Consider the following 72,089-nt stretch of genomic DNA (forward strand, 5'->3'; position numbering starts at 1 on the left):
TTTGAGAAAATAAATGTTTCAGCATGTAGTTTTCTCTATGGTGGAAACACACAGAGAAAGGAAAAAAACAATATACACTGTCACTGAAAGGAGGAGTTTTGCCAGGCAAAGTCTTGCATAGCTGTTTTGTAATGTGCATAGTTTTCTAGCAGTCTGCAGAGTTTCAGCCTCTTAGCTTTACCAGTCTTTGAGCAAATGAACATTTTGGCATGCAGTTTTCTCTGTGACGTTAATGCTGGAAATGGATAGAGAAAGGTAAAAACAGTATACACTGATATCGGAAGAAGGAATAATGCTAGCACAGTCTTGCATGGCTGTTTTGTGATATACATAGTACCCCCAGCACTGTGCAGAATTTTAGCTTCCTAGCTATACTGCTGTTTGATTAAATGAATGTTTCTCCGTGTATTTTTTCTCTATGCAGTAAAAGCAGTATACAATGATACTGAAAGAATGAGTTAAGCTAGGCACAGTCCTGCATAGCCATATTGTTGTGTGCATAGTACCCTAACAGCCTGCAGTTTCTCAGTTGCCTAGCTTTACCACTCTTTGAGAAAATGAGCGTTTCAGAATCTAGTTTTCTCTGTGCTGCAAATGCATAGAGAATGCTGAAAGCAGTATACATTGATAGTGAAAGAAGGAATTATGCCAGGCATAGTCTTGCATAGCTGCTTTGTAATGTGCAGCCTGCAAAGTTTTAGCCTAACAGACTTACTGATCTTTGAGAAAATGAATATTTTGGCACTTTTTTTTTCTGTAGGCTAGAAATGCACATAGAGAATGGTAAAACCATGTGCTCTAATCCAGGAATAATGAGTTTTACCAGGCATAGTCTTGCATGGCTATTTTTAGTGTGCATAGTACCATAGTACCCTACAGAGTTTCAGCATCCTAGCTTTACTGTTCTTTGAGGAAACAGAGAAAACTGCATGCCAAACCATGTAAGGTTAATGCTGGAAATGGATTGAGAAAGGTAAAAATCATATACACTGATACTGAAAGAAGCAGTTGTTCCAGGCACAGTCTTGGATAGTCAGCACCCTAGCTGTCTGCAGAGTTTCAGCCTCCTAGATTTACCACTGTTTGAGAAACTGAATGTTTGGCGTGTATGCTTCTTCTATGCTGCAAATGCATAGAGGAAGACTGCAGCATAGAGGAAGGTAAAAAATGCATACACTGATACTGACAGAAGGTGTTATGCCAGACACAGTCTTGCATAGGCATTTTGTAGTGTGCCCAGTAACAGCAGTCTGCACAGTTTCATCCTCCTAGTTTTACCAGACTTAGAAACGCTGCTTTTGTCAATGCTGGAAATGCATAGAGAAAGCCAAGATGGTGTAAACTGATACTGAATTAAGGTGTTTTGCCTGACATATTCTTGCATAGCCATTTTGTAATGTGAATAGTACCCCAGCAGGCAGCAGAGTTTCAGCTGCCTAGCTTAAACACCTTTTATGAAAATGAATGTTTTTGCATGCACTTTTCTCTCTCTAGGCTGGTAGGGTACTATTCACACTACAAAACAGCATTACAAGACTTTGCAATGATACTGAAAGAGGAAATTATCCCAGGCATACTGTTTTCCCCTTTCTCTATGCATTTCCAGTATTAACTACATGGCGAGACACTCTTTCTCAAAGAAAGTTAAAGCCAGGAGGCTGAAAGTCTGTAGTTTTCTCCATGCTGAAAATATATAGAGAAATCTAAAAACACTATACACTGTGCCTGGCATAATTCCTTTTTCAGTATCAGTCTTGCATAGCCATTTTGCAATGTGCAGCCTGCAGAGTTTCAGCCTAATTCATTTTCTGAAAGATCAGTAAATCTATGTTTCGGCATGTTGTTTTCTCTAAGCTGGACATGCATAGAGAACAATAAAAATTGTGTACACTGATCCAGGAGCAATGAATTTCCCAGGCGCAGTCTTACATGGCTGTTTTTTTACTGTGCATAGTACCATAGCACCCTGCAGAGTTTCAGCCTATCAGTTTTACTGCTCTCTGAGGAAACAAATATTTCAGCTTGCAGTTTTCTGTATGAGGTTAATGCTGGAAATGCATAGAGAAAGGTAAAAACAGTATACACTGATAATGAAAGGAGGAGTTATTCCATTCACAGTCTTGGATAGTTATTTTGTAGGGTACATAGTACCCTAGCAACCTGCAGAATTTCAGCCTCCTAGCTTTACCACTCTTTAAGAAACTGAATATACATATCCAGCACAGAAAAAAACTACATGCTGAAACAGAGAAAGGTAAAAATGTATACACTGATACTGAAACAAAGAGTTTTGCCAGGCACAGTCTTGCATAAACAATTTGTAGTGTGCATAGTACCCTGGCCTCCTACCTTTACTGCTCTTCGAAGAAATGAGTGTTTGTGCATTTCAGCACAGAGAAAACTACATTCGCAGAGAAACCTAAAAGCAGTATTCACTGATACTGAAAGAAGGATTTATGCCTGGCACAGTCCTGCATAATTTTGCAGTGTGCATAGTACCTTAGCAGTAAGACTGTGCCTGGCATAATTCCTTCTTTCAGTATCAGTTTATACATTTAGCTTTCTCTGTGCATTTCCACCATTAATTACATAGCTAATTCAGAAATTCTCACTTACCCCCTGTGAAGGGTTAAGCCTAAAAAACGATGAGGCCCACCTCTGGGTGGTTGTATGTTGAAGGTCTTCTGAACAGGGTCCTGTGACAGCTCCAGTATATCGGGCTTTCGCTGGCCTCTCCGCTTTGATGTACCTATGGGAGCAAGGTTTGTTAATTTAGTCTAGTTTTTATTTTGCTTTAATTTATAGAAAGATTGAGAGCAGGTAGCTCCCTTGAAGTATGTGACCAGCTATGCTAATTGTTTGTTCAGTGGTCTTCGTTAGTGGAAAGGTCTATTGCTGAAGCCTCATTCAGAGCAACTTCTTGTTTTAACTGGAGTTTCTCATCTGTGAAAAAAATCATAAGAACATTTCTACGGTGGAGTCTGGGCAGTCAAAAAAAATATGCTGATGTAGAGCTTTAAGATCCTTTATTGGTTTTCAAGAAGAAATTCAAGCACTGCTTCATATGTTTTATCTTTCAGAGAGTGAGCTTATATATAGTAAAAGATGGGGACCTCTCTAGGGTTATAGCCAAAAAGGATGCATGGGAGTGTGTTGTTGGTGTTTGCCTTTATTGAAAAAATTTGTGACATCACTCTTGGCTGTTAACCCTGGGAGCTTCCCATTTAGTTATTGAAAAGGTTAAGCCAAGCATTATAGACAATTTTCTAAAAGACAGATTTTATGAAAAAAATGCCTTCAGTAAGTAGTAGAAAGACTAAGTTATAAACAGTATGTGGGTCAGATTGTAATAGGCAATCCTCTATTCTATAGAAGTCTCTTGTAGACTGAACGGACTCTGTCATGCTTTTGTATCCTTCTTCAGGAATGCTTTCTTCTCAGTTTTTCATTGTGGTTAAGTAGAGTAAAAACTGAAATACAAATAAAATCAAATTCAACTAAAATTAAAGTTAAACACATTAACCACATAGAGAAAACTGCTTGACGAAAAGGCTGAAACTCTGCAGGGTGCTAGGGTAGTATGCACACTACAAAACAACTATGCAAGACTGTGCTTGGCAGAACTCCATTCAGTATCAATATAAACTGTTTTTAACTTTCTTTCTTTATGCTTTTCCCCCATTAACTACATAGAGAAAACTGTATACTTTCAGTATCCGTGTCTACAATTTTTTACCTTTCTCTGTGCTTTTCCAGCATTTGCCACATAAAGAAAACTGCATGCCAAAAAAATGTTTTCTCAAAGACAGATGAAGCTAGCTGGCTGAAACTATGCAGGGTGCTAGGGTAGTATGCACACTGTAAAATGGCTATGTAATACAGTGCCTTTCAGAACTACTTCTTTCAGTATCAATGTAAACTGTTTTTCCCTTTTTTCTTTATCCTTTTCCAGCATTAACTGCATACATTAAACTACATGGCAAAATATTCTTTTCCTCAAAAGGCAGTAAAGCTAGGAGGATGAAACTCTGTAGGCTGCTAGGGTACTATGCACACTAAAAACTGCTATGAAAGACTGTGCCAGTCATAATCCATTCTTTCAGTATCAGTGTATACTGTTTTTACTTTTCCAGCATAGAGAAGCCTACATAATTTTCTCATGGAGTGGTAAGACCAGAAGGCTTAAACTCCACAGGCTGCTATATACACAGCAAAATAGCTATGCAAGTGTGTGTCTGGTATAACTCCTTTTTTAGTATCTGTAGATGTTTTTTATCTTTCTCTATTCATTTCCAGAATCACAAAAAGAACATGCTGAAACATTCATTTTTTCAAAGAGCGGTAAAGGTAAGAGGCTGGAACTCTCTGTAGGCTGCTAGAGTGCTATGTAGTCTAGAAAACAGATATGCAAGACTGTGCCTGGCAAAACTCCTTCCAGTATCAGTGTGCCTGGCAAAACTCCTCCTTCCAGTATCAGTGTATACTGTTTTTACCTTTCTCTAGGCATTTCCAGCATAGACAGCTGACACACTCATTTTCGCAAAGTGTGGTAAAGCTATGGATGGTGAAAGTCTGCAGGCTGCTAGGGTACTATGGGCACTATCAAATGGTTTTGCAAGACTGTGCCTGGCATAATTCCTTCTTTCACTAACGGTATATATTGTTTTTACCTTTCTCTACGCATTTCCAGAATTAACCACATAAAGAAAACTGCATACCGAAACATTCATTTTGTCAATGTGGTTAATTCTGGAAATGCATGGAGAAAGCTAAAAACAGTATACACTGTTACTGAAAGGAATTTGGTACTATGCACACTAAAAAAATCTCTGTGCAATACTGCACCTGGCATAATTCCTTTCAGTAACAGTGTATACTGTTTTTACCTTTCTCCATGGATTTCCAGAATTAACTACATTGAAAAAAATGAGTGTTTCAGCATGCAGTTTTCTCTAAGAGAGGTAAAGCTAGGAGACTGAACCTTTGCAGGCTGCTACAGTGCTATGCATACTAAAAAACTGCTATGCAAGACTGTGCCTGGCATAACTCATTCTTTCTATATCGGTGTGTACTGTGTTTACCTTTCTATATGTATTTCCAGCAAAAAGAAAACTACATGCTGAAACATTCACTTTCTCAAAAAGTGATAAAGCCAGGAGGCTTAAGCTCTGCAGTCTGCTAAGGTACAATGCACACAAGAAAACAGCTATGCACAACTGTGCCTGGCATAACATCTTTTTTGGTATCCGTGAATACATTTTGTACCTTTCTTTGCATTTCCAAAATCGAGGAAGCAACTTGCCTACACACTCATTTTCACAAAGTGTGTTAAAGCTATGGATGGTGAAAGTCTGCAGACACTAGGACTATGGACACTATCAAATGGTTTTTCAAGACTGATACTGAAAGAAGAAATTATGCCAGGCACAGTCTAGACTGTTTTATCTTTCTCTATGCATTTCCAGCATTACCTACATAGAGAAAACGACTTGCCTAGACATTCATGTTCTCAGAGTGGTAAAGCTAGGAGGCTGAAACCCTGCAGGCTACTAGGTTATTGTGCTCACTGCAAAAGGGTTATGCTAGGCTATGACTTGTATAACTCCTCCTTTCAATGTCAGAGTATATTGTTTCTACTTTAAAAAGCACATGCTGAAACATTCATTTTCTCAAAGAATAGTAAAACTACGAGGCTGAAACTCTGAAAGCTCATAGGGTACTATGCACACAACAAAATGGCTATGCAAGATTGTGGCTGGCATAGCTCCCTCTGTTTCTGCATGGAATTTTCTCTGTAAGGTTGATGCTGGAAATCCACAGAGAGAGGTAATAAAATTTATGCACTGATAATTAGTTTGTTTCCTCAAAGACCAGTAAAGCTGGGAGGCTATTACTGTGCATAGTACCATAGCACCCTGCAGAGTTTCAAACAGCCATGTAATTATGCACAGTAATAAACAGCCATGTAAGACTGTGACTGGTAAAACTTATTTTTCCTGGATTGGTGTATATGTTTTATACCATTCTCTCTGTATTTCCAGCTTTGGGAAAAACTAATGTTTTTTCATGTTGTTTTCTATAAGATCAGTAAATTAGGCTGCTAGTATACTGTGCACACTACAAAATGGCTATGTAAGATTTTCCTGGCATGATTCCTTCTTTCACTATCGGTGTATACTGCTTTTAGCTTTCTCTATGCATTTCCAGCACAGAGAAAACTACATTCCAAAATACTTATTTTCTGAAAGAGCTGTAAAGTTAGGAGGCTGAAACTGTGTAGTATGCACAATCCCCTAGCAGCCTGTAAATGTTCTATGCAAGGCTGTGCCTGGCATAACTCCGTCTTTCAGTGTGATGGTTTACTGTTTTTAGCTTTTCCTACTCATTTCCAGCCTTTTGTACAGGGAAAATACCCATTGAAAACTCAATTTTCTCTGAGAGGGGTAAAGCCAAGAGACTGAAACTCTGCAGGTATATAGGCCACTATGTACCCTATAAAATGCAACTTATTTCAATATGAGTTTTGTATGTTTTTAGCTTTCCCTATGCTTATATAGATTAAGAAAAATAAACCTTGGACTCTTAATTTTCTCCAAGAGGGGTAATGCTTGGAGGCTGAAACTCTACAGGTGTACAGTGTACTATGCATTCTACAGGAGGGCACTGAAATCCTGGCTCTGGCATAACATATTCTTTCAGTAGTTTACTATTTTTAGCTTTCCCTATGCATTTCCAGGCTTTTCTACATAGAAGAAAATACCCCTTGAAAACCTGATTTTCTCCAAGAGAGGTAAAGCTAGGAGGATGAAGCTCTTCAGGTACATTGGGTAGTATGCACCCTACGAAAGGGCACTGCAATCCTGGTTCTGGCATAACTTCTTATTTCAGTATGACAGTTTACTGCTTTTAGCTTTCTATTTCCAGCCTTTTCTATGTAGAGAAAAATACCCCTTGTAAACTTGATTTTAGCTTTCCATCTGTATTTCCAGCCTTTTCTATATAGAGAAGAATACCCCTTGTAAACTTGATTTTCACCAAGAGAGGTAAAGCTAAAAGGCTGAAGTTTAACAGGCATACAGGGTCCTATGCACCCTACAAAAAGGCATTGAAATCCTGGCTGTGTCATATGACCATTTACTGTTTTTAGCTTTCACGATGTATATATATAAAGAGAAAAATACCCCTTGAAAACTTTATTTTCTCCAAGACTGTGTACCTGTAGAGTTTCAGCCTCTTAGCTTTACCAGAGTACTATCGACTGTACAAAAGGGTACCACAATCCTGGATCTGGCATAACTTGCTCTTTCAGTATAACCATTTATTGTTTTTAGCTTTCTCTATGCATTTCAAGCCTATTTTTACATGGAGAAAATCCAGTTTTCAGGTGTATTTTTCTCTAAGAGGGGAAAAGTTAGGAGGCCAAAACTCTACAGGTACACAGAGTACTATCCACCCTAAAAAGGATACTGCAATCCTGGCTCTAGTGTAATTTGCTCTTTCAGTATGTCCGTTTATTGTTTTTAGCTTTCTCTATGCATTTCCAGCCTATTTTTTACATGGAGAAAATCCAGTTTTCAGGCTTATTTTTCTCTATTGTTTTTAGCATTCTGTATGCAATTCCAGCCTATTTTTTTACATAGAGAAAAATATACCTGAAAACTGGATTTTCTCCAAGAGGGGAAAAGCCAAGAGACTAAAACTCTACAGGTACACAGAGTACTATCCAGCCTACAAAATGGTACTGCAATCCTGGTTCTGGCAGAACTTGCTCTTTCAGTATGACCATTTATTGTTTTTAGATAGATTTCTCTATGCATTTCCAGCCTATTGTTACATAGAGAAAAATATGCCTGAAAACTGCATTTTCTCCAAGAGGGGAAAAGCTAGGAGACCGAAACTCTACAGGTACAGAGTACTATCTACCCTAAAAAAGAGTACTTCAATCCTGGCTCTGGCATGACTTGCTCTTTCAGTATGCCCATTTATTGTTTTTAGCTTTCTCTGTGCATTTCCAGCCTATTTTTTACATAGAGAAAAATAAGCCTGAAAACTGGATTTTCTCCATCTAAAAAATAGGCTGTAAATGCATAGAGAAAGCTAAAAACAAACGGTCATACTGAAAGACCAAGTCATGCCAGATGCAGGATTGCAGTACTCTTTTCTAGGGTAGATAGTACTCTATGTACCTGTAAAGTTTCAGCCTCCTAGGTTTTCCTCTCTTAGAGGAAAATACGCCTGAAACCTGGATTTTCTCCAAGAGGGGAAAAGCTAGGAGGCTGAAACTCTACAGGTAAAGAGTCGTATCCTACCTACAAAATGGTACTGCAATCATGGCTCTGGCATGACTTACTCTTTCAGTATGACATATTGCTTTTAGCTTTCTCTATGCATTTGCAGCCTATTTTTACATGGAGAAAACCAACTTTTGAGGCGTGTTTCTCTAAGAGGGGAAAGCTAGGAGCCTGAAACTCTGCAGTACCCTTTTGTAGGGTCATTAGTACTCTCTGTACCTGTAATCTTGCCTCTGGCATAACTTGCTCTTTCAGGATGACCGTTTATTTTATTTAGATTTCTCTATGTATTTCCAGCCTATTCTTACATCGAGAAAAATACACCTGAAAACTGGGTTTTCTCCATATAAAAATAGGCTGCAAATGCATAGAGGAAAGCTAAAAACAATAAACGGCCATACTGAAAGAGCAAGTTATGCCAGAGTCAAAGTAGGAGTACCATTTTTGTAGGTTGGATAGTACTCTGTTTACCTGTAGAGTTGCAGCCTCCTAGCTTTTCCCCTCTTGGAGAAAATCCAGTTTTCAGGCGCATTTTTCTCTTATGTTTGTAGTTTTCTCTATGCAATTCCAGCCTGTTTTTACATGGAAACAATCCAGTTTTCAGGCTTATACTTTTCTATGTAAAAAATAGGCTGGAATTGCATAGAGAAAGCTAAAAACAATAAACGGGCAGACTGAAAGACCAAGTTATGCCAGAGCTAGCCTTGGGAAGGTTAGGAAGCTGAATCTCTACAGGTACACAGAGTACTATCCACCCTACAAAAGGCTGTCTCTGGCATAACTTGCTCTTTAAGGATGACTGTTCATTGTTTTTAGCTTTCTCTATGCATTTCCAGCCTATTTTTACATGATGGAAGAACACACTTACTGTAATGGTCTTTTCTCCTGGTGGTTCAAGTCTAAGTCCTGAACAGGACTTAGTCTTTCTCAAGACTACAAATGAACAAGAAGTTATGTACTCACCATAACGTTTGATGTATGTAGTCCATCTCGCCTCACATTCTTACCCTTTGGGTTCGGAGCTGAACCTTGGCTCCGACTCGGCCATACTCTAGCTCGAAGTCTTCAGTTGGCTCGTGGCTAAGAGGTATCCCATACTGCATCCCAGAACTTGTTTGCCGTAAGCTCACATACACACACACACACAAACACGCTGAAAGGAAGAACCAACCCAACAAAAAAGGATACTGAAAACAGAGACTAAACCTCTAGGTCCTCCAGGAGGGGGTAGTAAGAATGTGAGGTGAGATGGACTGCATACATCGAATGTTATAATGAGTGCATAACTTCTTGATGTTATGCAATCTAATCTCGCCTACATTCTTACCCTTGGGACAGCATCCCTAGCACCTAAACCTTGGGTGGCTCATTGAAAAATACTCCTGAGCACTGTGGAACCAAAGGAAGATCTGCCTCTAGATATCAAATCCAATTTGTAGTGAATAATAAAGGTGTGAGGCGATGCCCATGTGGCTGCAGCACAAATATCATCCATAGACATCCTAGCCTGAAAAGCAGTAGAGGTAGACACTGATCATGTAGAATGAGCCTTCACTTTAAAGGGTAATTCCTTGCCATTTGAAGTATAAATGAAAGAAATGCAACTAGAAATCCATCTGGACAGAGTTACTTTAGAAACTGGAGCCCCAAGTCTATTGTCGGAGAACGAGACAAAGAGTTGATCTGATTTCCTAAAATCTTTAGTTCTATGTAAATAGAAACACAATTGTCTGTGAACATCTAGCTGATGAAACTTAAATTCTGCCCTGTTAGAGAATTCAGGGAAAATACAGGCAGCTCAATGGACTGGCTGAGGTTGACAACTGAAGCAACCTTTGGCATAAAGGAAGGATTATGTCTTAGAGAAACCCTATCCTTGTGAAATACCAAGTAAGGGGGCCGTACTGATAAAGCTTGGAGTTCAGAGACCTGCCTAGCCAAAGTGATGGCTATCAAAAAGATTGTCTTCCAAGACAAAAATTTAATGTCACAAGTTGCTGCAGGCTCAAAGGGAGGTGAGGTAAGCTGCTGTAACACAAAATTGAGGTCCCATGGCATTACAGGATCAAAGACTAGAGGTCAAAGTAGCGTAGTCCTTTTCAGAAAAGCCCTACAAAGCCTGTGCGCCATTAGATTGGGTTTATTAGCAACATGAAAAGTAGAAATAGCTGCTAACTGCACTTTGATAGTTGCTGCAGATGATCCCTGGCTGAACAGTTAAGAAATAAATTCTAAAGCTGATGAAATGGGAGCTGTGTAGGGCTCAATCTGCCTTTCATGAGCCCAAATAGAGAATCTCTTCCACTTACTGAAATAAATCTTCCTAGTAGAATTCTTGTGGGAAGAAGACAGAATATGAACCACCTCTGAGGAAAAATCATGAAGCCTGACTAGGGACAGAATTGGAGCAGCCATGCTGTCAACTTGAGGGTCTAAATGGATGGATGGAACTGCCCTGACATATGAGTCAGCAGATCTGGCTCTTGGTCCAGAATCCACGGATCGTCCATTAGATAAGGGTGCAGAAAATTGAACCAAGTCTGATGAGGCCAGTGTGGTGCAATCAGTATCATCTTGCTTCCAGAAGATTGTGCTTTCTGAATAACCTTCGTTATCAAGGGGACTGGCGGGAAGGCATAAAGAAGACTGGAGGGCCAATCATGAACTAGAGCGTCCCAGGGTGTCTCCTCCTTCAGGGGAATAAGGGTGAAGTAGCTGCTGCATTTGGCATTGAGGGGGCTGGCAAATAGGTCGCAGCAAGGCTGACCCCATCTGCGGAAAATCTGCTCTGCCACTTGTTCATTCAGGGACCACACGTGAGGCATCAGAATAGCTCTGCTCAGCCTGTAAGCAATCACGTTGGACTTCCCCGGTATGTGCGTTGACACTAGAAAGCATCGGGAAGATAGTGCCCACTGCCACACTCGAAGTGCCTCTCTGCAAAGGGGATATGACCTGGTTCCTCCCTGTTTGTTCAGATACCGTACCACTGACATGTTGTCTGAGTGGATTGCAATTGTCCCATGAGGAAGAAAGCCCTGAAGTGCTTGCAACGCTAATAGCACTGCTCTCATCACCAAGACATTGATATGATATATGGGTCTCATGCTCTTGCCACGTGCCTTGGACTGTCCTGCCAAGATAATACCCCCCCACCTGATCTGGGAGGCATCTGTGGTCATCGTGGCAACTGGAGAAGGAAGAACAAAAGGCATGCCCGCGTTGAGATTGCTGGTCTGAAGCCACCAGCGCAGATCCTGCTTGTACTTGTCTGTAATCAGAATAAGATAGGAGAGCGGGAGATGCTGTAGAGACCATTGGGCAAAAAGTAGCCACTGAAGAAGCCTCATATATAGTCTCGCAAGAGGAACTAGCATAATCGTGGCAGACATGGTCCCTAATAACTTGAGGACCACTTTTGCCTTGACCTTCTTCAATGGTAGCAAAGCGTAGACCTGCTACTGTAAAACCTGAATTCTCTTTTCTGGTAGGAAGGCCCTCATGAGCACTGTGTCTAATTTGGCGCCGATAAAGGTAACACGCAGCGAGGGCAACAAGGCAGACTTTTCCTGATTCACAGTAATTCCCAGACTTTTGCACAGCACAATAGTGGCATCCCTGGTCTGTAGCAGTAGATGCCTGGTGGTGGCAGACAGGAGCCAGTCGTCCAGGTATGGAAACATTTGGAATCCCTGACGTCTCAATTGTGCCATTACCACTGCCATGCATTTGGTGAACACCCTGGGGGCTGTGGTGAGACCAAAGGACAGGGCACAAAACTGAAAATGACTGGCTCCCAGCCAGAATCGTAAGTGACGTCTGGATGCCCTGTCCATCTTGATATGGTAGTAAGCATCCTTGAGGTCGATGGAGCACATCCACACATCTTTCCCCTAATAATGGGAGAATTGACTGTAACGTGACCATACGGAACTTGGACTTCTCTAAATGAAGGTTCAAACGGCTGAGATCCGAGATGGGTCTCAGGTCCCCTGTTCTTTTCAGCACCAAAAGGAATCTGGAGTAAGTCCCTAATCCTACTTGGTCTGTGGGGACAGGCTGGATGGCTCCCTTTGACAGCAACTTTTGTACTTCTAAAGTTGCGGAATCCCTGTGACTGGGTGGAACATCTGGGATTCTTTTGTTTGGAGGGGGATAAGAAAGAAGGGGAATGTGATAACATCTGGAAATTATCTCTAATACCCACTCGTCTTGGGTGATGTCTTGCCAGGCTTCTGGGTGTAGAGAAATGCGACCCCCAACTGGCTCCAGACACACACAGTTGGGCCTCCCCTCAGGAGCGCTGGTAGGGAGAACCATGAAAGGAATCGCAGTCCCCCTGGTTATGCGGGCCTCCTCTGCCTCTAGGGTGGTATCTACCTGAATTTCCACCCCCTCCTCTGCCTCTGAAGGGGGAATCACTCTGTGCGTCGTGAAAAAACCTCTGTGACTGTCTGAACCACATTTTTCCACCCTTCTGGCCCTTGAGATAAGGTCTAGAAGGCATGGAAAAATAGACTCCAACGGCAGACAGGGTTTTTCCTTCCTGCTCACACCTAGTGAGTGTCCTTCACCTTGGTTCCAAGTAAGGATGAACGGTCAAAGGGGGTGTTGGTGAAAGTAGACTTGAAAGCCTCCGCGAAGTTGCACAGGCGCATCCAGGAGTGTCTCCTAAGAGAGACTCCGGAACTCGCAGCCCTGCTCGCTCCGTCGGCTGCATACGAGATCAACCTCATGGAGGAGTTTGTAATGGAATTTAGGGTAGACATCTGAGCATTGATCTTTTGAACCACAGCATCATAAACGTTACCCTGTAGAGAATCTCCCAGCTCTTTTAGGAGATCTCTCTGGAGCCGTGTAAAATGCGACAAATAGTTCAGCGACCGCAGTGTAAAGGCCGCCGAGGAAAACACACGCTTCCCATGCCTGTCCATGGCCCTAGACTCCTTGTTAGAGGGATGGACGCTAGATGAAGTTTCAGCAAGTTCCTTCTTGGTGGCTGCTGCCACCACCACGGCATCTACTAGGATGCCTTTCGTAAGAAAATCCTTGTCTGGAGGAGCAGACAAAAACTTGTTGGGTCTCCTAGGGACCAGTTCCACAGTGTCTGGAGTTTCCCACAGCTTCCGACAAATGAGATCCAGTAACTCGTTGAACGGGGGAGAAACCCAAGAGGCGGAGGGTTGAGACCCAAAGGCCTTCAGGAACACCAACTCCTCAGAAGGAGATTTGGAGGGCCAGTCGCCTCTCTGCCTCAAGATTTCCAGGATACCTGAGAAAGAGATATCTTCAGAAGATGACTTGGGGGACCCTTCTGACTCCTCGAGGTCGGTGTCAGACATAAGAGACTCATCTTGGGAATCAACATGCTTCCTCTTGCACACTCTCTTTCTGGGGGGCACCTCAGGCAAAAACTCAGGGGAGACCTCAGAAAGTTGGGGACCACTCATGGAGGTATCCTGAGTCCTTGGGTCTCCGCTGTCCATGGATAGAGGGTGATTCGAGACTGATACTGGTGCTGGAGGGGGCAGAGTGTCGGTGCTGTAAGATGCAGTTGATAACCTGGCCTGCACACTCCTCATGACCTCGAAAGCTGAACCCCCTGGCTCTGAAGGTCGACTGACTGTGGAAGATATGGTAGTGGCCCTCGGAGCCGAAGAGATGAGGTCCGAAGCCAATGTCAGACCCAAGCTCACCCAAGCCGAAGTACCGAGAGGAAAGCTAGGAGCCAAAGAAGATTGATCAGAGACCTCCCCCTCAGGTCTGACCGGTGAACCAAGAATCCTGGACCCCGTGGATGGTGCCGATGGGGTTGGAGCAGAGATTGGAGCTGAGAGGCCAGAGGGGGCTACTGGAACTGACCTCACACCATCTGACGGAACCGACATCTCTGGCTCCGAGAGCTGAGAAAGGCTCGGAGGAGGAACAGCCAAAGAGGAGGGGAGGATGGGCTCCGGAGCCGACTGGGCCGGAACCAAAAACAGTTTAGCCAGCACTGATGACTGGAGCAGTTTCTGCACCACTCTATTGACATCATCATCAGAGAGGGTCTGAGAGGACCTAGAGGATAAGGTTGGAGATCTGGATCTCCCTACATAGGGAGACCTATGAGACAGAAAAAGTGGTCTAGGAACTGGAGACCGGCTCCGAATTAGAATATCTGTCACCAGCTCTGAGATGCTGGGAACCGATTTTGACATTGTCATTGTCCTGCCTTCTGTCGGCACCAAAGCCAATGGAGCTGAAGAAATAACAGTAGCATGTTAAGTTGTCTATCTCGCCTTCATTCTTGCTGGATGGGTTCGGAGCCGACCTCGGCTCCGACTCGGCCACTTTAAAAGCTCGAGAGTTGGTTCCACCGGCTCGAGGCTCCCCTTGTATCCCACAATGCTAGGCGAGAGTTACCTCAGATCTCGTTTGCCGCTACAGCGATCGAGGTGTTGGTTTTCTACCGGTTCTTGGTAAGTGACTTTCTTGTATAGTTAGTGTATTTAAACCCCTTTATTTTTAATTTTTATACTTATTTCCCTTAGTTTAGAGGAATTCTTGCCCCTTTTTCTTAAAATTCCTGTTTTTTCCCCACAAGAACTTTAAGTTCTTCCCTCGGGCCTTCAGGCCTTCTTCCTTCCCTAGTGGGTGTGTGTGTGTGTTATTTTTCTTAATTTAAAACCTAGTTAGTTGTTTTATTTTAAGCTAAAATTAGACAGGGTGTAATCAGTGTGTTTTTGACTGTGTGTGTGATTGCACTTTCGGAATGTCTAAAGAATCAAAGGTCTTAGGCTTCAAGAAGTGTGATGCGTGCTGTCAGAAAATGTCTCTGACAGACGGTCACACTTCTTGTGTCTACTGCCTGGGACCTTTGCACCTGCAGGACTCCTGTGCTGTTTGCCATGGCTTCAGTCCCAGGGTCCTGCAGGAAAGAAAAAATAAATTAATTTTAAGAGGTTTACTCAAGCCTGAGGATTCCCTTACTGTGTCTTCAGGGAAGCCCTCCAAGGCTTCTAGGTCTTCGGCTCCAGCAACTGAGCCGAGACCTAAGGCTTCTAAACCTCCGCCTACATCGGCTCCGGCTGGAGCCGATGAGTCTCAGTCCACAGTTTCTGTGGTTCCCTCGGCTCCGGCTGGAGCCGAGGTATTAGAAATTCCCGTGTCGGCTCCGACCAGACCTTCGGAGCCGACATCTAGGAAGAGGTCCAGGTCACCATCCCTTGGCTCCGTTCATTCGGCTCCAGGATCTCCCCTGCTGTCTGAACGGAGCCATAAATCTCACTCCTCTAGGTCATCGAGGCTGTCGGATCATGACCTTCAGAGGGTAGTGAGTCGACTTCTTAAGTCCGAGGCACTGGCCCAGATGCTTCAGAGCCCGACTCATCAGTCGATGCCTGCCCCTGTCCATCAATATATTCCTCCTCCGACTCCGTTGAGCTCGGAGCCGGGTCGTGTCGGAACTGAGACTGTGGTAACGTCGGAGCCGATACAATTGTCTTCGGCTCCATCGTCGGCTCCGATTTCTTCCTTAGAAGAATCTCGGCACCGGACTTCCATCGTCGGCTCCGAGGGGGTGAGTGGCATCGGACCCTTGTCCGACCCCGCTCTTCCTCTCGGAGCTTCGGCGCTGGTGAGTTCGGCTCCGACATCGGCCTCGGAGCCATCACTGTCGGTGCCGAGGGAGGTTCTCAGCTTCTCGGAGCGGGGACCTCTGGCTTTGCCTGACAGGGGTGCGTTCGAGGTCATGCAGAGCGTGTTAGAGCCTGGCTCTACTCCACAGTCGGCTCCGTCCGCCCCTCCCTCTACGGTGCCTCAGGTCAAGTCGATTCACTCCCTCATCCCGGACCGCAGAGAGCCAGCTCCTCAGGAACCTCCTGTGGGGATTTCATCCTCTTCCGAGGCCTCTCCTGATTTGGCAGAAGAGCCCCCTCGGAAGAGGAAGTGTAAGAGGAAACACATTGACTCACCTGAGTCCATCACATCTGACACAGATTTAGATGATTCCGAGGGTTCCCCCCGTTCCCCTTCTGAAGATGTCTCCTTTGCAGACATTCTAGAGATCCTGAAGCAGAGGGGAAATTGGCCAGCCCTTAACCCTTCAGAGGATGAATCTGTGTATCTTGAGGCGTTTGGCTCTCGCCCTTCCACCTCCTGGGTGTCCCCCCCTTTGACCCCCTCATGCAGGTGGTTGCTAAAAAGGCATGGACTGCTCCTGATTCAGTGGACCCCACTCCCAGGAGACCCTCCAAATTCATAACGGCATCAGCAGACAAACAGTTCTTGACAAAAGGAGTTTCTGTGGATGCTATGGTGGTAGCTGCTGCCACTAAGAAGGAACTAGCTGATCCTTCAGTACCTGTCCATCCACCTAACAAGGAATCTAGGTCCATGGACAGATATGGGAAGCGGATGTTCTCGTCAGCGACATTTACTATGCGTTCGCTGAACTACCTGTGCCATTTCACTCGTCTTCAAAGGGACTTGATCAAAGAAGCGAGTGACATGTTGAAGGACCCTACAGCTGCGGGTTTTCAAGATAAGATGAACACTCAGCTGGCTACCCTTAACTCCATAACCAACTCCTCCATGCGCCTCCTTTCTTATGCGGCTGATGGAGCGAGTAGGGCCGCAGGGACAGGTGTGGCCTTACGTCGGCATGCCTGGATGCGGCTATGCAATTTTGCGGACCCCTTCAAGACGTCTTTCACTAACTCCCCGTTTGATGAATCATCTCTCTTTGGTCCTCAAGTGAAAGAAACCTTGACTAGGTGCGAGACTGATGGCAAGACTCTTTCTGCCGTCGGAGTCCGTTTTTCTACTCCTTCTAGACCTTACCCCAAAGGCCAGAAAAGTGGGAAAATGTGGTTCCGTAAACAATCTCAAGGGACTTCACCTGACGCACAAAGTCATTTCCCTGCCAGAGGCAGAGGCGGGAATAACAATGGTAGACATCGCCCTCGAGGCAGGGGGGCTCCACAGAACCAGGGCAACCGGGAAGCTTTCTCTGATAAGCCCTTTCAGCATCCCTGAGGTGTTGCCCGACTGCCCACCTTCGGAGGCAGTCGGGGGAAGATTGTCACTGTACCCAGAAGCCTGGCTATCCCTGACTCAAGACAAATGGGTACAGTCCGTCATTTCCGAAGGCTATTCTATCCCCTTTCTTCGCATTCCAAACCAATCAAAAAAATCCCTTCCAGATGTTCCACGCGCTCAAAGGGATCTAGCGGTTTTGGAAATTTCAAAACTGCTTGCAAAAAGAGCAATTCAGCCAGTTCCAGCAGACCAGCAAGGATCCGGAATCTACTCAAGGTTCTTTTTAGTTCCAAAGAAAACAGGGGACTGGAGACCAATTTTGGATCTCAGTATCTTGAACAGATCAGTCAAGAAAACAAGATTTCGGATGGTCACGCTGCAATCCATCCTTCCCTATTGGGAAAAGGAAACTGGATGTGCTCTATAGACCTTCAGGATGCGTACTATCACATAAAATGAACAGGCGCTCCAGAAGATTCCTCCGCTTCAGGCTGGGAACCAGTCATTTTCAGTTCAGGGCCCTGCCCTTTGGTCTCACCACTGCCCCGGTGTTTACCAAATGCATGGCAGTGGTAGCTTCTCACCTGAGACAACAAGGATTCCAGGTGTTTCCATATTTGGACGACTGGCTCCTCACAGCTCCCACCAAGCATCTCCTTCTGATGGCCAGGGATTACACTTTTCGCATTTGTCAAAAGTTAGGCATTTCAATAAATTGCGAAAAGTCTGTTTTGTCGCCTTGTCGTACTATTACTTTCATAGGCGCAAATCTAGACACAGTAGACATGTCTGCAAGACTAACACATCAAAGAATAACAGACATTCACAAACTGGTCTCACTCCTTTTCAACAACAACAGAATCAAAGCCAGGTTGGTACTGAAAGTGTTGGGAATTATGGCGGCTGCCATACCTCTGCTTCCATTAGCCAGATTCCACATGCGGATCCTTCAATGGATGCTCTTTACACAATGGTCATACCAGCAACTTCCAATGTCCCACACCATTATGATCACGCAGGCGTGCAGAAATCATCTCATGTGGTGGATGTCTTCCCCTCAGCTCTTGTTGGGAAGACCCTTTGTTCCACCCCCTCCGGTTGCTACTCTGACAACGGATGCCTCCCTGATCGGGTGGGGGGCATTATCAGGGCAGGACGGTCCAGGGCACATGGCAACCAAACGAATGCCACTTGCACATAAATGTTCTGGAGATGAGAGCAGTGCTTTTAGCATTGCAAGCCCTTCAAGACTCTCTTCCCTTGGGAACAATTGCAATCCAGACAGACAATATGTCTGTAGTGTGGTACATCAACAAACAAGGCGGAACCAGGTCATACCCCCTGTGTCGGGAAGCACTCAGATTGTGGCAATGGGCGATTTCTTCTCAGCGGTTTCTGATAGCAACGCACATCCCGGGAAGTCCAATCAAATTGCGGACAAGTTGAGCAGAGCTATCCTCATGCCTCACGAGTGGTCTCTGAAAGACTCTGTTGTGAGAGAAATTTTCCTCAAGTGGGGTCAGCCTTGCTGCGATCTTTTTGCTACTCCCCAAAACAGCAAGTGCAGAGAATATTTCACTCTATTCCCTTTACCAGGCCAACCCAGCAGAGACGCTCTAGTCCAAGTTTGGCCCCGGGGACTTCTGTATGCATTTCCTCCCTTCCCACTAATCTCTCAAGTGATACAGAAAGCTATCACTCAGAAGGCCTCATTGATCCTCATTGCTCCTTACTGGCCTCGACAGGTGTGGTTCCCCTTTCTACATCAATTTCTATTGGAGCGACCTTGGCATCTGGACCTAGTTCCAGATCTTTTGATCCATCAGTCGGGTCAGTTTCATCGCTCCTCCCCTCTCTGAACCTCACTGCTTGGTTCCTCCAGTTCCAACCTTAGCCAGGCTTCCTCAATTATCTCACTCCGTTCGAGATATTTTGATAGCTTCCCATAAATCTTCCACTCGGAAGATTTATTTGAGTAAGTGGAAACGCTTCACATATTGGGCTCAAGGAAGGGACATAGATCCTTTCACTGCTTCCATCCAAATAGTCCTTGATTTTCTAGCTGAACTCTTCCATGCAGGTTCATCTCCTCTACTCTTAAAGTTCAATTGGCAGCTATTTCTAACTTTCATGTGGGTATTTCTGAATCTGCCTTAATGTCCCACAAGCTTTGCAAAGCCTTTTTGAAAGGAGTTTTTCTTCTCAGACCTCCTATAAGAAATCCTCCTTCTCCTTGGGACCTAAATTTAGTTCTTACTTCTTTGATTCTTCCCCTTTCGAACCTGCAGTCTCCTGTTCTTTAAAATTGCTATCATGGAAGACTCTCTTTCTGGTAGCTATTACTTCAGCTAGGAGAGTTTCAGAGCTTCAAGCACTCAGCTGTCGACCTCCTTATCTATTGTTTCATAAGGACAGAGTATCCTTACGAGCGAACCCGTCCTTTTGCCTAAGGTAGTCTCGACGTCAAATCTAAATCAAAGCATTGACCTCCCTGTCTTTTTCCAGAATATTCCAATAGGTCTGAACAAAATTACACTGCCTGGATGTTCATCGTCAATTGAGGTACTATTTGGATAGAACAAAACAATTCAGAAAATCTGACCAGCTGTTTGTCTCCTATGCGGAAGGCAGAAAGGGACTTTCAGTTTCAAAGGTATCATTATCCAGATGGCTAACATCTTTGATTTCCCTTGTATATGAAATTAGACACCAAAAACTGCCTAATAAACCTAAGGCCCATTCCACCAGAGCTTTGGCTACTTCTTTAGCCTTCCAAGACAGACTGCCTATTGACACCATTTGTGCAGCGGCTACTTGGGCTACTCCTCACACTTTCATTTCTCATTATAAGTTGGATTTAGCTTCTAGGCATAGAGCTAACTTTGGTTCCACTGTTCTCAGGAGTCTGTTCCGTTAGGCCACCGGGACAAGGTGCTAGGGACGCGTCCCATCCAGCAAGAATGAAGGCGAGATAGACAACTTAACATATAGAAGTTATGTTCTTACCATAACGTTCCATGTTAGTTGTCTTCTTCTCGCCTTCTAAGGTCCCACCCTCCTTCCCCCTGGCCTGGACAGACCTAGAGGAGTTGTGATTGTGACCTCTCTTTCTACCACCTCTTTTATTAGGCATATGCTGTTGTGCATATTTCCTGGATGAGGATTTAGGTCACCCTTCTTTCTCCCTGGTTTCTAGAGGTGGACTTTGTTTATAGCTATTCTGATACTATTATAAGCTGGGGTTAGCTTACAAACGAGATCTGAGGTAACTCTCGCCTAGCATTGTGGGATATAAGGGGAGCCTCGAGCCAGTGGAACCAACTCTCGAGCTTTTAAAGTGGCCGAGTCGGAGCCGAGGTCGGCTCCGAACCCATCCAGCAAGAAGAAGGCGAGAAGAAGACAACTAACATGGAACGTTATGGTAAGAACATAACTTCTATTTTTGCAATTTTCTCTGTCAGCTCCGAGGAAGCTGACAGAGCCGGAGAGTGCTTTTTTGAAGATTTTTTCTCTGATTTCTTGTCCGGTTTGGAAGGAGATGATCTGGAACTAGAAGTCCTCTCCAAGTCTTCTTCAAAGGAAGGTTTCAGTAGTCCTTTTAAGATAAGCTTGTTCTTCCTCTCTTGCGGTACACAGGGACTGAAAGTGTGGCAGAACAAGCAGGATTCTTGGAGATGAATAGCACCCAAGCAGTACACGCACACTGAGTGCCCATCAGTTAATGACATCTTGTTACTGCATTCTATACACTTTTTAAAACCCGAAGGCTTGTGTTCTTTGGGATCTTTAGACATGCTGACAAGAAAACTCTACACACCACACAGGGGAACACAGGAACACCTTTGCACCAAAAAAAAAACACAAAAGGTTGCGGGAAACTAGAGCCTCTAACTGAAATGGCCTAGACCGCAGACAACCACAAGGAGAACTAAGTCCTCTAATTTAAATGGGCCTAGCTCAGGAAACAAGGGACCAACACCACAGAAACAACAAAACACCAACAAAAAGGAAAACTACAACTGGACAGTAGGGAAAACAAAGTCCTCTGACTGAAAAACGGGCCTAGCCCATGGAGACAAGGGGCGAACAGGATACCAAAAGCCAACGGAACCAGCCACACAACCAGCAGAACACACTCAAGGTAGCTATGAAAATAGCTTTTTGGTCAAAAAATTTGAATTTTGAGGAAAAATTATACTTAGCCACGGCCAAGAGCAAGACCACATCTGAGCGTAACGAGCGGCAAATGAGGTCTGAGATGGGCGCGTTGCCATATGGGATACTTCTTAGCCACGAGCCAATTGAAGACTTCGAGCTACAGTATGGCTGAGTCGGAACTGAGGTTCAGCTCTGTACCCAAGGGTAAGAATGTAGACAAGATTGGACTACATAACATCAACTGCTAGGGCTCTTAGAAGAGCCTTTGTGGTGTGAAGAGGTGTTCCAGAGGAGGACCTTTGTAGTCCTTGAGAGGACTGTTTTGGCTCTAACAAGAACCTTTGTGGTGTAATGTGGTGTGGTGGTCTTTGTAGTCCTCAAAAGGACTTTGTGTGTAGTACCATTTTAGGGTACTTGTAGGACTACTAAGAGGTATGGTTCCCACCTCTGATCCTTCCCCTGAGCTACCAGATTCAGGTTGTGTTGACAGAGCTAGGACAGCTCCCGGAGGGTGATGAAAGCTGACAAGGGAGGAGGGATATTAGTAATGGACACCACCACCTACACAGTCAAAATCACAGTCATGTTAGAAAACAGGAGCTGCTATGAACCTGCAGACTATGACCAAACTAAGATGGCCTACTAAAACCTGAACCTAAGCTTGGAAGACCTGTATAATGAAGGGATCATAAGCTCCAATATTCTGGACTTTCTGAAAGTGCAATACCCAAAACTCCCACAGTTTTTTGGGATCCTCAAACCGCACAAAGCCCTACTGTCTCGACCATACAGGACGGTCATAGCAAGTGGGGGTTCAATCATGGAACTGACAGCAGTATTCCTGGATTTCACCCTAAAACCCTTGGCAGCGAACAACCAGTCCTACATCCTGGACTCAATGGAGTTCCTGGATAAGATCAAGAACCTCAACCTCAAAGAGGACTCGATCCTAGTCACAGTAGATGTGGAGGCGTTATACTCAGTATTGCCCCATGACTATTGTATCCAGGTGACCACTGAAGACTACCACAAAGACTGTGCTGCCCTGCCAAGGGAAACAAAGAAGTTGTTCTCCAGCACCAGGGCTAGCAGCTTACTGAGTTTCTCCAAGTTCGATGCAAGGATATACAGCCAAACCACAGGAATAGCCATGGGGGCAACCATGGCCCCAAGCCTAGAAAACACAGCCTTAAGAAAATGGGAGACGGATTACGTATATGGGTCCCCTTTCTTTAACAAGATGGCCTGTTATTACCACTTTATTGACAACATCTTTTTCGTTTGGGAGGGCAACAGGGAAGACCTCCAGGATTTCTTAGCATACATCAACTCTACCACCAGCTTCCTCAGGTTTACCCACAAACTAAGCCTGGTGAAAGTGGAATTTCTAGATCTACTGGTAGTCAAGGACCTGGTGGGTAATGCCATCGACCACGACCTCTATAGGAAACCCAACAGAGTCAACTTTCTCCTGCACGCCAAAAGCATGCACCCCCCCCAAACTAAAGAAAAATGTCATTAAATCGCATGGCCTCAGGGTATCCTGGGTGACCAAGAACCTCAAAAACTACCTGAGGAACATAGAGGAACTGGAGAAGGACTTCCTTACAAGGGGCTACACCAGCAGAATGATCAGACAAGTACTGGGCCGCATAATGGATCACAGAATGAATAACAGCTTTAAAGTACACCAGAGCGGCAGAATCGAGGACCACTACAACAAAGAACATCAGCTCAACTGCATCCTACAATACTGCCTGGACTACAAAGATTTACAGAAGATCATCACCGACAACTGGCCAATCATCAAAAGCAATCGACACCTCAGACACATTTTTCCAGACAAACCCAAATTCACCATCAAAAAATGCCCCAGCATCAGAGACCACCTGGAAAGGAAGAACAGAATGGACAGCTCCACTCCTAAGGGAACATACCCATGCAATGACCCCCCCTTGTCCCCTTGTCACTTTTGCAGATACACCACTACAAAAGACATTTTTTTCTGCCCCAACAATAAGACGGTTTATAAGGCAAAAGTTCTGGGCAACTGTACCACCAAGAGGGTGGTATACAGGGCACAGTGCTCAAAATGCATAACTTTCTAGGTGAGAAAAACTGTGAATATGTTAAAAACCAGGATAGCAAGGCACCAATTTGACATCAAACATGGGATCACCACGAACCCCCTACCTGGACATGCCAGACAGCAGCCTGGTCACAAGAACTTTCAATTCCACATATTGGAAGAAATCAAGGAAGAACCTTACAGCAGAGACCTCAATTTATGCCTTGAGAGCAAGGGGTTGACCTGGCAAATAGAAGTGGCAGCCAGAAAACCACCAGGGTTGAACACAATATAACCTATAATCCCGGACTCTCAACCATGGACTATTCGGATGAACACAATAAAACAACTAAGAACTGTCACTGTTACTTGAGAATGAAAAAAAACAGTGAATCCCACTGCCAAGACAACAGTGGAACAAAAGGTATGTGAATAACAAACTTACCACAGGCTAGCCAACATTAGCAAACGTAGAGTGTTCATTATTTGTTAATAATTTCAATTCACTGCAATGTTTTCTGCTTAGATTTTTATCTGAATTATGGTCTTCATTTCTATCTGCATTTAATCCAACTCAGGATAAGTCATTTCAGTAGGTTTATATTACCAATAATCCAATGTTTTAGTAACAAAGTCTCTGATAGTAGGATTTAAATCATTTGGTTTAGTTTATTTGAGTTTACATAGGGAATTAATGGTATTTCAGTTAATGCCATTCCATTTGACTGCATTAGTTCTCCCTAAACTCTGTTAGTAATAATAATAAGGGACTGAACCAGGTACAGAGTTACACAATTTTGCAACAATCTGATATTAAAATGCTCAAAAGGTTTATAGTAGTAGACATTGGGGTTAGACATAGTCATTTCCTTCTGAAAACACACACTTATTGCACTGAGTATTCTACAGAGCCCTTCAATGAACCAGGTCCATCATTCTGCTCCACGTTTGCTCTAATATCCCATCCTTAACCCCTTTTCAGCTTCTCAGATTGTGTTAATGTTTAATATTAGATCCCCCCAGCCAGGCTTACTCCCACAATCTGCCCGGGGTCAAGGACAGGCGATACTCTCCTCCATGTGGTGGTAATTGCACCACCAAGTGTTCACACACTCTTTAGCCATCTCACAGCTCCACAGGGCCAGCCGCAATCCCAGAGTGGCTTCTGCCACCCATTTTGACACCAATATCCCCTGTTTGTATGAGCTCGGCACCTTAAAACTCCCTGTGGGAGCGATCCAAGTTTATGACTAATATAGGGTACGGAGACACTGCAAATTACATTTCCCTCCTACAAGTATTTTTCAATAGTAAATCATAAAATGCTGCACACCTTAGATGTAATAATGGAATAATATTTCAGCATATTTGCTAAAAGAGGTTCACAAGACACTGATATATCCACACAGTTAGGGACATCTCCATTCAAACGGTATCCACCTAAGAATGGACAAGATTTTTAAAATCCACAAGGTACGAGGACCCTTATTAAAGGGAAACCCCTACATTGAGGGGAAAAGTTAAAAGGCTTTATCTCTACAGCTACACAGAGTACTATCCAGCCTACAAAAGGCTGGCTCTGGCATAACTTCCTCTTTCAGTATGACCGTTTATTGTTTTTAGCTGTCTCTATGCATTTCCATGCTATTTTTACATGGAGAAAAGTACGCCTGAAAACTGGATTTTCGCCAAGAGGGGAAAAGCTAGGAGGCTGAAACTTCACAGGTACACAGAGCACTATCCACCCTACAGAAGGGAACTGCAATCCTGGATCTGACATATCTTACTCTTTCAGTATGATCATGTTTTTTTAGCTTTCTCTATGCATTTCCAGCCTATTTTTATATGGAAAAACATACGTCTGAAAACTGGATTTCGTTCAAGAGGGGAAAAGCTAGGAGACTGAAACTCTACCGGTGCACAGAGTGCTATCCATACTACAAAAGAGTACTGCAATCCTGGCTCTGACATAACTTGATGTTTAATTATGACTGTTTATTGTTTTAATTTTCTCTATGCATTTCCAGCTTATTATTACACAAAAAAATACACCTGAAAACTAGATTTTCTCCAAGAGGGAAATGGTAGGAGGCTGAAACTATACAGGTACAAAGACTACTATCCACCCTACAAAAGGGTACTGCAATCCTGGCTCTGGCATAGCTTATTCTTTCAGTATGACTGTTTATGTAAAAATAGGCTGGAAATGCATTGAGAAAACTAAATACAATAAACAGTCATACTGAAGGAACAAGTTATTCTAGAGCCAGCATTGCAGTACACTTTTGTAGGGTGGATAGCACTCTGTGTGCCTGTAGAGTTTCACCCTCCTAGCTTTTCCTGTCTTGGAGAAAATCCTGTTTTCAGGCGTATTTTTCTCTTTATAAAAATAGGCTGGAAATGCATAGAGAAGGCTAAAAACAATAAATGGTCATTCTGAAAAAGCAGGTAATGCCAGAGCCAGGATTGTAGTACCCTTTTGTTGCATGGATAGTACTCTGTTTACCTTTAGAGTTTCAGTCCCATAGCTTTTCCCTTCTTGGAGAAAATCCTGTTTTCAGGCATAATATTTCTCTATGTAAAAATAGGCTGGAAATGCATACAGAAAGCTAAATACAATGCAAAAATATATGCCTGAAAACTGGATTTTCTCCAAGAAGGGAAGAGCTATGGGGCTGAAACTCTAAAGGTATACAGCGTACTATTGTCCCTACAACAGGGTACCGCAATCCCGGCTCTGGAACAACTTGCTCTATCAGTATGACCATTTATTGTTTTTAGCTTTCTCTAAGCATTTCCAGCCTATTTTTACATGGAGAAAATCCAGTTGTCAGGCACATTTTTCTCTAAGATTGTGCTATCCACCCTACAAAAGGGTACTGCAATCCTGGCTCTTGCCTAACTTGGATGTGCCATGACCAGGTCTGCAGTGACTATGGAAGAAAATCTGCCCTGTTCTGCCAGAATGGCTACTTCAGACCTTTAATCAAGCACTATTTCTTTGAAGCTTTCCACTACCTTGGAACCTGAAAATTGTATTGCAAATTCAGCAATTTTGGGTGATTCTGCTGCTTTACACTGTCTGGGTTACAATCGGGACTTCTCTCAGGGCCTAACTGCAGACATTGGTAAAACGGTTTATTTAAATCACCAGTCTCCTGTTTCACATGAACATCTACAGCTCCAGAGTTCTTTGCCTCAGTGACAGCTAAAGAAACAACCTGACAAGGCTTGCAGGTCAGTCCCTAATGTTTCTGAATGTTCCACAGGGAAGCAGCAACCTCTTATTGCCTTCGATTGCACTTAACGTGCAAGCAGCAGCTGCTTCCATTTTGCAAGTAAACTCTGTTCTGACCATCTCTGGAGTTATTTAAATAAGGAGAAGAGCTTTTAGGCATTACAAAGTTACAGCTACTTTACGCTCACTAAACGTTCCTTTCTTGCACTCACAGCCCTTACATACTGTAAAGTGAGTTAACTTTATCAGAAGGTCTGGGATGGGCGCGTTGCAGTATGGGATACCTCTTAGCCACGAGCCAATTGAAGACTTCGAGCTACAGTATGGCCGAGTAAGAACCGAGGTTCAGCTCCGTACCCAAGGGTAAGAATGTAGACAAGATTGGACTGCATAACATCACCTGTTAGGGCTCTTAGAAGAGCCTTTGTGGTGTGGAGAGGTGTTCCAGAGGAGGACCTTTATAGCCCCTGGGAGGACTGTTTTGGCTCTAACAAGAACCTTTGTGGTGTAATGTGGAGTATGGTGGTCCTGAGGAAGACCTTTGTAGTCCTCAAAAGGACTTTGTGTGTAGTACATTTTAGGGTACTTGTAGGACTACTAAGAGGTAAAAGGCTTTATCGCTACAGCTACACAGAGTACTATCCAGCCTACAAACGGCTGGCTCTGGCATAACTTCCTCTTTCAGTACGATCATTTATTTTTTTAGCTTTCTCTATGCATTTCCAGCCTATTTTTACATGGAGAAACATACGCCTAAAAACTGGATTTCATTCAAGAGGGGAAAAGCTAGGAGACTGAAACTCTACCGGTGCACAGAGTGCAATCCATACTACAAAAGGGTACTGCAATCCTGGCTCTGACATAACTTGATGTTTAATTATGGCTGTTTATTGTTTTAATTTTCTCTATGCATTTCCAGCTTATTATTACACAGAAAAATATGCCTGAAAACTAGATTTTCTCCAAGAGGGAAAAGGTAGGAGGCTGAAACTATACAGGTACAAAGAGTACTATCCACCCTAGAAAAGGGTACTGCAATCCTGGCTCTGGCATAACTTATTCTTTCAGTATGACTGTTTATGTAAAATAGGCTAGAAATGCATTGAAAAAACTAAAAACAATAAACAGTCATACTGAAAGAGCAAGTTATGCTAGAGCCAGCATTGCAGTACGCTTTTGTAGGGTGGATAGCACTCTGTGTACCTGTAGAGTTTCACCCTCCTAGCTTTTCCTGTCTTGGAGAAAATCCTGTTTTCAGGCGTATTTTTCTCTTTATAAAAATAGGCTGGAAATGCATAGAGAAGGCTAAAAACAATAAATGGTCATTCTGAAAAAGCAGGTAATGCCAGAGCCAGGATTGCAGTACCCTTTTGTTGCATGGATAGTACTCTGTTTACCTTTAGAGTTTCAGTCCCATAGCTTTTCCCTTCTTGGAGAAAATCCTGTTTTCAGGCATAATATTTCTCTATGTAAAAATAGGCTGGAAATGCATACAGAAGGCTAAATACAATACAGAAATATATGCCTGAAAACTGGATTTTCTCCAAGAAGGGAAGAGCTATGGGGCTGAAACTCTAAAGGTACACAGCGTACTATTGTCCCTACAACAGGGTACTGCAATCCTGGCTCTGGAACAACTTGCTCTATCAGTATGACCATTTATTGTTTTTAGCTTTCTCTAAGCATTTCCAGCCTATTTTTACATGGAGAAAATCCAGTTGTCAGGCACATTTTTCTCTAAGATGGTGCTATCCACCCTACAAAAGGGTACTGCAATCCTGGCTCTTGCCTAACTTGGATGTGCCATGACCAGGTCTGCAGTGACTATGGAAGAAAATCTGCCCTGTTCTGCCAGAATGGCTACTTCAGACCTTTAATCAAGCACTATTTCTTTGAAGCTTTCCACTACCTTGGAACCTGAAAATTGTATTACAAATTTAGCAATTTTGGGTGATTCTGCTGTTTTACACTGTCTGGGTTACAATCGGGACTTCTCTCAGGGCCTAACTGCAGACATTGGTAAAACGGTTTATTTAAATCACCAGTCTCCTGTTTCACATGAACATCTACAGCTCCAGAGTTCTTTGCCTCAGTGACAGCTAAAGAAACAACCTGACAAGGCTTGCAGGTCAATCCCTAATGTTCCTGAATGTTCCACAGGGAAGCAGCAACCTCTTATTGCCTTCGATTGCACTTAATGTGCAAGCAGCAGCTGCTTCCATTTTGCAAGTAAACTCTGTTCTGACCATCTCTAGAGTTATTTAAATAAGGAGAAGAGCTTTTAGGCATTACAAGTTACATCTACTTTACACTCACTAAACGTTCCTTTCTTGCACTCACAGCCCTTACATACTCTAAAGTGAGTTAACCTTATTAGAAAGTCTGGGATGGACGCGTTGCAGTATGGGGTACCTCTTAGCCACGAGCCAATTGAAGACTTCGAGCTACAGTATGGCCGAGTCAGAACCGAGGTTCAGCTCCGTACCCAAGGGTAAGAATGTAGACAAGATTGGACTACATAACATGAACTGTTAGGGCTCTTAGAAGAGCCTTTGTGGTGTGGAGAGGTGTTCCAGAGGATGACCTTTATAGCCCTTGGGAGGACTGTTTTGGCTCTAACAAGAACCTTTGTGGTGTAATGTGGAGTGTGATGTTCCTGAGGAAGACCTTTGTAGTCCTCAAAAGGACTTTGTGTGTAGTACCTTTTAGGGTACTTGCAGGACTACTAAGAGGTAAAAGGATTTATCTCTACAGCTACACAGAGTACTATCCAGCCTACAAATGGCTGGCTCTGGCATAACTTCCTCTTTCAGTACGATCATTTATTTTTTTAGCTTTCTCTATGCATTTACAGCCTATTTTTGCATGGAGAAACATACGCCTGAAAACTGGATTTCATTCAAGAGGGGAAAAGCTAGGAGACTGAAACTCTACCGGTGCACAGAGTGCAATCCATACTACAAAAGGGTACTGCAATCCTGGCTCTGACATAACTTGATGTTTAATTATGACTGTTTATTGTTTTAATTTTCTCTATGCATTTCCAGCTTATTATTACACAGAAAAATATGCCTGAAAACTAGATTTTCTCCAAGAGGGAAAAGGTAGGAGGCTGAAACTATACAGGTACAAAGAGTACTATCCACCCTAGAAAAGGGTACTGCAATCCTGGCTCTGGCATAACTTATTCTTTCAGTATGACTGTTTATGTAAAATAGACTAGAAATGCATTGAAAAAACTAAAAACAATAAACAGTCATACTGAAAGAGCAAGTTATGCTAGAGCCAGCATTGCAGTATGCTTTTGTAGGGTGGATAGCACTCTGTGTACCTGTAGAGTTGCACCCTCCTAGCTTTTCCTGTCTTGGAGAAAATCCTGTTTTCAGGCGTATTTTTCTCTTTATAAAAATAGGCTGGAAATGCATAGAGAAGGCTAAAAACAATAAATGGTCATTCTGAAAAAGCAGGTAATGCCAGAGCCAGGATTGCAGTGCCCTTTTGTTGCATGGATAGTACTCTGTTTACCTTTAGAGTTTTAGTCCCATAGCTTTTCCCTTCTTGGAGAAAATCCAGTTTTCAGGTATAATATTTCTCTATGTAAAAATAGGCTGGAAATGCATACAGAAAGCTAAATACAATACAGAAACATATGCCTGAAAACTGGATTTTCTCCAAGAAGGGAAATGCTATGGGGCTGAAACTCTAAAGGTACACAGAGTACTATTCTCCCTACAACAGGGTATTGCAATCCCTGCTCTGGAACAACTTGCTCTATCAGTATGACCATTTATTGTTTTTAGCTTTCTCTAAGCATTTCCAGCCTATTTTTACATGGAGAAAATCCAATTGTCAGGCACATTTTTCTCTAAGATGGGAAAAGCTAGGAGGCTAAAACACTACAGGTGCACAGAGTGCTATCCACCTTACAAAAGGGTACTGCAATCCTGGCTCTTGCCTAACTTGGATGTGCCATGACCAGGTCTGCAGTGACTATGGAAGAAAATCTGCCTTGTTCTGCCAAAATGGCTACTTCAGACCATTAATCAAGCACTGATATTTCTTTGAAGCTTTCCACTACCTTGGAAACTGAAAATTGTATTACAAATTCAGCAATTTTGGGTGATTCTGCTGTTTTACACTGTCTGGGTTACAATCTGGACTTCTCTCAGGGCCTAACTGCAGACATTGGTAAAATGGTTTATTTAAATCACCAGTCTCCTGTTTCACATGAAAATCTACAGCTCCAGAGTTCTTTGCCTCAGTGACAGCTAAAGAAACAACCTGACAAGGCTTGCAGGTCAGTCCCTAATGTTTCTGAGTATTCCACAGGGAAGCAGCAACCTCTTATTGCCTTTGATGCACTTAACGTGCAAGCAGCAGCTGCTTCCATTTTGCTAGTAAACTCTGTTCTGACCATCTTTGGAGTTATTTAAATAAGAAGAGCTTTTAGGCATTACAAAGTTACAGCTACGTTACGCTCACTAAACGTTCCTTTCTTGCACTCACAGCCCTTACATACTGTAAACTGAGTTAACCTTATCAGAAATGGGCAATGTTCAACAGCTGTTAACAGCTGCATTTCCTCAACATTGCGCAATAATAATGGGCTGTAAAACAGATCTCTCAAGCAACTGTGTCTCCGAATTCCACAACACTATACCTCACAGGGAAGCTGAATTAGTGGCTTCCATGCCTGCCTCTTCCACCTTACAGCAGGTTGCTTCTACCATCACCAATGTGATTACTGACTCTGCAACTTTCACGGCTGACAAAACTCAGGATTACTGTCAGTATTCGAGCGCAACATTTCCAGGCTGCTATTCCTTACCCTCAGCCCTCTAAAGCTCCTAATCCTGTTAAACAGGGCATTCTAAATCATGAACTGTCATTCAGCTCTCTAAAAACGTCTGACATTCGGCAGACACATGGCCTTTTAAATTGCATCAGTAGTGACATCAGAGATCTTGCAAAGACACAATCTTAACTTGCACAATGCTATCTCAGCAATTCCTGTGCCTAACATGGCAATCCATACAGTAGAAGGAGAGGCCATCATCCACAAACAAGTCCTTTCTAATTAAACTGAAGAAGTTGCAAAATGTCCACTTTCAACAGTTGAACCTAGCAGGCAGCCTCATGAGTTCTCTATACAAAGCAAATCCCCTCACCTGGACCCTGCTTCCTTAGACAAAGAGGGGCATCTCCCACATCCCATAGCCCTAAAAGATGCTGATAAGTTACATCATCTTTCAGAACAACAAGTCATGGGCTGAGGCACAGAGGGTGACACACAGTATCCTCTTGATTCAAAGTTCCCACAGCTCCATTTTCACCACTTCCTGCACAATCTCCACAAGCTTCTCAACTAGTCAGGCCATTACCACATCAGTACAACACATGTTGGATTCCTCTTCCAAGTGGATTTATGCTGCTACCTCCAGGGCTCCTCCACAGATGAGGATTCGAAGACCCACCAAACCATGGAGAATTTCAAAACCACTAATACGTATGAAGTCCAACTCACAGTGCCCACTGTTGAAAAAGTTGATCTGGCACACAGTCCTGAAACCTCTATGCATACCACTGGATTCTGTGTCTGCCGTTGTTCATCTGGAGCGAGAAGATTATGCTGATTTATATTTCTAACTTCATAAGGGGGCCATGGCATTCAACACTGTCTTTATGGAAAAGCAATACCAGTTTCTGTGGAATGAATATACTATCTCCATACAGAATGCCAATGTTAGGAAGAAACTCTCTGTGCAGTTTTGCACTGTGTATATCCAAGAAGATGATATTTGGGATTAACTCACACAACACTGTGCAGCACCATTTCTAAGCACCATGACCCAGATATGGAGGGAATATGGGATGGCTTCTGGACTGTTTGGGTCAAACTCAATATTAAACCAAACAATATACAACACTTTCCAAGGGTCTGCTTTGAGTGCGGACAGTGGGGCTTTATACAATATGCAGGACAGCCTCAGTCCTGCTATTTTTGTGGCTCGTTCCAGCATTTAGTCACAGAATGTCCTATAAGGAAGTGTACCACGCACTTTTCCGGAGACTGCCCAAATTATTGTATGTATTGCAATGGGCCACATACGTGGTCTGACTGCCCTGCTGTGTTCCCCAATATTTCACCTTCATGGCAGACTCCATCTTCTATTAACAAAGGGTTACCAGATTCTCTTCATCTGTCATCCAAGGAAACTCTGCAGCCTCTTCCGCCTACTCAACAAGATGAGCAGCCTTCTTCATCCTCCCCAGTTGAGGACCCTCAGCAGAAAACTGCACCTTCATCACCACCAGAACCCTCGGAACCATCTACTTTTCCTCCAGCGGTAGACATGCCTACACATGAACAAGACTACACCACACCACCAGAGGTGCCAGACGATGAGCTAATCCCTCCTCCAGCATTTTTTGCCTCTTCACTGGAATCACCCTCGCAACCTCACCTCTGAATTCTCTGGCAGAGGTGTATTGATTGGAGAATGGTGAACACCATCCATGTTCATGAGAACCTATATTGCCCCCTTCTAATTGATTCTTTAGAGGATGATGCCTACATGGGTATTTCCAGACCCCCCCCCCCAAGATTTTACAAGCCCCTTGCAGACGTAAAGTAAATTGCAAAAAGAATAAAAGATTGGCGATTTCTGATGACACCACCACCGCAAATGGCTAAGTTCTCCCTCACCTACTGCAACATCAACAGTATGTTAACGCTTCCTCGCAGGCTGCAAGTTCTTGAATGGGCAAGTTATCTCTCGGATGACATCATCTGTGGACAGTGGCAACCTTTCTTCACAGATACAGATGCAATGGGACCCACTGTGGTCTGCAGGCTCCATTTGGTCTGTCGGCCTTGACACGCATGCAGGTATTGCCTTTTTATACAGAAAAGACACTATCACTATTAAGGACATTCTACACATTTTGCCAGGCAGAGCGCTTGTAGTGGATGTACTTTGTAATGGTTCCTTTGTCAGGTTCATTGTTGTATATGCATTTGTCAACACTACACTATGTTGTAAATATTTGAATTGCTGAGGCCTTATTTTTTGATAGACTGCAATGTTGTTTATTTGGGGATTTTAATTGCCATTTATACTGTGGCACAAGGAAAAATGAGAGAGACATAACAAAATATCTTGATTTGCTGCACATTGCCAATCTCACAATAGCAGGTTCAGACACTCCTACATATTTTCACACTTTAGCAAATACATGTATAGATTACTGCTTCATTCACCTTCACTACATTGTTCAACTCACACTTCCACTCGCCTCCCTTTCACGGACCATTCAGCCCTAGCTTTTACCTTTGGGGAAAAACATAACATTTTGAAAGGAAAAGCCCCCCCCCCCCCAGATTAAACGCTGCATAGATGCCCACACAACAGTGGTGGGACATATTGGAGGAATTATGGGAAGATCACCTTTCCCTTTTCTAATTATACGATTCCCTCACTACTTGGTGGACAGCTTTCAAACAAAAGCTTCATGCTAGATACAACTAATTCACCACTCTTTTTCATTCCCAGTTGAAAGACTCAAGTCTTTGTTTCCTTTTCCCACTCTCTTACCACGGGCCTTTCTGACACATTCACACATCTGAGACACCTTTACAATTGTAATGTCACCCATATCCGAACTACACTCTGGAATTTAGCCTATTCTCTGAAAGGCACAGCAGAGCAATTCCTTCCCTACATTGGGAAGACTACTCTGCACAAGAAGGCCACCATTCCATTCCTGACCACTGATAAAGGCAATGTCATGAAAGACAAACAGGGCATTCTGGAGGAAGTTCAGACATACTTAACCTGTACTCTGAAAAACCACACATTGATACTCAGTGGCCCTTACCCCCCATCCCTCCTGCTTTTAAGGCCGAACAAGATGCTCCCATTACTATTTCCGAGTTGCACCATGCCATTTCTTTAATGCACAAGAAACAGTCCCAGGAATAGATGGAATTCCTTATTCTTTCTACCACTCTCTCTCAGATACACAATCAGATATTGTGTTACAACTTTTCAATGAATGGCTCTAATATGTTCACCTCTCCTGCATTATTGACCATCATTTTAAACTTCATCTGGAAAAAAGGGGACAAATCAAGAATAACTAACTGGAGGCCAGTTTCTATCTGTAACACAGATTATAAACTCTTTGCCAAGATTTTACAGCTAAGATTGCGTTCAGTTTTGCATTTCATAACCGATCTAGGGATCTTCGGTATTCCAGGACTGCTCCTGGTAGACCTTCTTCATATTTTAAAATTCACAACCACATGCTCTCTTCAAACCACACATGATTACATACTTTGCTGTGACTTCAGCAAGGCATTTGATAACATCAACCTTCACACCCTCCTATCTATACTTCATGCCTATGGATTTGGCCCCAACTTTTTGCGATGTATTGCCTCAATCCAATCTGACTCCAAAATCTTTCCATACATTAATGGATGGAAATGCTACACTGTATGCATGTTGAATGGGCTTCGTCAGGGTTGTCCCCTCAGTAGCTTTTTATTGACACTTTTCATAGCGGCCGCTTTCTACAAACTGAGAGCGACATTGCACATCTCACCCTATTCATACTCCTGTGATAATGTGCTTCCCCCACACTTTCTCTCCTACGCTGATGACAGTACCATTCTGGCATCTTCCATTCCCCTGCTTATGGATCTCCTGCACACCCTCTTTCAAATCCTCATGGATGTTGGATTATCCCTCAACTTTGATAAAACCAAAGCATTCACTCCCAATTCCTTGCCTTTGATGATGATAAATAGTATCAGTTTTACAGATCAAGGCCTCACAATTTTAGGAATACCCTATGGCAAGCCCTCCTTTGTCCACTCTCATTGGTCAATCTATTGTGCTCCACTTGCAATAAGCTCAGTTACTGGAGAACATTTGCAATGTCCTTCACTACCTATTAAATGGAATGTTTCTAAACATTTTGGGACACCTCTTCAAGGTCTATTTTTTTCCATATCAATGGGCCACCAAGTTGCTTGCAGCAGTCTTTTCCTTTTTTGGGGGCGTTGTCATAAACCTCATCAAGAGGGGACTTTTATACTCTCCACCCCACAAGGGGGGTTTTGTCAATGTTACATCCTGTCTTACATTTACACACTTTGTTTGTTTCCATTATTGAACCACTTATTTTCAGACAACCTTACCCTAGTAGGCAGGCTGCTTTCAAATCTTCAAGGGGACTTTTGGCCGGCAGTCCTACATGGCAAACGAACAAGGGACATTGCACAGCCTGAACTCTTGGACATGCAACTTTTTACTGTGCAACAAGGTTACTAAGGACACTTTCACAACAAAGAAAGCAATGGTACAATGAACTCTTAGACAATGGATATATTATTAATGTCTATAAACATTATGACTGACTTTCCACGCACAATCTGCCCCAAAGGAGACTTCACTACCGTCATCTTCCCCAATGGAAAGATTTACTTTGTCGGTGCTCAATTAAGACTGTCCACCAAGGTTACTATGTCTTAAGACCACTTTCAGAACGTGACTGCTTTAGAAGTGACTGTCAAGTAAAAATGTCAAAGTGGCATATTAGAATATGCTGAACATGTCTTCATTACTTGTCAAAGAGCACAACCTCTCTTGGTCTACCTCCAACACAAGTACCCGCTGCCTCTGTTATTTCCACTCACAATCGAGAAATGCTTATATAACAACTACGAACAGTTATGGACAGATGCAGCTCGATGCACAGACTTCTTAGTGTCTGTTATGCACATTCTGTGGAAAAGTTGTTGCTCAGAGGCCAAAACAGAGAAGCCTTTTTCTTTGGTATTTTCCATCAGGTTGTTAAGGTCTTGGTTACTTCAACATTCATGGACATGAGGTTACTAAATTACAATGGTGTCCTTATCACCCAACTAACTTACTTCACTGCTAATTCCTTCTTTGAAATAATATTCAGATCCTGTTATTGAAGACAAAGAAAACGGGTTATATATCAAAATGAATACTTAAGTATTTTCAAGAATACCTTTTAATAAACATACGTATTACTTGCTCTTTCAGTATGACCATTTATTGCTTTTAGCTTTCTCTATGCATTTCCATCCTATTTTTACACAGAGAAAAATACACCTGAAAACTGGATTTTCTCCAAGAGGGGAAATGAAACTCTACAGGTACATGCAGTACTTTCCACCCTACAAAAGGGTACTGCAATCCTGGCTCTGGCATAACTTGCTCTTTCAGTATGACTGTTTATTGTTTTTAGCTTCCTCAATGTATTTCCAGGATATTTTACTTAAATGGACTGGAGGCACGCAGATAAAAGGAGCTTGATTCACATAGGAGTGAATCAGTCCTAAACCCTTAATTTACAAAAGTAGCAAGCACAAGGGTGCTTGTCTTAACTATGGTAATAATCTACTGGAAGCAAGGTACCAATAGTGCTAATTTTATGAAAAACAAGTAGAGCTTGAATGAAAGTTGCTTGTAGAAATCAGTGCAGTTGGAATAAACTTTTGTGTAAAACATTGCATGTTTAATTGTAAATAAAACTCATATAATAAAGTAAAACATTAAAAATAAGGTCTTTAATAAATAAGTAATAAAAGAAAAACATCTGTGGGTCTTCAATTAGAAATGATTTATTTTTTCTGTCCAGTAGGTGAGCGCATAAAAACTTTAATACAAGCATGATAAACGAGTAAGGTGTTTTTATAACAGAAAGTGTAAAATAAACATGTCACTTCAGTACAGTTGCATTTACTTTTGGATACTTCCATTAATTCATATTTATTTGATTTTGAACAACATCATATTAATATTGGAAGATGTAGAAATCCAGTTCAGTGTTTATAATCACAGTTAAAAAGCAGTCTAAATAATTGCATGCATGTATGGTTATTAACCAATGAACAAACATTTTCGGTCAACTGATAACTAAATAAATACAAAAACTTTAATTAGAAACCATTAGATGCATGTAAAACATAAGGAATTGAGGCATGAGAAATGCGGTCATGCGAGTATGTGCTTGAGAGGGGAAAACGACAATGGGAAAGAGGTAATGTGCAGAGATTTGACAAACTCCGACAAATGATGAAGAGAGGGGGAGTGGAAAGGAGTGCGGGTGGTGCCGAGATGTCGAAGGGTGGTGAAATAATACTGTAATAGTGGACGTGGGAATGTCTGAGAAGTAGGTCTGGCCAATCGGAGTGGAGGTGGGTGTGTGGGTCGGTGATGACTGTGTGGGGGTGTGTGTGTAGGCAGTATGATGTGTCGGAGGTGATTGGTGTGAGGACATGGGGCGGGGGCTATATGGGCACGAATGTTGTTGATAGGACTGAATGGGAGGAGGCGGAGGGGGAGCTGGCCAATCAGAAGGGAAAGAGGGAGGAATGGGCCTAGTAGAGGCGTGTGTGGTTGTATGGTGTTTGGTGATGAAATAGTATTGGGGCGGGGTTAAAAGGGCGTGAAAGGCAGTCAATGGCTGGGGGCATGTGGAGAGTGCGAGTGGTGAATAGGTAGTATCGGGGTGAGGTTAGTTGAGCGTGAAGCATGCCCATTGGATGGGAGTGAGAAAGAGGGCGGGGCACCAGTCGAGGTTTCTGCAAACTCGGAGTGACAAAACATGTTGTCCATAATGTTGGAAAACATCTATCAGGGTGGATAAAGTGTTGGGAAATGGGACCCAGGTGGGGAAAATTGATCCTCTGATGTTAAGCTGTATTAGGCTGGGCTAGAATGTAATCTAATTGGGACGTAAAACACATGAGATAGAAAATGTTTTGGGACTGTTGATAAAGAAAAAGAACTGCTTGGTGTATAAAACCGTGTGTTGCCTAAAGTAAAATGTTTAAAACTCTCACTAACAAGCCAATTCAGCCAGTTCTGGTGGTGGAAATGGGGCCGGCTATAGGAAGAGTATTCCTCGAGGGGGGGGGGGGACGAAATGGCTTGTTGTAAGTCCGCCAAGTGTTAAGAATGAAAAATGTAGGGAGAGTGGGACGTTGGCGAGAAAGACCAGAGCTAGGCGGGAAAAAGTAGATTGGTAATAGTCATAGTAGAAGATTAGGCTTAATTGTCTGGTGGGAAATGCAAGGGTTACAAAAAAACTGAACCAAATATAATTCACCCTGTGGAGATGAAAATATATTAGGACCCTCACTAGTAATGTTAAAGTCAGCTTGTGAAAGTATAGCGTGCCGTGAACCATGAATCAGATGGCTAGAATTCTTGGGAGTCTTGGGGATAAACAATTTTGCCCCAAGGGTGCCTTTGAGTTCTGTAAGCATCAACTGATCTACCTGGGGATCTGGAATCAAGCAAATATCATGACTCATTATTAATAAGTGAAAAATGCCAGTCACAAATAGCAGTAACAGTTAATAAATAACAGAGATAACAGTTGGCGGTTGTTCCGATGCAAAGATTAATAGCTTGGTTCAATCTATAAATTAACACAAACAGCTTGGTTCAATCTATAAATGAACACAAACATGAACATGATAATCATAAGAGTGATGAAATTATCTAACAAAAATTATCTAGTAACGATGTCAAATGATAAATATGCTTCACAACAACTATTGCCAGTTAAAGTGAAAAAAGATGCCTTATTTTATTTTGGCGGGCAAAAACTCAAACTGACTCAGTCTGCCATGTGTCTCAAGGTCGTATTTGTTCCCGGGAATGTGCTTTCTCCAGAAGGTCTGATGAAGCCAACCAGGCGAAAGAGAATTAAGCTTTAGTTGAAAAGAATTAAAAACATTGTTAGGAAAAAACGATAAAGCTGTTAATAAAGGCAGTCTGTTATGGTGCCACAGTATATTGTATCAATGAACAAGAATAGCGAGTAACAAAAATCAATTACAATGAGCATTGTTTGTAAAAGTCCCAAAGCTCGGCATTAGTAAAAGTCATAGTGGTTCATTTTTCTTAAGTTTAAAAGGTATCTGATGGAAAGGTGGATGTTAAGACCAAAAACCTTTGTTAGCGTTCAGTTTAATTTGCCACTAAAGCTCCCGTTTTTCCAACAATAGGTTGGTGAGGCCCTGAAGTGGGCTGTTGATGAGGGAATCGACCACAATGAAGTGAAATTTATTGTGGTTCATTTTATCTGTAGCGTGTTTCGCTACAGCGTTGTTGGGATTGAGGTGTTTCAAGTCATGAAGATGTTGGGCTATTCTGACTGAGTTTTCTAGTGCGGAGCAAGAGGTGCATTTGGACCGGTATACAATGCATTCAGTATTACAGTTGCTGGTCTTGATGCTTTTGTAGGTTTTGCCCATGTTTGGGCAAATAAAATTATCTGGCTTGCTGAGAAGGTTACAATAACCACAGCTGTTTCTATCGCGGGGTATGTCCCTGGTTTAGTTCTCAGTAGAGGATCTGAATCTTTACTGGCTTATTTGAGGTGTTGTCTTAGGTTTTTGTTCCTCCTAATGTAGTAATTGGGCTTGTCAGGGAATAGAGGTCCGATGGCGGGGTTGTCTTTAATAATGCACCAGTTACTGTTAACAATCTTTTTCAGAGCAAGGAAATCTGTAGAGTAAGTGAGGATCATGGCAAACTTAAAGTCCCTTTCCAGGTTGCATAAATTGATGATAAAGTCCGTAATTCTTTGGAGACTCATGCCATTCTTAAGCTTTGGGATTTAATAATGTTTTTCTTGGTGAGGTAGGGGTGCATGCTTGAACTGTGCAACAGTAGGTTGGTACGAGTAGGTTTTTGATAAAGACTATTCGTTAAGCAACCTGTGCTTAGGTCTTTAGAAATGTTTAAGTCCAGGAAGGTAGCTTGTTCTTTGCTGAATGAATTTGTGAATTTGAGAAAATCTGTGGAGGAGCTAATCGTTTGGAATGGAACCGAAGCAGACCTCTTAAGATTTTTCGAACATATAAGTATATCATCAATATAACACGTCATGTCAGAGAAAAAAGGTGTGTTATAGATATGTTCTTCCTCCCATTTTCTAAGTGCAGTGTTCACCAGACTGGGAGCCATGGCTACTCCCATTGTGATCCCTTTCTTTTGCCTGTAGTAGCAGTCATTGAACTGAAAAAAGTTGTTAGATAGCAAGATGTGAAGTAGTCTACCATAGCTTTTATTTCAAACCGATGGTTAGGGTTTTGAGATGTTAGAGCTTCAGCTACGGCTTGGATACAGTAATCGTGGGGTAGTACTGTATAGAGGGATTCAACATCGATTGTGACCAGGAAGGAATTTTGGTTGATGGGAATGTTTTTTATTTTTGAGAGTAGGTCCTCTGTGTCCAGCACAAAATAAGGGTTTCTCTCTTCAAGAGGCTTGATTTTAACTTTGAGATATACTGAGATAGCCTCCATAATGCTTCCCCCACTTGCTATCACTGGGCAGTATGGGGGGACTGTGATGCTTCTGTCAGGCTTGGGTATCCCAAAAAAGCAGGGATCCTGGGATGCTCTACTGTAAGAAAATTTTGTAACTGGTCACTTAGCAAGCTCTCCTCAGTCAGGAAAAGCTCTTTTTTGTTGTTGCGATTGTAAGCCTGTTGGATTCTGAATAAATCACTTGGTTTGTAGAAGATATTACTGTTGAGTAATGAACCACTTAATGAAGCAGTAGAATACTTCAATTCTACATTCCTATCTATCCTAGATCATCATGCCCCAAGTCGGACCATTAGAACCAAAGCAAAAACAGCTTCCTGGCTTACCAAGGATACTAAGCAAAAGATCATTCTCAGAAATAAATCTTGGGTTAAATGGCGGTCTACTAAGAATCAAACAGAGCATCAAAAATTTAGAGAGCTTAGAAACAGCACAAAAAAGCTATCCTGACAGATAAAAAGAACTATTACTTGCAATTACAACAATCCACCAAAAAAGAACCAAAAAAATTCTGGACTAGTATTAATAATCTTCTATCCCCAGGTCAGTCAATAACACCTAACCCTCAGGACTCTGACCCAGACAATCCTACAAAAACAGCCAATGACTTTAATAACTCTTTCTTCACCAACACTATCCAAACTCTTGCAAATCAACTATCTCCAGACACTACTAAACTACTTTCACCCACTTTAGATACTCTTCCTCCCCTTCACTTACAACCTGTATTTACCTCCTTTATCTTATCTCTACTCCAAAAACTTAGACCCACCACCCCCTCTGCTGACAAGCTTCCTGCAGAATTCTTGCAAATAGGAACCAAAGCCTCTGCCTATTTCTATCCTAATAAATAGATCTATAAAGGAAGGAATTTTCCCTTCCATATGGAAGATATCTCACATCATTCTCCCTACATAAAGGGGGCAATTCTAATGACTTTTCAAACTTCCGATCTATCGCACTTCTATCACCCATAGCTAAAATCATGGAAAAATGTATCCACAAACAACTACTTAACCACCTTCTCCATAACAACTTAATTGCAAACTGTCAACATGGATTTAGACCTTCCCACAGCACCACCACTGCATTACTTTCCTTTACGAACTCCATCAACTATTACCGCAACAACAATAATATATCATCTTCTCTCTTCATAGACCTATCAAAAGCTTTTGACATGGTTAATCACAAACTTCTTCTGCATATACTACAATCTCTCACACTTCATCCCTCTTCCTTAACATGGTTCACATCTTACCTAGAAAACCGTCAGCAAGCAGTATGTTGGAAAAATACACTATCTAATCTCCTTCCTATCTCTTTAGGAGTACCTCAAGGGTCTATCCTGGGTCCCCTTCTATTTTCCATCTTTATTAATGACCTCCAATCAGCTATTCCTAATGCTACCTGCATACAATATGCAGATGATTCCACTATAATCTGCACTGCTTCCTCTCAAACTGAACTCCACTCTTACCCAAAAAGCTTTTAACACTGTTGAACAGTGGTTCTCTGACCGTTGCCTAATCCTCAACCCCAAGAAAACCAAATTATTACTGTTTTCACCTACCCATAAATCTTCCCCTCTAAATTTCTCTGTCACTGCCACTGATAACACTTTTATTTCTCCTGATTCTACTACAAAGCTACTAGGTATAACTATTGACAACAATCTTAACTTTGATTCTCACATCAACAACACAATAAAAGCAGTTAACAAAAAGATCGGATCCCTTTATAGAATCAAACCCTTCCTTACTGAAGCTAGGACCACCTTAGCTAGATCTCACCTTATCTCTACCCTTCTATATGCTTCCCCTAGTTACACTAATCTTTCTAAACATAACCTTAACAAACTTGCTAGATCTTACCATAATATTGCCCGATTTGCTACAGGATCCCCTTTTAGAACTCACCACTGTCTGAACCTAAAACAGCTTGGTTGGCTTGAACTTCCTAACAAGCTTATTTATCAACAGCTCTTAATAGCTCACAAAATTCTATATCAACCATCCAAAACACCAATACTCTCTTACCTCATTACTCCTTATAATAACCTGAAACACCTACGTTCTTCAAATAAACTGCTGATTAATATTACCAAACCCAATAACTCTGCAGGTGACTGCCTCTTTTCCAACTCTATTGGAAAAATGTGGAACAAACATCCTTCCGATATCTCATCCTTGTCCACTCTTCCACTATTTAAAAAACAACTGGAAATGCATCTTAATAAATACTGGCTTTGTTCTTGTACCAACCCTGATTGACCTTTCCTTCTTCCTTTCCACTACCATAATTTCTTCCTTCTCTTTTTCCTGTATCCTGATTGTTCCCCTCTTTAATCTCATATATACTGTACAAAAAAAAAAAAATTTCTATCACATTTGTGTGTCAATTTGTTACTCATGCTGTGTTTTATCATTTGTGTATTACAAGTATTTACTTATTTGATTATTAATCTTATCTTGTAAGTGCTATTTCCTCCTATATGTGTTTTACATGTACCAATTCAATTTTGTATACAATCTACTAACTCAATTTTTGTATATAATCTTTTCATCTTTGTTTTCATCCTTTTATCTTTCTATCCTTTTATGTTTTTGTTTAAACTTGTAATAACCATTGGAGCTTTTCTCCCCGGGCCTCCACTGAAAATGGACATACATCCAGCTGGACTAGCCCGGTCAACAAATGTAAAATAAAATAAAATAAAATAAATTGAGCATTCCTTTGATTTTACTGTGATAGGCTGTTATTGTTGAGCATTCCTTTGATTTTACTGTTATAGGCTGTCGTATCAGTCACCAGGATTCCACTGCCTTTATCGGCTTTCATCACCCTCTTCATTCTGTCTTTACAGAGGTTATTGAGTGTTTCTCTTTATGAACAATCTCCGTTATAATGCTTCTTCCTTTGTGGTTTAAGTTCTTTATGAAGACAACTTCGCATTTTGTTTCAAAAGCCGAGATTGTGAGGTGTGGGGGAGCAGAGAAATCACTGGGTGTGGGGGAGCAGATAAATCACTGGGTTTAGACCATTTATCTTTTTTCGTTTCTTTTTTATCCAGAAAAAATATTTTGAGGTTTAGTTTCCTAGCAGAAAGTTTGCACGTCCATTATTGTTTGTGTTACGTCTCCCCTTTTGTGGGGAACAAAGATGAGGCCTTTTTCCAGTAGTTTCAGTTCTGCTGTGGAAAGTGGTTTCTCGGAGTGATTCCAAACTTTTGTTCGTTTCCATTCGAGTTGTTCCTTCAGTTTGGCAGCACTGGGGGAGTTGCCCAGAGGGCTATTTTATTTGGAGAAAATCCATTTTCAGGCATATTTTTCTGTAAGAGGGGAAAAGCTAGCAGGCTGAATCTCTACAGGTACACAGAGTACTATCCACCCTACAAAAGAGTACTGCTGGCTCTGGCATAAATTGCTCTTTCATAGGTTCATAGATAGGTACTAAGCTATCGGCCCAAGGGCCAAAGCAAGCCTAGCCAACAGTGTATTGGCTTCCGCCACCCATGTATTGCTAAATTCCTACCCCTCTATTGAGCAGTGCTCCAGACATAATCCCAAGGGATCACCCATCCACTTATCAAGGTCTTTCTTGAATGATGCTAATGATGAGCTCTGATTGATGTGGATGGGAATTTTGTTCCAGAGCATGGGAACTCTCTGAGACAAGAATTTATCCCACCAGCATGTCCTGTTTATTGTTGTGGTGAGGTTTAGGTCCCTACAGTGTGTGACTCGGGGAGATTGGGATTTCTTCAAGTGGAGCATGTCCAGCAATTCCAGGTTTAACATAGCTTTGTATGTCAGACAGTGGTCTCCTTGGGGTAAGCAGTATACGACCGAGTAGAGTTTGAGTTTCTTGAGCTGGTCAGCATAGGGCAATTGTTTCAGGCCAGCAATCCTCTTGGTGAGATAGTTTTGGGGCCTCTCAAGTTGCTGTAGGTGTCTTGAGAGATACTTGCCAAACGGGGCATTATATTCAATGAGAGGTCTGATAAGTGATGAGTAGAGGGGAACAATGACTTCCTTATTCCTAGATGCAAACCCTTTTGTGATTAGGTGGGTCACGTAGAAATATTTTTCTGACCACTGTGGCAATGTGGTTATTAAAGGAGAGGTTACTATCCACTTGGGTCCCAAGGTCTCATCACACTTTCTGTATTAAGTGAACTTCCCCCTCTTTGGTAATTCATGGGTACCGTGTTTTTACCAAAGGGGATAACAATGCACTTTTTGGCATTTAGCTTGAGGCCATGATGTTGACACCAGGTGTCTGTCTCGGTGAGGCCCTTTTGCTGGATGTCTATGTCAGCAGGGAAATCGATAATGGCACCTAGTTTGCAGTAGTCTGCGAACTTGGTTAACCATAGACCCTTGGTGTTTGCCTGCACTTCAGAGAAGTATATACCAAACAGGAGGGGTCCCAAGACTGAACCCTGGGGTACACCACTTGTCACTGGTTTGGAGTCAGATCTGGAGTCTGCAACTCTTACCGTGTGAGTTCTGTCCATGAGCCAGTTGGCCACCCATCTCATGACGTAAGGGTTTATGTTAAGGTTGATGAGTTTATCTATGATTCCTGTATGAGGGCTTTAGCGAGGTCCAGATAGGCTGTGTGGACTACCCTGCCCTTGTCTATGGCTTTAGTAACTGTTTCAAAGAAGTCTACCAGGTTTAGGAGACATGACCTACCTTTTACAAATCCGAATAGGGTAGCATCCAGAGTTTGGAGGTTACCAATGTCTTTGTTTATGACTTCCATGATGACACGCTCCATGGCCTTGCAGACTAGGCTTGTCAGGCAAATAGGTCTATAGTTCCCAGGGTCTGTGATGGTTCCTCCTTTGTGGAGTGGGATAACCGTTGCTGTGTGCTATTCTGTGAGCACATAGCCTGTGGTGAGGCTTTGATTGAACATGGATTTTAGGTGGGGGGCTAGTTCATTTTGGAGTTATTGTTAGACACAGCCTGGGATGTTGTCCGGACAAATGGATGCTGTGTTTTTGGCTTTAGAGAGTGCCATTTTTACCTGTGTGTTTGTGATTACTGGGGCTTTTCAACCATCTGGTATAGTTATAGGTCCATTGGGGGGTGAGGGGGGAGTAAAGTTTGCAATGAACCTCTCTGCCAATATGTTGGCATTATCAGTTGGCTCTGTATATTTTCCACCATTCTGTTGTAGCTTGGTGCAGATCTGGGTGTTGCCATGGAGGTTCTTGACATAGCTAAAGAATGCCTTGTGGTTTTCTCTGGAATCCATGGCAATTTTTCTTTCAAAATTAGCTTTGGAGGATTTTATGAGGGATCTTAGTTTCTTACTGGGGCCAGTCAGTAAGTTCCTCCATACCTGGGTTTTTACTCTTTTGCAACAATTTCGTCCTTCTGTTGTAGAGTTTGTTAATAGCAGGGGACCACCAGATCGGCTTCCTTTTTCTGGAGGATAGCGTCTTGGTTTTGTTGGGGATAGCATGATCCATGCACTCATGCAGGTGCTTGTAGAGTGCATTTGTGTAGGATTCAGCAGTTATGACTGTATTGACTGTGTTATCCATCTGCAGGGGCGTTGTGAAGTTAGTCACCTCAGTTTTGAGTAGAGTGAGGTTAGCTTTGGAAAATTTTTTTACGATGGTTTCCTTGTGTGTGGGTGGGGTCGGGATGTGGATATCTGGGGTGATTAGTTTATGGTCTGATCTAACAAGCGAGGAGTTGATCTCAGGCATTGAGCACCCATCACCCATGTTGGTGATGACCAGGTCCAGAATACTGTTGCCCCTGGTGGGGGTATTGACTAGTTGATCCAGGGCATTAGAGTTAATAAATTCCAGGAATCGTTGAGCAAGGGGGTTATTACAAGAGTAGTATTCCCAGTTTATGTTAGGGTAGTTGAAATCGCCCATTATTATGGTATTTAGTTGGGCCCTCATTTTTTCCAATGTCTCCAGGAATGAGGAGTGAGGGTCCTGGGTCATGGTGGGGGATCTATAACAAGCTTCAATTTGGAATGCATTTTTTGCCCTGGGTTAGTTGCACTTGGATGATTTCAGAGGCATCGTGTTTTGCAACTAGCCTGGAGGTGTGGATGTCCTTGATAAATATGGACACACCTCCGCCCTTCATGTTTTGGTCCGGGTTTTGTGGCCGAAACGTGTGCTATGAATTATAGCCAGGTAGTGCTGGGGTGCTCTCGGGAACCAGGTCTCAGTCACTGCACAGATATCGATGTTCTCCATTTTGAGGAGTGCCTCGAGTGAGTGCATTTTGAGGTTTAGACTCCTAACATTGAGTAACATTGCCCTCAGTTTTATGTTACCTGTAGTTCCTATGGTGGTGGGTTTACTTTTTGAGCCTTGCCTAAAAAAGGCACTATAGGGGCGGCAAGAGCCTTGGCCAATATCCTGAATCCCAGGGGTGACAGGTGCAGGCCATCTCTGGTGAGCATTATGGCCTGTAAAGCATGTCATCCCAGGCAGACAGATACTGGATCCCCTTTGAATGACACCAGAAGCTTAGCCAATTGCTGAAGTTGATCATCTTATCCTTGTACTGTGGTATCATTTTTGGTGAAGGTCGAATGTTACTCAGGGCTAGGGCCATATCTGCCTGGGCTAAAAGATCAGAGAGCTCTTCCATGTAGTCCCAGGAGGTACATCTTAGGTGATTTACACCAACATGGACTATGACAGTCTCATATTTGTACTTGCCTTGTAGTGACCTGAGTGCATGCATTATGTGGTGGATTCTGGCACCTGACAAGCAGCTGACAGTAACCTTCTCTTTATCCAGCCTGGTGAGTGGGACATCGATGTGCCTGACTATAGAGTCACTTATCACTAGTGTGTTGGGTATGTTGTTTTGCCTTATGGGCTGTGGTTGTGTGGCACACAGAGTTTGTGGGCTATGTGTTGTTTGGGGTATGTTTGTAGGAGGAGGTTGCTTGTGTGTCTGATTTGGAGGCCTCTGTTGCCTAGGCAGATCAGAGCCTCCATATATTTCTTGGTGTTTCTATGTGTGGGTTTTGGAGGTGTTGGTTTAGTTGGTCTGTGTGTTGTGAGTGGGGTGTTATGAGTTGTTACCTTTTCCGCTTGACTGTCTGTTCCAGTCTTGGTTAGAGAGAGCTTTGCCTCTAGATTGGCTGTATAAGTGCATCTCTTGCAAGTACTAGTGTTTGGTGGTAGGAGGAGAGGGTTGTCTGTGTACTTGAGGCAGTTGTAGCATTGCTTCAAGATGCCCAGTCTCATCAGGTAGGCTGGAGAATACACTAGGAGCTGTCTCTTGGACATGCCTGAATAAGCAGGGAAGTATAAAGACTATTCCCTTCTGGCAGATGCAGGGGTTGTGTGTGTAGTGCTGCAGTAGATTTAGAGCAGGTGCTGGGCTGAAAGGTGCGTGTCTAAGGGCTTTACGCTGAAAGACAGACAAGTTATAAGGGAAAAACTGAAGAGCAGACTTTGTGGAGCCGGGGATGGTAAACCCCAGCTAACCGGTGCTGTGTAGTGCGCAAAAGCGGGTTTTTATAGCAGGAAGATAAAAGAGAGAGAAATTAGCCCAAAATGGCCAATAAACTACAAATTCTGAGCTGAAAACCACTCCTCCAGGGACAGATAGGCTGCGCAAAGCTCCCCACTCTCACTGGTGAACAGAGAAACTTCCTTCTATCCAAGTAAGGTATGGGCCAACACAGAAACTACAATACAGCCCTGGATTCAGCAAACTCTGAATACTGGACTCTACTAGCTTCAGAAAGACAGGAAACAAGTATAGGATAGCTTATTTTTTTTAAGAAATTAAGGCAGTTAAGACAAAATAAACACTTACAAAGCACAGAAAAACAGCTATCGCATGTGAGTGTGACTGTTCATTGTTTTTAGCTTTCTCTATGCATTTCCAGCCTATTTTTACACAGAGAAAAATCATCTGAAAACTGGATTTTCTCCAAGAGGGGAAAAGCTAGGGGGCGGAAACTCTACACATAGGCAGAGTACTATTTACCCTACAAAAGGGTACTTCAAGCCTGGCTCTGGCATAAATTTCTTTTTCAGTATGACTGTTTACTGTTTTTAGCTTCCTCTATGCTTTTCCAGTCAATTTTTACATAAAGAAAAATAAGTCTGAAAACTGGATTTACTCCAAGATGGGAAAAGGTAGGAGGCTGAAACTCCACAGGTACACAGAGTACTATCCACCCTACAAAAGGGTACTGCAATCCTGGCTCTGGCATAACCTGCTATTTCAATAGGACTGTTTATTGTTTTAGCTTTCTCTATGCATTTCCAGCCTATTTTTACTAGGAGAAAATCCAGTTTTCAGGGGTTATTTTTCTCGTAAGAGGGGAAAAACTAGGTTGCTGAAACTCTACAGGTACACAGAGTACTATCCATCCTACAAAGAGGTACTGCAATGCTGGCTCTGACATAACTTGCTCTTTTAGTATGACCATTTATTATTTTACCTTTCTCTAGCGTGTCCAGCCTATTTTTACTTGGAGAAAATCTTATTTTTCAGGTGTATTTTTCTCTAAGTAAAAATAGGCTGGACATGCTACAGAAAGGTAAAATAATAAATGGTCATACTAAAAAAGCAAGTTATGCCAAATAAATCATGGCAGTACTTCTTTATAAGGTGGATAGTACTCTGTGTACCTGTAGAGTTTAAGATTTTCTCAAAGAGAGGAAGAGCTAGGAGGCTGAAACTCTTCAGGTGCACAGAGTACTATCCACCCTACAAAAGGGTACTGCAATCCTGGCTCTGGCATAACTTGCTCTTTCAGTATGACCGTAAATATGGCAGCCTCTGAATGTGCTGGTGCTGCTTTAGCAGCTAATTCTTTTCATTCTACCAGTCTGCTGAATACTTCAAGTCCTATTATCAAATCTGCTCAGTTAATGGTTACCGATTCATTGCAGGAACAATTGTCATCTTCCCAGGCTTCTAGGAACTCGCAAACCAGCAGTTTGCTATCATGGGACTCTGATTTACCTCCGCCGAATGGCTCAATGTCTTCCTTTTTGCTCAACTCTGAAGATTTTGCTTCTTGTGGTAGCCCAAAGGTTGTGGAGCCTTCTATTGCACAGCAAAAAGGTCAAACATCTGATTCTGCTGTGCCTTTTGTTGGTACGAGTGAGAAATCATCTGTTTTTGTTGGTGTGGGTTCTGTGGCTTTTCCTGTGACTGCCGGTACTTCCAGATCTTCTTCTGCAGGCTTTCAGCTCTCTTTTTTTGGCTGCTTCTTCCACTGCCCAGGTGGGGGAGCTCCATGAGTGCAGTTACAGGCTGCATTGACTTCGTCTCAGTCTTAAGCATTTGCAGGTGCTGGCAGGTTGGCTTCCAAACCGTATGTTAGAATTAAATCAGTTAAAGGTCTGCCAATTTCAAAGCAGTAGTTGTGGGAGACTTTATTGAAGCCATCTGGTGTTTTACCTCGGTCTGTGATACAATGGGGCCAAGAAGCTTTTGCTGACGTATTTTTTGAAGTGCAGGAATCTGCAGCTGATTTTGCTGCTTTTTTCATGCAGCATAGGAATTCGTTGCCTTGGTCAGATTTTGATATTTCACAGCTAGATATCCAATTGATAAGGAAGATTCAACTGAACTTCAGAACCATTTATGTCACAGCTGATGATATCAACTCCTATCTTTTCTGTTATTGTAGCCAGGTATATATTATCACTAAAACCTATGCTAAGGAAATACTTGGTGTCTGGGATGGTGGGTGGGAGGCTGTGGTTTCAATGTCTGTCACACCTCAGGGTTTGCAGCATACTCCAGGCATTTGTTTTATATCTGGTCAACATGGGGTGTTACACTATGCAGGGCAACCCCAATGTTGTTTTTTTCTGTGGGGACTTCTCGCATGTTGTGCAAGTGTGCCCTGCCAGGAAATGTTCCCTTTGTGGATCCTTGGAACATTTCACTAAAGCTTGTAAAGTACACTGCACATTCTGTGGTGCTCTGCATCATTGGGCTGACTGCCCGTGGGCTTTTTTATCTGCCTCTGCTTCTTTGGCTCAGGAGGACACTGTTGTGTGGGGAGCTTCTTCTGCTTTGGTGGATCCCAATCCACGTTTGGATTCTGCTGTCGCTGAGGTGGATACTCCTCCTTTGCTCCCTATGAATATGGATCAGTCGGTGGATTCACTTGTCAACGTTGGTGACACTGCTGTCGCGGTGTCTGAGGCTGCTGCTCCACTGGTCTTCTCTGTACCAATGTCTGAAACCATGGTGTTAGTATCGGATGAAGATTCTTATACTACAGAGAAGGATGAGGCCATCTTACTGTCGAAACCCGATGGTATGAATCATGATGGGGCAGTGGCATCAGATGCTGCTCCAGTGCCTGCAGGGGAGTCTTTTGTTACTGATGATGGTTCTGCAGGGGATGCTGAATCCTCTTGTTTTGTGAAAGCAGAAACAGTCTGCTAAATGTCTAAAGTTGTCAGGACAGAAGGCAAAAGGCATTGGATGACTTGCACATTGCTTTCTGCAATATCAACTCTATGGTTTCCTCTCAGAAGAGATTTCAGGTGCTGGACTGGATTTCAACATTACTAGTGGACATAGTGTGTTTATTGGACGTTGGTATTTTTCCTTATTCTTTATTAAACCAATGGTCTGATTTATGGGGTGAAAGGGTCTATATTTCTTTGGGAATGGACAGGCATCTTGGATCTTTGTAAGAAGATTATATCATTGTCCATGATTTCTTACATTTAGTTCCAAGACGTTTGACCAAAAATGGACGCATCAAATAAAAACAATTTTATCTTTTGTTGTTTATTTATACTTATCTTGTTCTGTCTGAAAGGATGCAGTTCTTTTCTTTTCTTTTTTCATATTTGCTAGTTGATTAACCAGTCATAGTATGTGGTGATTTTAATGCCCACTTATTAGCATGGGTCAATCACGTCATATATTGACTTTTGCTGGTATTCCCTGGGCATGGCGGTTGATTTGCTTACTACACATTTACTTCCTTTTACTGATCATTTTGTTTTGATGTACATATTTGGGGTCAGGCAGGAGTCACTTAAAGGGAAGGTTTTTTTTCGATTGCCATCCTTATATTTAGATACTGCTGATTGGGGGAAGGTTTTTCTGGAATTATGGCACGATCACTTATCCCTGGTCTTTCTTTATGATGACATTTTGTTATGGTAGAATGATTTCAAGAGCAAATTAGTTTCTAGGTATAAATGGTTTTTGCATCCTTTTCACATTAATTTGAAGGACTCCACTCTTAGAGCTTACAGGGAATATCAAGACTGCAATAAAGCAGACCTTACTTTGCTCTGACTGCACTGCACACATTTTTTGATTTGATAGGAGAAGGGATCTTGTGAAGTTGTATCATCTAACTCATATTGTGCATGGCAAAGGAGAAGTTTTCTTGCCTTATGTAGGGAGGAAGAAAGTTATTAAAGACTACTATGTTGAAAGGTAAATTAAAAATGCTGGTTACTGCCACAGCACGCTTGCTTATAAAAAAGATAAGTAAATGGATAAATAACTCAAGCAAGCGTTGACAGAGTGAGAAATAACCTTCTATGTGTAAAAAATCCAAGTAATCCGGTCTTCTGAGACAAATAATTCAGTTTATTACACAGATAAACCACGATAAGCGCTTTCACTAACTAGTAGCTTCTTCAGATCACAAACAGGAAGCACAGGAACCATGTGCTTTAAATATCTGCATGTTAATTAATCAACCAACTTTTAAAGCAGAAGCGCCATAAAACCTAAAAACTAAATATATAAACATAAAATCATCTCAAGATGCAACAGAAATAAACAATGGTGTATGCATATTACTTTTAAAAAATTAAAATAACTTAATTCCATAAGAAACAATAAGAATTGAAGTAAATATAAGAACATGTTGTGAGCAGCATACTATCAAGTACGAAAGTGTATACAGCCTAATACATAACTGCATGTGATAGTCATATTATTAATAATACGGGCAACTTAGAAACTATACATAGTAGATGCCATCAAAACATGAAACCATATACAAGTCGAAGAACTATTATCAACCAAAGTGATACTTGGTATAATAAGGTCAGTGCATAAACAAAGATGTATATCTGCATATGTATAAAAATGTGTATATAAATGTAGTGTCTTAATAAATATATGTATCTAAATATAAAAGAATGAATGAATGTGTACAAAAATATAAATAAATAAATGAATAAATAAATAAGTTATTGTCTAAAAATGAAGCTAAAACCATTAACATTAACAGTATTACAATATAAAATGAATAAATTACTCAAAAATGTGATATATGTATGTGTATGTATATGTATGGGAACAAATATCAGAGCACATTGAATTCTTAAAAATTTCAGAACTTAGTGTGCCTACGTTTCTTTAGGTGTGGTCTGATAGATGCCCTTTCATTTAAACCATGACCTTTATCAGCTCTCAGCAAAATAATCCACCTACTTTCTCTATCTTGGTATGATTCATGATGTCACCTCCTCTTACATTAACATTCATTTTCTCCAGCACCCTAAACATGAACTTGTGTTCAGGACTTGTTTGTGTCACATGCTTGGCCAATGCATTCTGCAGATTACCTTTCTTTATATTATAACAGTGTTCCCTTATTCTGTCTCTTAATACCCTATTCGTTTTACCAACATAGAAACATGAACACAGTTCACATACAGCAAGGTATATGACATCAGGTGTCATACAGTTGGCATTGGCTCGGTATATATTTCCCTCTGTGTATCTGGATGTATAAATACTATGCTAGAATCTATTGAGGAGCAAAAGTTGCATTGTCCACAAGGTGTGGTTCCATAACTAAGACTCGGTGCGTATTCTTGTTTGGTGGATAACAAAGAAATCTTTTAAGATTCTTCTTATTCCTATAGGTAAGGACGGAGAATCACCTACAATGTTTGTCAATATGACATCAGTTTGTAGTATGTTCCAATTTTTGGAGATGATCTCTCTAATTTGTTTATTATCTGCTGTATATGAAGTCAGAAACCTAACTTTTGCATTTGTGACTTCTTTGACATCATTCATTACTATAGGCTTGGGCCCAAAATATGGGGTACCTGATGTCGAACGTAAACTTAGAGCATTATCAAATTGTAAATCTACCTCCGTAGAATTATAACCTCTCTCAGCAAACTTCTCTCCCAAGTCATATAAGTCTGCCATAAAGCCTTTGTCATTGGAATTCAACCTAGACATTCGTAGGGTCTGTCCTTTGACTATGTTACTGAAAGCATACTGAGGATGCATACTAGTTCTGAATAGTAAAGTGTTCCTATAACAGGGTTTCCTAAAAATCCCAGTGTTAAACATTCCACAATCGAGTTTTTCGACATATAAATCTAAAAATTCAATTTTCAATAATGAATATTTCATTGTAAATTTCAAACATGGTGTAATGTTATTCAAAACCATATTGAAACTAAGCAATTCTTCTATATTACCATCCCATAGAATAAACACGTCATCCACAAAACGTCTATAAAATCTTACATATTTCTTAAACATGTATTCTTTGAATAATAACTGTTCTTCCCAGTAAGCTAGGAACATATTGGCGTAGCTGTTGGCACAAGGAGTGCCCATAGCTACGCCGTCTAATTGCTGATAAATATTATCAGTAAACATAAACACATTATTTTCCAGCACTAGCTCAAGGAAATGTACCAACAAGTCAATTAAAACATTGTCATAGGTACTATGTTCTGTAAGATATTTACTAACATAAGTTAGACCAAGATCATTAGGGATGACTGTAAATAATGATTGTATATCAAAAGTTACTAAAATCAGATTATGGCAGACTTATATGACTTGGGAGAGAAGTTTGCTGAGAGAGGTTATAATTCTACGGAGGTAGATTTACAATTTGATAATGCTCTAAGTTTACGTTCGACATCAGGTACCCCATATTTTGGGCCCAAGCCTATAGTAATGAATGATGTCAAAGAAGTCACAAATGCAAAAGTTAGGTTTCTGACTTCATATACAGCAGATAATAAACAAATTAGAGAGATCATCTCCAAAAATTGGAACATACTACAAACTGATGTCATATTGACAAACATTGTAGGTGATTCTCCGTCCTTTACCTATAGGAATAAGAAGAATCTTAAAAGATTGCTTTGTTATCCACCAAACAAGAATACGCACCCGAGTCTTAGTTATGGAACCACACCTTGTGGACAATGCAACTTTTGCTCCTCAATAGATTCTAGCATAGTATTTATACATCCAGATACACAGAGGGAAATATATACCCGAGCCAATGCCAACTGTATGACACCTGATGTTATATACCTTGCTGTATGTGAACTGTGTTCATGTTTCTATGTTGGTAAAACGAATAGGGTATTACGAGACAGAATAAGGGAACACTGTTATAATATAAAGAAAGGTAATCTGCAGAATGCATTGGCCAAGCATGTGACACAAACAAGTCCTGAACACAAGTTCATGTTTAGGGTGCTGGAGATAATAAATGTTAATGTAAGAGGAGGTGACATCATGAATCATACCGAAGATAGAGAAAGTAGGTGGATTATTTTGCTGAGAGCTGATAAAGGTCATGGTTTAAATGAAAGGGCATCTATCAGACCACACCTAAAGAAACGTAGGCACACTAAGTTCTGAAATTTTTAAGAATTCAATGTGCTCTGATATTTGTTCCCATACATATACATACACATACATGTATCACATTTTTGAGTAATTTATTCATTTTATATTGTAATACTGTTAATGTTAATGGTTTTAGCTTCATTTTTAGACAATAACTTATTTATTTATTCATTTATTTATTTATATTTTTGTACACATTCATTCATTCTTTTATATTTAGATACATATATTTATTAAGACACTACATTTATATACACATTTTTATACATATGCAGATATACATCTTTGTTTATGCACTGACCTTATTATACCAAGTATCACTTTGGTTGATAATAGTTCTTCGACTTGTATATGGTTTCATGTTTTTGATGGCATCTACTATGTATAGTTTCTAAGTTGCCTCGTATTATTAATAATATGACTATCACATGCAGTTATGTATTAGGCTGTATACACTTTCATACTTGATAGTATGCTGCTCACAACATGTTCTTATATTTACTTCAATTTTTATTGTTTCTTATGGAATGAAGTTATTTTAATTTTTTAAAAGTAATATGCATACACCATTGTTTATTTCTGTTGCATCTTGAGATGATTTTATGTTTATATATTTAGTTTTAGGTTTTATGGCGCTTCTGCTTTAAAAGTTGGTTGATTAATTAACATGCAGATATTTAAAGCACATGGTTCCTGTGCTTCCTGTTTGTGATCTGAAGAAGCTACTAGTTAGTGAAAGCGCTTATCGTGGTTTATCTGTGTAATAAACTGAATTATTTGTCTCAGAAGACCGGATTACTTGGATTTTTTACACATAGAAGGTTATTTCTCACTCTGTCAACGCTTGCTTGAGTTATTTATCCATTTACTTATCTTTTTTATAAGCAAGCGTGCTGTGGCAGTAACCAGCATTTTTAATTTACCTTTCAACGCTGTTTCTACATTTTCTACGTTGGTTACGTGACTACGAGTGAGTTTCTAGCTACTGGATATTCTACTAAAGCCATGGCGGATATTGAGCTTCCCTATAAGCCCAGAAGTGAACACCGGGGCAAGGCAGCGATGGAAGCCAAGTTTAAACAGCATCTTGATGGGACTCTTACTACATTGTGGTCGCTAACAACTGAACAACTACCAGCTAATATGGGTGAGCGTGATGTGGATTTTCAGAAAGCTAATTTAATACTTAATGACATAGAGAAACACTTTTATAAATTGAAACGTTTACAAATGCAAAGGCAGCATTTTCAATTTTGTTTAGATAATGCCATTATACCACGTGGGCTCAGGGTGCTCTCTATGCCTAGTCAAGGCAATGAATACCCAGAATTGCTGTCATTGTGGCAGCAGATAAATATTGAGACTAGCCGCAAATATTTACAACTGTTGATTAATTTCTTCAAACCTGAAGAACAAGCTCTAACAAGTAAAATCAATGATTTACAGCAACAGTTATTTAAAGACTATAGAGAGTTGGCTATACATGATTTATTTGACAATATACTTGACTGTGTATCTGCCTATGAGCGTAAACTATTTCAGCAGAAACAAAGTAAAGTTTCAAGGGACATACAGGATTTTAAAACAGGGCAAGTTTTTGTCTGGGAAAGGCATGTCCCAGAAAGTATGCCTGCATCTGTTATCAAGCAAGGCAGCTTACCTCTTCAACAGCATAAGTCTCTACAGAGCACTGGTAAAGTGGTCTCATCTCCTGCAGCTGTTTCTAATGTGCCAGAAATTGCAGGAGAGGCCCCAACCATTGCTAATGAATATGTTGACTCTGATACTATATCTACTGATATTTGTCCTTCTACTAACTTAGCTGCTAGTAATGAGGAAATAGCAACTAGCAATGACTCTATAGATGTTATACATATAACGCATAACAGTATGAATGAAAATGTAAATTTATATCCTACTGTGAATGTTGTTAAGAATAGACTGCTGAATGATCAAGAGCAGGTTGTTAGATCTAAAACAAATGAATTTAAAAAAGGAGCAGCTTTAAATCTTTCCTTCCCTTTAGCAATACGCCAGGAGAAGAACTTAAGCAGAACACGCTCGAACAGTCGAGGGCGGCAAAAAAGGAAATTTTCAGGGGAGCCACTCACCAATACAACGCTAAAGAAAATGTGGACAAATCAAAACAAAATTTAGTTTTTAATTTGTCCAGTGTTCCGCTGTCACAGCATGACATTAATTTATTAGTCAAAGGACTAAGTTTCATTCCTCATAGCAATAGTATGCTAGATGAAACCATCATAGATGTTAGAATGTTTTGCAGAAATGTTATGCTCAAGTACATTTATAATGATACTTCTATTAATAAGATTGATAGTGAATTAACTACTGGCAATGATAAATTTGTGTTTAAGAATCTGAGTGACTATACACCAGTAAATCATCCATTAATTGAAGCATATTTACGCACTACAGAAGATGAGATTTATAAGTATTTTCATAAAAAGAGACTGAACAATTCTAATTTTATGTTTAATAATAATCTGTCATACCACGAAAGAAAGAGCCTTCATAACTTAAGAAATGATTTAAATATAACAATTAGGCCAGCAGATAAAGGCTCTGGCATAGTGGTACTTGATACCATAGATTATCAGAATGAAATGTATAATATGTTAAGTGATGTGTTTTATACAAGAATTGATTTTACTAAGGTCCATGAAATGTGTGCATATGTACATGATATTTTAACAGATATTTATAGAAGTAATTTAATAAATAGAAATGAGTTCAATTATTTATATATTAAGATGCCTACCATCCCAGTTATACATGGAATACCCAAAATACACAAAAGCATTACCACGCCACCCATGAGACCAATAGTCTCAGGGCAAGGATGGGTTACGGAGCACTTGTCAGTTTTTATTGAGAAACATTTAAGGTGTATTTTAAACAATAATGAATTTGTATTGCGTGATTCTAAACAGTTTTTAACAGATTTGTACTATATTAATAATCAAATGGATACTATCCAAAATCTGATTTTAGTAACTTTTGATATACAATCATTGTTTACAGTCATCCCTAATGATCTTGGTCTAACTTATGTTAGTAAATATCTTACAGAACATAGTACCTATGGCAATGTTTTAATTGACTTGTTGGTACATTTCCTTGAGCTAGTGCTGGAAAATAATGTGTTTATGTTTACTGATAATATTTATCAGCAATTAGACGGCGTAGCTATGGGCACTCCTTGTGCCAACAGCTACGCCAATATGTTCCTAGCTTACTGGGAAGAACAGTTATTATTCAAAGAATACATGTTTAAGAAATATGTAAGATTTTATAGACGTTTTGTGGATGACGTGTTTATTCTATGGGATGGTAATATAGAAGAATTGCTTAGTTTCAATATGGTTTTGAATAACATTACACCATGTTTGAAATTTACAATGAAATATTCATTATTGAAAATTGAATTTTTAGATTTATATGTCGAAAAACTCGAATGTGGAATGTTTAACACTGGGATTTTTAGGAAACCCTGTTATAGGAACACTTTACTATTCAGAACTAGTATGCATCCTCAGTATGTTTTCAGTAACATAGTCAAAGGACAGACCCTACGAATGTCTAGGTTGAATTCCAATGACAAAGGCTTTATGGCAGACTTATATGACTTGGGAGAGAAGTTTGCTGAGAGAGGTTATAATTCTACGGAGGTAGATTTACAATTTGATAATGCTCTAAGTTTACGTTCGACATCAGGTACCCCATATTTTGGGCCCAAGCCTATAGTAATGAATGATGTCAAAGAAGTCACAAATGCAAAAGTTAGGTTTCTGACTTCATATACAGCAGATAATAAACAAATTAGAGAGATCATCTCCAAAATTGGAACATACTACAAACTGATGTCATATTGACAAACATTGTAGGTGATTCTCCGTCCTTTACCTATAGGAATAAGAAGAATCTTAAAAGATTGCTTTGTTATCCACCAAACAAGAATACGCACCCGAGTCTTAGTTATGAAACCACACCTTGTGGACAATGCAACTTTTGCTCCTCAATAGATTCTAGCATAGTATTTATACATCCAGATACACAGAGGGAAATATATACCCGAGCCAATGCCAACTGTATGACACCTGATGTCATATACCTTGCTGTATGTGAACTGTGTTCATGTTTCTATGTTGGTAAAACGAATAGGGTATTAAGAGACAGAATAAGGGAACACTGTTATAATATAAAGAAAGGTAATCTGCAGAATGCATTGGCCAAGCATGTGACACAAACAAGTCCTGAACACAAGTTCATGTTTAGGGTGCTGGAGAAAATGAATGTTAATGTAAGAGGAGGTGACATCATGAATCATACCGAAGATAAAGAAAGTAGGTGGATTATTTTGCTGAGAGCTGATAAAGGTCATGGTTTAAATGAAAGGGCATCTATCAGACCACACCTAAAGAAACGTAGGCACACTAAGTTCTGAAATTTTTAAGAATTCAATGTGCTCTGATATTTGTTCCCATACATATACATACACATACATATATCACATTTTTGAGTAATTTATTCATTTTATATTGTAATACTGTTAATGTTAATGGTTTTAGCTTCATTTTTAGACAATAACTTATTTATTTATTCATTTATTTATTTATATTTTTGTACACATTCATTCATTCTTTTATATTTAGATACATATATTTATTAAGACACTACATTTATATACACATTTTTATACATATGCAGATATACATCTTTGTTTATGCACTGACCTTATTATACCAAGTATCACTTTGGTTGATAATAGTTCTTTCGACTTGTATATGGTTTCATGTTTTTGATGGCATCTACTATGTATAGTTTCTAAGTTGCCTCGTATTATTAATAATATGACTATCACATGCAGTTATGTATTAGGCTGTATACACTTTCGTACTTGATAGTATGCTGCTCACAACATGTTCTTATATTTACTTCAATTTTTATTGTTTCTTATGGAATGAAGTTATTTTAATTTTTTAAAAGTAATATGCATACACCATTGTTTATTTCTGTTGCATCTTGAGATGATTTTATGTTTATATATTTAGTTTTTAGGTTTTATGGCGCTTCTGCTTTAAAAGTTGGTTGATTAATTAACATGCAGATATTTAAAGCACATGGTTCCTGTGCTTCCTGTTTGTGATCTGAAGAAGCTACTAGTTAGTAAAAGTGCTTATCGTGGTTTATCTGTGTAATAAACTGAATTATTTGTCTCAGAAGACCGGATTACTTGGATTTTTTACACATAGAAGGTTATTTCTCACTCTGTCAACGCTTGCTTGAGTTATTTATCCAAAGACTACTATGTGTTGTTTGAGGGATTTGCAGGGGCGTTTACACAGTTCTCGGAATGGTATTTTGGAGGTGGTGCACACTTATTTATCTCAGTTATATGGTGGTAAGACAGGTTCTCTGAGGACTTGGTCTGTTCCGTCTATGCATGGTCATTTACCTCAGCATTTGATAGTCCCATTACTTTGCTAGAAGTTAAGGAGGCCATCAACCTGTTAGCTTTGAAGTCCACAGCTCCAGGGGAGGACAGAGTACCTTATAGATTGTATGCATTGATGGATGATGGCCAGTTGCAATTTTTGGTTTTATTTAACACCTGGAGGGAGAATGGCTTTCAGGATTCTTCTTTCCTCAATGTTGCGTTACATTTTATATGGAAAAAGGGGGATAGGACCTCCATTTCTAATTGCAGGCCCATCGCCCTCTGTAATACGGATTATAAAGTGTATATGAAGATCTTTCAACTTCGGTTACGGTCATGCCTGCATTTGTTTTTGGAAGCTGGAGTCTATGGCATTTCTAGGAAGCCTATTCGTGATCTTTTTTTGTTAAAGGAGGTTGCTGCTCAGATGAGGCACAGTTCGGAAGGCATGATGATTTCCTGTGATATCTCACAGGCCTTTGATAACATCTCCCATGCAGTGCTTCTGGCAAATTTGCAAGCTTACAGTTTTGGGCCTGGTTTTTGTAAGTGGATGAGGTCTGTGTTGATTGGTTCATCTGTTTCCCCTGTGATTAATGGGTGGGTTGGTCAGGGAGTTGTGATACTTAATGGCATCAAACAAGGCTGTCCAATAAGTAGCTATTTGCTATCTTTGGTAGACTCTGCAGTCCTTTATCGTTCTTGGTCACAGCTTCTTTTCCCTCCTTATTCCTTTCCCTGAGATGGTGTGTTGGTTCAAAGGGTTTTGTCTAATGCGGATAATATTATTCATTTCTCAGAGGATTTTCTTTCTTTATGTAAGCATTTCTGGTGTTTTATTGCCTGCTTTGAGGGAGGTTGGATGGGTACTAAACTTACAGAAGACAGTTGTTTATTCTGGATCTGTGCCAGTGCCATCCCCATTTCCTGACTAGCAGTTCTCGATCGAGGGGGGGGGTCAAAATTTTAGGTATTCCCTTTGGATCTTTTTCTTTTGTTGCTATTGTGTGCCAAAGAGTGGTGGATTCTGCTTGTCAGCGTTTGTTCCACATTCTGGCTTTCCTATAGGAAAAAAAGTCTATTTGTTGTCTACATTCTTCTTAATATGCCTGCTTTATGTGTTCATGGTTTATTTTTTCCCTTTGTCCTGGGGCTTAGATTTCTGCACCTTTATTTTCATTTGGAAGTGCAGTTTAAATCCCATACGTAGCAGTATTGTGTACTCTTCTATTGACTATTGGGGTTGTTCCTTAAAACACCCTTCTTTGTTTATGCATGTTTATTCTTTACATTGGGTATTTCTTCATTTATACACAGGCCAGGATTCCCTTATAGCTCAGTTATGATTAGCTTCTTACCATTCCTTTTGGGCGTCATGTTTCTGTGTCAGAGCGGTTTCCTCCTCTGAATTACATGATATTCAGCTGATTGTGTTTCAGTATGGTTTTCGCACACTGGATGTTGCACTTCTGCTATGGGGTTGCATGCTCATACTTTGTCTTCTTGGCATACTGCGAATGTCTTTGGTGACTACCCTGTCTATAGGAAACATAGCATTTTGCAAAGGAGACTTTTTTTATAACAGGCACCACATTGGCATGACCTCATGTGGCGCTCTTCGCTAAATAGATTGCCATTACGGGGTTCTCTGAGTCGTGGGGATAGTACCTTTCGCTTGTGCTTTAGAGGATGTCAAGAAATTGAGATTCCAGGACATTTATTTTTTACTTGTGTCAGGACTTTGGGATTATTTTCAGAGGCAGTTTGCTGTGCCTGTACTTTTTCCACTGAATCTGGAAAAATGTCTTTATGACAATTACAGTTGTTTTTGGAATGCTGATATTAGACAAGCTGATTTTATTTTCTGTATTATATTATTTATGTATAGCTCAGTGCAGAGAATTGGATTCCACATTTCGTTGTACTCACTATATTTTATATGAACAACTTTCTGAATTGTTTAGGCGGTGGGGATATACTGATGTAATTTTGTAATTTGTTTTTGATTCTAATTAACCTTTGGATTACTCAATGCATTTCCAGCCTACTTTTGCATAAAGAAAAATATGCCTGAAAACTGGATTTTCTCCAAGAGCGGAAAAGCTAGGAGGCTGAAACTCTACAGGTACAAAGAGTACTATCCACCCTATACAAGGGTACTGCAATCCTGGTTCTGGTATAACTTGCTCTTTCAGTATGACTGTTTATTATTTTTAGCTGTCTCTATGGATTTCCAGCCTATTTTTACATAGAGAAAAATATGCCTGAAAATTGGATTTTCTCCAAGAGGGGAAAAGCTAGGAGGGTGAAACTCTACAGATGGACAGAGTACTATACTGGCACGGTAAGTCTCATAAGCTTCTTTGCTTCCTATCAAAAGCAGGCTCAAAAGCCTCCAGCCAGCGTGGATCTAAGATCTGAGTTTGTGGGCCTCTCAGCACCAAGGGGAGTGAATTTACCTTTTATGAAAGACTACCTATTAAAAATTTTAAAATATTAATACGTTTCTTTTAAAAAATAAACAGTTATATACTCTATGCTATTGTAATTCTAAGGTAGTTGGATGTCAGGATTAATTAGATTAGACTGAGCCTTAGGTAGCCTTAAGTAACTGTGTAAGAGATAGGAAGTGTTTATTATGGACTTGTTTAATTTATTTAATTAATGTTTACACTTCTTGATTCCAGGCCCGCACATGCAAGCTTAAACAAGTCATTGCTCGGCTATTATTATCTTTAATAAGGTCAATATTCTGCTGGTCATTAACCATTCAATCAATTAAATAATATTCAATTAAATATTTTAAAGCCTCTAACATATTTGATTCAATGAGGCTAATGTATTACAAGAATTGGTTTGCATGTTTTTTTCCGCCTGATAGACAAGCAGGCACATGAAAGCAGAAAATGTATTTATTGGCAGAGCACCACATTTTTCTGCTTAACATGTGAGGGGTTTGTAACAATTTACTTGACAAAAAACAAATACGAGAAAATATAACAATGTTATAGGCCTTTATACAGTGTCCGTGCATTTAGAAAATTTTTTTCCCTATTTTCCTTTTCTTTATTTTTCCTTTTCTTTTGCGTACTGAAATGATCATCGCTTTTTGTGGATAAAAAGTTAACTATATATATATATATATATATATATATATATATATATATATATATATATATATCTATAAATAAACTTTTTAAAGACTAGCAAAAACTCAATGGCAACATGTCCCCACCCGCAAAAGCCAGTTTGGCCATTTCCACGCTTTATGGCTTAACTCCTCCAATCATGGGCTCTTGCTCCTAGCCCGCCACTGACTGTTGAACCAACCATTTGCATAGTTACCTAACCCAGCCCATTGGCCGCTAACCGTATATTCTAATAAATCACTGTGATTTGTAATTACCCGCGCCACTTGGAAGCTCATCCAATCACTCCCATTCCTGCCAATCCCCCTGACCAATTAGATGTCTAAACATATTATCCCTCTAATAGGCCGCCCTCCCGCATCCTTCTCCAACCAGTTTTAACCTAAACAGACAGTATCCTATAGTCGGCAGAGGTGCTGCATCCCTCCTCATCACATGTCCAAACCAACGTAATCGTGCCTCTCTGGGTTTGTCTCCAAACCTTCCAACCTGGGCTGACCCTCTAATATACTTATTCCTAATCCTGTCCATCCTCATCATACCCAGTGCAAATCTTAACATCTTTAATTCTGCCACATCCAGCTCAAACTCCTGCCTTTTTGTCAATACCACTGTCTCCAACCCATATAACATAGCTCATCTCACTACCCTCTTGTAGACCTTCCTTTTCACTCTTACAGGTACTTGTCTGTCACAAATCACTCCTGACACTCTTCTCCACTCACTCCATCCCACCTGTACTCTCTTCTTCACCTCTCTTCCACACTCACCGTTACTCTGAACTATTGACCCCAAGTATTTAGACTCATCCACCTTCGCCACCTCTACTCCTTGCATCCTCACCATTCCTCTATCCCCCCTCTCATTCACACACATATATTATGTCTTATTCCTGCCTACGTTCATTCCTCTTCTCTCTAGAGCATATCTCCATCTCTCCAGGGTCTCCTCCACCTGTTCCCTCCTCACACTACAGATCACAATGTCATCTGCAAACATCATAGTCCATGGGGACTCCTGTCTGATCTTGTCTGTCAACCTGTCCATCACCATTGCAAATAAGAAAGGGCTTAGAGCTGATCCTTGATGTAATTCCACCTCCACCTTAAATGCATCCGTCACTCCCACCGCAGACCTCACCATTGTCACACTACCCTCGTACATATCCTGTACCACTCTTACGTACTTCTCTGACACTCCTGACTTCCTCATACAATGCCACAACTCCTCTCTAGGTACCCTGTCATATGCTTTCTCTAAGTCTACAAAAACACAATGCAACTCCTTCTGACATTCTCTGTACTTTTCCATCAACACTCTCAGAGCAAACATCGCATCTGTAGTGCCTCTTCCCAGCATGAAACCATACTGCTGATCACTAATCATCACGCCCCTTCTTAACCTTGCTTCCACTACTCTTTCCCACAACGTCATGCTGTGACTGATCAATTTAATCCCTCTGTAGTTACTACAGGTCTGCACATCACCCTTATTCTTAAAAATTGGTACCAAAACACTTTTTCTCCAATCCTCAGGCATCCTCTCACTTTCCAAGATTTCATTAAACAATCTGGTTAAAAACTCCACTGCCATTTCACCTAAACACCTCCATGCTTCCAGAGGTATGTCATCTGGGCCAACAGCCATTCCATTCTTCATTCTCTTCATAGCTATCCTTACTTCCTCCTTACTAATCCATTGTACTTCATGATTCACTATCCCTACATCATCCAACCTTCTCTCCCTCTCATTCTCTTCATTCATCAACCCCTCAAAGTACTCTTTCCATCTCCTCAACACACTCTCCTTGCTTGTGAGTATGTTTCCCTCATTATCCTTTATCACCTTTATCTGCTGCACATCTTTCCTAGCTCAGTCCCTCTGTCTATCCAATCGGTACAGGTCCTTTTCTCCCTCCTTAGTGTCCAACTTTTCATACAACTCTTCATATGCCTTAGCCTTCGCCACCTCTCTCTCTTTGCCATGCACATCATCTCGTTATACTCCTGTCTACTTTCTTCATGTCTCTGACAATCACGCTTCTTCTTTGCCAACCTCTTTCTCTGTATACTCTCCTGTACTTCCTCATTCCACCACCATGTCACCTTGTTGTCCTTCCTCTGTCCAGATGTGATACCAAGCACCTTTCTAGCCATCTCCCTTACTAGCTCTGCTGTAGTTACCCAGCTATTTGGTAACTTTTCACTGCTACCCAGTGCCTGTCTTAACTCATCCCTGAACTCCACCTCATAATTACCCTTTTTCAATTCCCACCATTGGATCCTTGCTGCTGCCCTCACACTCCTCCTCTTAATTAACCAACATCATCCTACAAACCACCATCCTATGCTGCCTAACTATGCTTTCTCCAGTCACCACTTTACAGTCTCCAATTTCCTTCAAACTGGCCCTCCTACATAAGATATAATCCACCTGTGTGCATCTTCCTCCACTCTTGTATGTCACCCTATGCTCCTCCCTCTTATTAAAATAAGTATTCACCACAGCCATGTCCATCCTTTTCGCAAAACCTACTACCATCTGACCTTCTACATTCCTTTGTTTAACACCATACCTACTCATCACTTCCTCATCCCCTCTGTTCCCTTCACCAACATGCCCATTGAAATCTGCTCCAATCACCACTCTCTCACCCTTGGGTACAGTCATCAACACTTCATCCAATTCACTCCAAAATTTTTCTTTCTCATCCATTGCACACCCAACTTGTGGAGCATATGCACTAACAACATTCATCATTACACCATCAATTTCCAGCTTCATAAACATTACTCTGACACTCTTTTCACCTCCAAAACACTATTAGCATACTGTTCCTTCAGAATAACGCCAACGCCATTTCTCCTTCCATCCACACCATGATAAAACAATTTGAACCCACCTCCAATACACATAGCCTTACTCCCCTTCCATCTGGTTTCTTGCACACACAATATACCAGCCTTCCTTCTGTCCATCATATCAGCTAGCTCTCTCCCTATTCCAGTCATACTGCCAACATTCAAAGTTCTGACTCTCACTACCCTCTGCAGTGACTACGGAAAAAAATCTACCTTTTTCTGCCAAAATGGCTACTGCAGACCTTCAATCAAGCACTATTTCTTTGAAGTTTTCCACTACCTTGGCACCTGTAAATTTTATTACAAATGCAGCATTTTTGGGTGATTCTGCTGTTTTACACACACTGCGTTACGATCGGGACTTCTGTCAGGGCCTAACTGCTAACATCGGTAAAATGGTTTATTTAAATCACCAGTCTCCTGTTTCAACTTTCCAATATAGTCCACAAAAAAGGGTAAAGTTCCTCAAATGAGTATCATAGTTAAAAGCAATAGAAATAAACTCTGAGGCACACCACAACCATAAAAGTTGACTTTATTCCAAAAAATATAAAATCTAAAAAAAGACCTGGTCGGTTAGCGCTTTCGCGTTTATCACAATGCTTCATCAGACTGTATAACCATTAATTAATGGCAAACCCACTTTATAAGAGGCCTCAACTGGTGTACAGACTCTCAACCAATGAAAAACATGCAGTTATTCTTAACTCATATATTTAAAGGTAAAAACATCATAAAAAGTAACCTACTTCTCTCTCATCACATACAAATAATATATAAAGATGTATATAAAACATTGTTAGACATTGCATGTTTTCCATGAATACAATATAACATACTAGAATATATCTGATATATAGCAAAACTATCTACATCTAACTGAAAATATATATATAAAAATATAAATGTATACATAAAAATGTTTAAAACATGTTGTCCTACACCTCAGAAATAGTCACCATAAAAACTATAACTCTAACAACGTACATATGTGATATATATTTTTCTTAAAACATGAACCAGAGACATATTTCTATTAAAAAATAGAAATATATGTGTATAAGCATCAAATGTTCAGCTTAGCAAAACATATGTCATAAAATTCACTTTATTAAATCCATACTCTCATACTAGAGAACCTAATGAGTGTAGGGTCTATCTATGAGAAAGGGTTTTAAAGAGACTCTATCATTGAGTCCATGTGCCCTATCTGCTTGTAACAGCCTCCTAGCTTTTTCCCTCTTGGAGAAAAACTACTTTTCAGGGATATTTTTTCTCTATGCAAAAACAGGCTTGAAATGCATAGAGAAAGCTAAAAACAATAAATGATCATACTGAAACTGGCCATAAAGCCAGAAACAGGATTGCAGTTCCTTGTTGTAGGGTAGATAGCACTCTACACACCTGCAGAGTTTCAGACTCATAGCTTTTTCCCTCTTGGAGAAAAACTACTTTTCAGGGCTTTTTCTATATGCAAAAACATGGTTGAAATGCATAGAGAAAGCTAAAAACAATAAACGGTCATACTGAAACTGGCAGTTAAGCCAGAACCAATCACAGTACCCCTTTGTAGGGCGCGTAGTACTCTACACACCTGCAGAGTTTCAGCATCCTAACTTTTTCCCTCTTGGAGAAAAACTATTTTGAGGGCTATTTATCTCTTTGCAAAAACAGGTTTGAAACGCATAGAGAAAGCTAAAAACAATAAACAGTCATACTGAAACTGGCAGTTAAGCCAGAAGCAGGATTGCAGCACCCCTTTGTAGGGTGAATAGTACTCTACACACCTGCAGAGTTTCAGCCTCCTAGCCTTTTCCCTCTCGGAGAAAAACTACTTTTCAGGGCTATTTTTTCAATATGCAAAAAAAGGCTTGAAATGCATAGAGAGAGCTAAAAGCAATAAACGATCATACTGAAATTGTCAGTTAAGCCAGAATGAGGATTACAGTACCCCTTTGTAGGGTGGATAGTACTCTACACATCTGCAGAGTTTCAGCCTTTTAGATTTTTCCCTCTTGGAGAAAAACTTCTTTTCAGGGCTATTTTATCTCTATGCAAAAACTGGCTTGAAATGCAGAGAGAAAGCTAAAAACAATAAACCATCATTCTGAAACTGGCAGTTAAGCCAGAACCAGGATTGCAGTACCCCTTTGTAGGGTGGATAGTACTCTATACACCTGCAGAGTGTCAGCCTCCTAGCTTTTTCCCTCTTGGAGAAAAACTACTTCTCAGGGCTATTTTTTCTCTATGCAAAAACAGCTTGAAATGCATAGAGAAAGCTAAAAACAATAAATGGTCATACTGAAACTGGCCGTAAAGCCAGAAACAGGATTGTAGTTCCTCGTTGTAGGGTAGATAGTACTCTACACACCTGCAGAGTTTCAGCCTCCTAGCTTTTTCCCTCTTGGAGAAAAACTATTTTTCAGGGCTATTTTTTCTCTAAGCAAAAACAGGCTTGAAATGCATAGAGAAAGCTAAAAACAATAAACGGTCATACTGAAACTGGCAGGTAAGACAGAACCAGGATTACAGTACCCCTTTGTAGGGTGGATAGTACTCTACACACCTGCAGAGTTTCAGCCTCCTAGCTTTTTCTCTCTTGGAGAAAATCTACTTTTCAGTGCTATTTTTTCTCTATGCAAAAACAGGCTTGAAATGCATAGAGAAAGCTAAAAACAATAAACGATCATACTGAAACTGTCAGTTAAGCCAGAATGAGGATTGCAGTACCCCTTTGTAGGGTGGATAGTACTCTACACACCTGCAGAGTTTCAGCCTCATAGCTTTTCCCGTCTTGGAGAAAAAGTACTTTTTAGGGCTATTTTTTTCTCTATGCAAAAGCTGGCTTGAAATCCATAGAGAAAGCTAAAAACAATAAATGGTCATACTGAAAATGGCAGTTAAGCCAGAACCAGCATCACAGTACCACTTTGTAGGGTGGATAGTACTCTACACACCTGCAGAGTTTCAGCCTCCTAGCTTTACCTCTTTGAGAAAAACTACTTTTCAGGTCTATTTTTCTCTTTGCAAAAACAGGCTTGAAATGCATAGAGAAAGCTAAAAACAATAAATGGTCATACTGAAACTGGCAGTTAAGCCAGAAGCAGGATTGCAGCACCCCTTTGTAGGGTGAATAGTACTCTACACCCCTGCAGAGTTTCAGCTTCCTAGCCTTTTCCCTCTTGGAGAAAAACTGCTTTTCAGGGCTATTTTTTCTCTAAGCAAAAACAGGCTTGAAATGCATAGAGAAAGCTAAAAACAATAAACGGTCATACTGAAACTGGCAGTTAAGCCAGAACCAGTATTGCAGTACCCCATTTGTAGGGTGGATAGTACTCTACACACCTGCAGAGTTTCAGCCTCCTAGCTTTTTCCCTCTTGGAGAAAAAGTACTTTTCAGGTCTATTTTTTTTCTGTGCAAAAACAGGTTTGAAATGCGTAGAGAAAGCTAAAAACAATAAACAGTCATACTGAAACTGGCAGTTAAGCCAGAAGCAGGATTGCAGCACCCCTTTGTAGGGTGAATAGTACTCTACACACCTGCAGAGTTTCAGCCTCCTAGCCTTTTCCCTCTCGGAGAAAAAATTCTTTTCAGGGCTATTTTTTCTATACGCAAAAAAGGCTTGAAATGCATAGAGAAAGTTAAAAAAATAAACGGTCATACTGAAACTGGCAGTTAAGCCAGAACCAGGATTGCAGTACCCCTTTGTAGGGTGGATAGTACTCTGTACACATGCAGAGTGTCAGCCTCCTAGCTTTTTCCCTCTTGGAGAAAAACTACTTCTCAGGGCTATTTTTTCTCTATGCAAAAACAGCTTGAAATGCATAGAGAAAGCTAAAAACAATAAACAGTCATATTGAAACTGGCAGTTTAGCCAGAACCACAATTGCAGTACCCCTTTGTAGGGTGGATAGTACTCTACACACCTGCAGAGTTTCAGAATCCTAGCCTTTTCCCTCTTGGAGGAAAACTACTTTTCAGGGCTATTTTTTCTCTATGCAAAAACAGGCTTGAAATGCATAGAGAAAGCTAAAAGCAATAAACAGTCATACTGAAACTGGCAGTCAAGCCAGAACCAGGATTGCAGTACCCTTTTGTAGGGTGGATAGTACTCTACACACCTGCAGAGTTTCAGCCTCCTAGCTTTTTCACTCTTGGACAAACTCTAATACACTTTGCTGTGAAGGAAAGTTTAGTTTGCTTTTATTTTTTGTATTACTGTATTGCCTTTCTATATTTTGAATACTGTAGTTTGTTTTCTTTACCTTGTGTTTTGCTTGCATTCTGTTTTAACAGCATATTAAAATTTCAAAAGAGACCACAGCTCTCTCTGTTCTGAGTCAGGCAGAATTTTTTCCCGCCCTCCCACCTATTTAAGTTGTCTTGTTAAATACCACTGTCTTTCTAGTTGCCCGCCTCTTATGTTAATCTGACCATATATCTCATTTCTCTCTACTTTCACTGGCTTATGTGAGTAATCACAAAATCATCATTTTTGAAATCCCACCCCTTCAATTATTTAAATTTATTGGCTATCCTACAGTATTTCATAGTACCAAAATACAAAAGTGACCACCCCTTTCAATCCATCTTCCTGTTTTAAAAATAGTAACTCTCCACTAAACCTTAACTTTTTAAACAGGTAAAACTCAAGTTACCTACTTTCACATCTAACTTCTCTAGTGCACACTAAAGAGTGCATTCTTTTCAATCTTACCTTTAAGCATCTCTGTGACTAGCACTTTCTCTAATACCTGCTGGAAAGCACTAGGAAGCCTTAAACTCATACAAACACTGAACTTTCCTTGTTAACAAGGAG

The sequence above is a fragment of the Protopterus annectens genome, chromosome 14.part0, assembly GCF_019279795.1.
Source record: "Protopterus annectens isolate FY-2018-M chromosome 14.part0, PAN1.0, whole genome shotgun sequence".
Lineage (NCBI taxonomy): Eukaryota > Metazoa > Chordata > Ceratodontiformes > Protopteridae > Protopterus > Protopterus annectens.